This window comes from Triturus cristatus, chromosome 6, assembly GCF_964204655.1.
Source record: "Triturus cristatus chromosome 6, aTriCri1.1, whole genome shotgun sequence".
Lineage (NCBI taxonomy): Eukaryota > Metazoa > Chordata > Amphibia > Caudata > Salamandridae > Triturus > Triturus cristatus.
Window position 1 is genome coordinate 330483874 of NC_140589.1, and position 72089 is coordinate 330555962.

Here is a 72089-nt window from a genome sequence, read left to right on the forward strand (position 1 = left end):
TTGGTGATGCCCTTTGGTCTGAAGAATGCACCTGCCACCTTCCAAAGGTTGGTGAATCAAGTCCTTACTGGGTTGGACGGCTTTTGTGCAGCATATCTTGATGACATTGCTGTCTTTAGCTCCACCTGGGAGGATCACCTGATCCACCTGAAGAAGGTACTTGAGGCTCTGCAAAAGGCAGGCCTTACTATCAAGGCTACTAAGTGCCAGATAGGGCAGAGTAAGGTTGTGTACTTGGGCCACCTTGTAGGTGGAGGCCAAGTTCAACTACTGGAGAGTAAGATACAATCCATCAAGGACTAGTCTCCTCCAACCACCCAGACTCAAGTTCGAGCTTTCTTGGGCGTGACTCCTCTTAATGATCTGACATCCAAGAAGATGCCCAAAAAGGTTCAGTGGACAGTAAGCTGTCAAAAGGCATTTGATGACCTGAAGAAGGCCATGTGCTCTGCACCTATCCTGAAAAGTCCTAACTACTCCAAAGAGTTTATTGTCCAAACAGATGCTTCTGAGTTGGGTGTGGGAGCTGTGCTGTCACAACTTAATGTAGATGGTCAAGACCAACCCATTGCTTTTATTAGCAGAAGGTTGACCCCCAGAGAGAAGAATTGGTCGGCTATTGAGAGGGAGGCCTTTGCTGTGGTGTGGGCCCTGAAGAAGCTGAGGCCATACTTGTTTGGCACTCACTTCAAGATTCAGACCGACCATAAGCCCCTCTTGTGGCTAAATCAGATGAAGGGTGAAAACCCCAAACTGCTTAGGTGGTCCATTTCCCTACAGGGGATGGACTTTACAGTGGAGCACCGGCCAGGTACAGACCTTGGGAATGCAGATGGTCTCTCCAGGTACTTCCACTTAGGACATGAAGACGAGACTGGTCAAGGCTAGTTTAATGTCCCTGCGTTTGGGGGGGGGGGTTGTGTAGGAGAGTAGGGTCTGCTATCCTATGGTCACCCCAAATTTTGCTTTTTGCTTCACTGGTTTTTGACATACTGAGGCTGTGGGCCTGCTAATCAGACCCCCAGCCTGCTGTTCTCTCTACTAAATTGACACTCTGCACTATAGGTGCATAACCAATTGGAATTGGATCACCCTGTGAGCCCCTGTACCAGTGTACACTAGGTACCCAGGGCATTGGTGTATCTAAGGCCTACCAGGGGCTGAAGCATGTATTATGCCACCCCTGGCCTGGCCTGGCCTAGCAATTTGACACAACTGGCTGATCACTCAGCTGGAGTAAGTTGGTGTAACCACCTCTTACTTAGGTGTACTATACCTATACCTAACCTTAAATGGGACACATGGTAACCTATAAGTCACTCCTATGGCAGGCCTTGACAATCCTGAAGGCAGAGTGCTTGGTTCCATGTGAGATGGTGCTCTGGCATGAGCTGAGCCTGTCTGCAGTGGTCGGAACAACTTCCTTCTACCGTTTCCAGATATCGTCATACCATATACTCTTAAGTGCATTATGAGCCTCGCGGTTAAATGCTATCTTTGGTTTGGCTTTATCAAAACATGTCGAGTAAGGTGTCATACGAATTGGAATACTAACGAAACCCGACGCACTTCGAGACCTATGCACCCGCTTCCTGTGGGTGAGGTAAAGCTGGCACTCCGGTGCCCAAGTGTAGAGAAACATCTCTAGTGTCTGTGTTTTAAGTCTTAAGTTCGTAGTCCATTCAGAAGACCCTTCTAGCAGTAACTTTTGAACTTTTACGCACCCATTGAAAACCTATGGGAGCCCGCGTGTAACTTTCCTCACTGCACACGCGACCCGTGGACCTCCTGGTCACTAACTGAAGTTAGCTCCTTGTAGGCCCAGCGATTCTAGAGGCCCTAGGCCTTTTCCCTTTCCTGTTCGTGGTACTTGTACCACTATTTTAGTATATGGTTTGATCGGCCACCAGGCCCTATCCATATAAAGTGCAACTTCTGTATATTGTAATACTTTCTTGTTTAACGATTTGTGCTCCTGTGCTCATAAAGAGTCTAGGGGATACTTTGAGTAATACATACATATATATTTTGAATATATATCTGTGTGGTGTCCTTTCATTGGTATAAAGGGGGTTTACATATGGTAAAACAGCTTGCTTAACACGCTTTAATGAGTTTAGCCTCAAAGACTGCTTAGCCTACGCTACCACTAGGGCAGCTAGTCCGAAAAGGTTGACTTACAACCACACCATAAGGGTTGCTTGGCATGGTACAAGGTGGTCACTTTAACTCGTGAACAGCATATACCAGGCCAACTTCTCACACTGCCCCTTTGTTTGGGACACAAATGTGACCATAAAAGTATACATGGTGAACAACACAATCCAACAATTTTAGAGGAAATAAAGATATAAAAAGAAGTTAAAAAAAACATATAAATACCAGGAGCAAGTAAAATTCCACAGGTACAATAATCAATCTCAAAATAGGCAGTAAATCACACACAGGCAATAATCTTGCAAAGCAGAAGGATTCAAATAAAGTGCAGTGCATAGTGCCAGGATAACAAATTGTGGGCGATAACTATCGCCCATGCCAGTTATTGTCAGTTTTGTTATCGCTGCCTAATCCTGAAAACTATCACCATGTTAGCTGCATATTAACAAGCAGTCGCTACATGGCGATAGTAACAGGGACGACGGTGAAAACTCACGATAACATCTGCGCGATGGCGATAGTGAAACCAGCGTTAGCCGGCGGTTTGTGGTGATCGGTCCATTAGCGGCAGGAAAGTGCAGTCCGTCCACCTCGAGGATGCAGAGCGACATTTTAAGTAGATGCGGAGGGCAGGAGCTGGCCTCGAGGACAGGCAGCCACGTGCCGCTGAGGCACTCTGCAAACACGGCACCCAGTCAGCATAGCACCCTGACTGCCTCACATCCACTCGCCCACAGCACGGTGTCAGCGTAGCACCCTGGATGCCCCGTACCTGGCACCCACAGTACTTAGCATAGCACAATAACTTCGCCATACCTGCGACTACAGCACTCCGTCAGTCACAGTAGCCTGCAAGCATAGCACCGTCAGCTTAGCACCATGACTTCCCAGCACCTGCATCCACAACACTCCGTCAGCCACACCACCTGGAAAGTAGAGCACCCAGTCAGCATAGCGCACAGGATTCCCCGCGCTTGCAGCCACAACACCCCGCTGGCCACAGCGCCATGTCAGCATAGCAACATGGCTGCCTCACATCCAGTCACCCACAGCGCCCTGTCAGCTTCCAATCATTTTGTCAGCCTGATAGCTTCCAAACATATTGTCAGGCCTGCACCTTTCACTCCCACACCCTGGCAGCCTCCAAGCACCCTTTCAGCCACAGCACCACGTCAGTCTCCAATCACGTCAACCTCCAAGTATAGGGGTACATTAACAACAAATCGCGTTACACATCGCAATTCCCGCTTAGCACGATTTGGAATATCGCCGCCTATCGCTGGTTTACAACGCCGTGTTAGCGGTATAGTTACAATGCCTTGCTCACAGGCGATGTACAAACCTGCGATAGACGGCGATATTCATCATTAGCGTGTGAAATCAAGTGATGATTTCACACGCTAATGAAAGGCTTGATAATAGGGGAGTGTGAACGTAACCAAAGAATCCACCTCCCATTCAAAACATGCCTAAGTCAAGTTTTGACCAGGCGTGAGGATCCGGCGTAAACCGCGGTTAGCGCGGCTTCCATCATCGCTTCGTGGTTCCGGGGCCACGTTGTAAATAACGTGCTGTCCTGTTCGGGACCTTTTTTCATGGTGTTACGGTAAGGTACGCCCACTGTGCATCTCATTAGCGATGTATATCGCTAAGATGCGTGGCGTTACAAAAACGGCAGCTAACATGCGCTAATGCATGTTAGCGCCGCCTTGTTAATAGGGCGATGAAATTATCGCCGCTTTAGTGGCAAAAAGTGCCGCTAAAGCGGCGATAATGCCCCATAGTTTGGCCACAGCACCATTGTCAATCTCTAAGCACCCTAGCAGCTACCCATGGCGCCTCAGTTCCCCCTTCCTATCTCTCTCATCACCAAGCGATCATCAGCACTCACTGAGCCCCGGGAACCCTGTCAGCTCAGAAAGCCTGCCATGCCCAGGCGACCCTGCCAGCCACAGCACCCTGTGATCCCCGGCCCTGCCAGTTCTCACACCCTGTCACCCTATTATTATGTGAACATCAATTCCTGTCAACCCTTCAAACCTGGGGCACCACTCCAGCTTCAGTGCGCCCTGCCAGCTAAAGCACCTTGCAGTTTCCGCTCTCAATGAACCTCCTTATCGCGTGAGCACCTTCACCCATGAACCCTGTTAGCCACAGCACCCTTTCATCCTCCAAGCACACTGTCAGCCACAGTGCACCCTGGGCCCCCACTACACTGCAAGGAACACCACACGTTCAGGGAGCCATAGAGGCACTGCAGTGAAGGGTTATGTGGCCTTAGATAGAGGGGCAAGGTCGTGTGTAAGCACCCTAAAACCACAGCTACACTGAGCGAGGTTGTTTGAGTTGCCCTATAATAGATGCAGCAGTCAGTTAAGTCATCCATTCATAAATCTGTGTTCAACTTGCAAGTCGAGGATTCAAAATTGATTGTGTTGGACCTGTCAGCCCTAGGGTGGTCTCCCCTTCTATTTTTGTATCGTGCCTCATTTTTTCCACCCTCATTTTTATGTTGGACTAGGTCTCCGGGCGCCTTTTCATTGCCAATCAGTGTAAAGGTGCAGGTGCTCCCTTCTCCCAAGATGGCTGCCACAGGCCCCTGCTACTGCAGAGTGGTCTTTCATAGTAGCACCCTAGCTGCCAGGAGCTGGCTGGAACCCCACAACAATGTTGCGACTCCAGCCCGCCTTTTCGTCCCATAGGTAGAGTGGGGAAGCTCCTGGAATGTGCTGGAACCTTCTAGAAGGGAGGTCTGGTTTTTCTTTTGCCGCCTTGGCCAGAGGTCACCTGACCTAGGGCTACTGAAGTGAGGGAGGGAACTTTTTGAGTTGAGTTGGCCAGTGGGGTGAAGCAGAGCTGGAAGAATCCACCAGGAGTGTAGGCGGTAGGGCCTAGCCAGGGACTTATGCCTCTGAGAGTGACAGGATTTAGGTGCTGCCTCTTAAGTGAGTGAGGGACCCTGTGAAACCCACTGATCTTGCCCAGCAGTAGGAGGACCCAGAGAACCTCTGCCCAGCCTGACTAGGAAGGACCTAGTCGCCTTCTCCATCCCTACCCCCCTGTAACAGAACCCCTTTAAGGGCGCCAGATACATCTGCGCCAACAAGACTTCATCTAACATCTGAGAACAGAGACTTATATGCCAAGCACTGAGACTGCGTGTCCAGATTGAACTCTCAAACTTATACGCCAAGCACTGAGACTGCGTGTCCAGATTGAACTCTAAAACTTATATGCCAAGCACTGAGACTGCGTGTCCAGACTGACCCCTGAAGCCGTATGCAAAGCAGATTAAAGAGCCACCGGGGATCGACCAGGTATTAGCGCTGTGACCCCTGCGCCCCCTGACCTGGCCTGGGACCCCCGGCAGCGTGCTCCGCTGAGCGCGGAACCCCCATCCTTAACTTGAGCCCCCCCCCTGTGACGTGGAAGCCAGCGCGCTCACCGCCGCGTCCCGGAGGCCGGAAGAAGTGCCCTGCAGAGTCGCGAGGCCGGTGAGAAGCCCGGGGCCCCGCCGCTGCCGTCGCAGCTGTGTGAGAAGGTGCGCGAGGCCTGGGGCCGAGTTTCCCCATCGTCGCTGGAGCGGACGCCGTCTGACGCCGAGAACGAGGTAAGCTCGTTTTGGCTGGGATTGCCCCTGGTGCGCCCCCTACTGGTTGGGAACCGCACCGCACCCTCAGCCCGGGTCCCCGCTCCGTGGGAGTTCCCCCCTGCCATCGCGACGGAGAGACCCCGCCGAGGGATCCTCTCCTTGTGCCCCCGTGACTGCTCTGAAGCGCGGTGCCCTACGAACTGCACCGGAGCCGAGAGACTTGCTCCTCCCGTCCCGGGCGCTCCCCGCTAAAAGTTCCGTGAGGCGCATTGACTGTCCTACCCCGTATTGAAGTACTCAGTGTCAATAATTACGAGTAGCGCTCTGTTATTCCTGTGCCATATTGAAGTGCTACATGCTAGTGATTACGAGTAGCGCTCTGTTATTCCTGTGCCATATTGAAGTGCTACATGCTAGTGATTACGAGTAGCGCTCTGTTATTCATGTGCCATATTGAAGTGCTACGTGTTAGTGATTACGAGTAGCGCTCTGTTATTCATGTTCCATATTGAAGTACTACGTGCTATTGATTACGAGTAGCGCGCTGTTATTCACGCCCATGTTGAAGTGCTACGTGCTATTGATTACGAGTAGCGCACTGTTATTCATGTTCCATAATGAAATGCTAAATGACATCTATTACGAGTAGCTCTCTGTGCTAGATGCCCCGTTTTGAGGTCGTCACCAGTTAGCGCGCATAGTGCCATAATCACCCCCCTAAGGCGCTACAGGAAAGTGAAGCGCGCGTGTACCTCTAGGTGAAGGGTAGTTGTACCTCAGGCAGTACTGATATGTTATGAATGTCATTTGTGGTATTACCAGCTTATGAAATGTACTGCTACCTCATGAACTGCATCTAACGTGATCTGCTTGGATAAACTTGAGTATTTACTTAACTCCTACCGTGTGGCGTCACTTATTGTGTGTGTTCCTTGTCCCATGTGAGGTGCGTGTTGTATGGTTGCTTTACACACAGACCTTTGGTGGCCCGACCGCTCGTGTCACGTTTCCGCCCCATAGGGCCTGGAGACCCCAGGTCCCACATTGTTGGCGAGCGGTGGGATCCTTAGGACCTGTGACCATACAGCACCCGTCCGTGAGGCGAAGGGCGCCACAATTAAACGCCTATTTGTTCCAGAGCTTGAAAACCATTGATTGCTGCATTGTTATTTCCACTGTCCAGGTTGAGAGTGCAAGGAGCCTGGTTAGCTGAGAACTGTTGCCTATCCCATAGGAATTTTTCTCCTTAGTGTCTAGGTCCCCACCTGCCAGAATGGAATTCCGGTTAGCTGACCTCGAGGGGTACTCGAGGTCAGCTAACCGGAGTTCGGGCAGGGGATGGGGGTGCCTGGGGTACGGAGGGCCAAAGGACCGGAACTCCGCACCGCCATTAGGGCATGGGTAGAGGCCCACCCAGAAGGGAACGAAGATGAGGGACAGGAGGCGCCAGATGCACCTCAGGAGGAGAGCGCCCAGGAAGTGCTAGACATCTTGAATGTAGATATGTCGGAAAATGTGCCCCCAGGGAGACGTTCTGGGGCCAGTAGTAGGACAGGGTCTAGTAGGAGCGCGTCTCCAAAGGAGTATGAGGACAGAAGGGAAGAGAGACAGTTAAAATGGGAGCTAGCGAAATTGGAACAGGAAAGGGAAAACAAGAGATGGGCAATGGAGGAGAAGAAGCTTGCGCACGAGCTTCAGCTAAAAGAGCTGGAGTTACGCGCCCTCCAATTGAACGCGTCCAATAAGGACAATGGTGGCAGCATACCTAAGGAACCTCAAGAATCAAAGTTCTACCTACCTAAAGAGGTAATTGCCAATTACACAGTGGGGGACGACATCATGAAATGGTTGGAGGCATACGAGGTAGCCTTGACGGCCCATGGGGTACCCGAGAGTAATTGGGGAAGTGGTTTATACCGGTATATACCTCCCAATGTTAGGGACACCCTGCTATATTTGCCAAGGCGGATCAGGTAAGGTATGCCCCCATGAAGGAGGCCTTGTTAAAAAAGTTTGGTCTCAACCCCGAGAGGTACAGGCAAAAGTTTCGTGGCAGCCATAAGCTGTCCACCCAGACATGGGTAGATTTTTTTGATTATGCGAGGAAGGCACTAGATGGTTGGGTGCGTGGCAGCGAGGTGCAGGACTACCAAGGGTTGTACGATCTTTTTTTAAGGGAGCACCTCTTGGATAAGAGCTTTCCGGAGCTGCGCCAACATCTGGTGGACCGCAAGTTGATGGATCCCGGTGAGCTTGCGGAGGAGGCAGATATTTGGGTGAGCACCCGGGTGTCTCACAAGGGCCCCGGGGGAGATGGCTCGAAAGGCGGATAGGGTTTCCCCCAGAAGAAAGAGGGGAGAGATAAAAAGGTGGAGTTCTCGAAAGGTCCCCAAAATAAGTTTGGGAAGGGAGTAGGAACCCCACCCCCGTCCAATTCCACAAGACCCACTTACCCTGACAGGAGTCAGCAGCCTAGGATTGTGCGGTGCTACGAGTGTGGGGAGATTGGACACTACAGGGGAGATCCCAAGTGTCGCAAGCGACCACCAGCCCCAACGGGCGGGAAAAGTCCTGGGGTGAGTAGTATAGCGCTTGGGGTGGAGCTGCCCTTAGATAGGGAAGGGGAGTGGACAGGCCTGACACTGGTTTCACTCGGGGATAGAGAGGTGGTCCCCGTAGTGTCCCTGCCCCCGAACACTGCTAAATATCAGCAGAGGGTGAGAATTAATGGGGAGGAGGTGGAAGCTCTGAGGGACGCAGGTGCCAGCATGACCACTGTCGTGCGGCGGCTGGTGTCCCCAGACCAAGTAGTCCCCGAGGAGTTCCATCCGGCCGTATTGGCTGACGGCAGTATGAGTCACTATCCAGTGGCTCGTGTTCCATTTGAGTGGGGAAGAGTCAGAGGCCTGCTGAGAGTTGCTGTGAGCCCTGCCTTGCCTGTGGGGTGTTTGCTAGGGAACGACTTGGAGCACACCAAGTGGAAAGACGTCGAATTTCACGCTCACACCGAGATGCTGTGATTACCAGGGTGGACTTGCGTCAGCACGCGGTCCATGGCTGCCTGGTATGGAACTCACCCTGGGTTGGAGCCTGGAATCATTGCCCAACCCAAAGCCAAACATGGAAAGAAGAAGGTGGTAGAGGACATGCCCCGTGAGATGGATGGGGAGGCCGCAGAGGTGCCCCCGGAGTCCGTGGAGGTAGATGTCGTTCCTGTGGAGGACTTGCCGAACCTTGCTGACTAGCATGTGGAAGGAGGGCCTACCCGGGAAGAATTTTGTCAGGCACAAAGGGCGTGCCCCACGCTTGAAGGCATGCGGCGGCAGGCCAAAGCCCAAGTGGCCAGTCAGGAACTGGGAGGTTATCACGTGTATTGGGAGGATGGTCTCCTATACAGTGAGCCCAGGGTACATGGATCTTCGAGGGCCGTAGTGGTCCCCCAATGTTACCGGGCCTTTCTGCTGGAGTTAGCGCACGAGATACCCTTAGCCGGACACCTGGGTCAGGACAAAACCTTTGCACGGTTGGTCCCCCATTTTTATTGGCCCAGGATGAGGATTGCATCAGACACCTTTTGCAAGACCTGCAAGTCTTGTCAGGCTAGTGGCAAGACTGGGACGAAATTGAAGGTCCCGTTGGAACCGCTCCCCGTGGTCGGGACCCCTTTTGAGAGGGTCGGTATTGATATTGTTGGGCCATTGGACCCTCCGACCGCAGCGGGACACCGGTTCATCTTGGTTTTGGTGGACCACACCACAAGGTACCCAGAGGCTATTCCTCTGAGGACCATCACTGCACCAGTGGTGGCGCGGGCACTGTTGGGGATTTTTACCCGAGTGGGATTCCCCAAGGTCGTGGTGCCGGACAGGGGCACCAATTTTATGTCGGCCTACATGCAGGCCATGTGGAAGGAGTGTGGGGTGACCTACCGGTTCTCCACTCCTTACCATCCCCAGACTAACGGACTTGTAGAGCGCTTCAATAAGACATTGAAGGGGATGATCCGAAGCCTTCCAGAGGGCTTGAGGCGTAAATGGGACGTCCTCCTCCCCTGCTTGTTATTCTCCTATCGGGATGTACCGCAGAAGGGAGTCGGGTTCAGCCCGTTTGAATTGCTCTATGGCCATCCCGTTAGGGGTCCCCTCAGTTTAGTGAAAGAGGGGTGGGAGAAGACTTCACAGAAGCTTCCCCGTGACATTGTCAGCTACATGCTGGCGTTCCGCAGCCAGATGGCCAAGCTGTGGAAGGCAGCCACCGAGAACCTGGAGGCTAGCCAGACCGTGATGAAGGAGTGGTATGACCGCAACGCTCGAACGGTCGAGTTAGACATTGGACAGAAGGTGTGGGTTATGGAACCTGGGGAGCTTTGTGCCCTCCAGGACCGGTGGACTGGCCGTTCGACATTGTGGAGCGGCGAGGCCAGACCACGTACGTTGTAGATGTGAAAACCCCCCGTCAGCCCCTCAGGGTGCTCCACGTCAACCGCCTGAAGCCGCACCATGAGCGATCAGAGCTTGCTCTCCTTATGGTGACAGATGGGAGCGAAGAGGAAGAGAGTGAGGCTCTTCCTGACCTTCTAGTGGTACAAGAGAAGGATGGTTCGGTGTAAGGTGTAGTCCTCTCCCCATCCTTGACCCCAGAGCAACAGAGGGACTGTCGCCATGTCCTGGGACAGTTCGCCTCGTTGTTCTCCCTCACGCCTGGAATCACTCATTTGTGTACCCATGATGTGGACACAGGGGACAGCCCCCCGGTGAAGAACAAGTCTTACCGGCTCTCTGACCGAGTGAAGGATAGCATCCAGCGTGAGGTGGCAAAGATGCTGGAGCTGGGGGTGATAGAACCTTCCAGCAGCCCGTGGGCTAGACCAGTGGTGTTGGTGCCGAAAGCGGCCCCACCGGGTACGACACCGGAGCTTCGGTTCTGTGTGGACTACCGGGGGTTGAACTCTGTCACAAAGACAGATGCTCACCCCATCCCACGTGCAGACGAGCTGGTGGACCGGCTGGGAGCAGCCCGGTACCTCAGCACCATTGATCTGATATCCGGATATTGGCAGATTGCCATGGCCGATGGAGCACGGGAGAAGACAGCGTTCTCCACCCCCGAGGGCCACTACCAGTTTCGAGTGATGCCCTTTGGGCTTAAAAATGCTCCGGCCGCATTCCAGCGGTTAGTGAATCAGGTACTATCTGGCCTGGAGTCCTTCTCAGCGGCCTACCTGGATGACATAGCTGTCTTCAGTGGCACCTGGGAGGACCATCTGCAACACCTCCAGGAGGTATTGCAGGCGCTGCAACGCGCTGGCTTAACAATTAAAGACAGCAAGTGCCAGATTGGACAGGGATCTGTTGTGTACCTGGGACACCTGGTGGGCGGAGGTAAGGTGCAAACCCTCCAGGCCAAAATAGAGACCATCTTGGCTTGGGAGCCCCCCAAGACCCAAACAGAGGTCCGAGCTTTCCTCGGCCTCACTGGGTATTACCGCCGGTTCGTCAAGGGATATGGTACCATCGTAGCCCCCTTGACGGAATTGACCTCAAAGAAGCAACCTCGCAAGGTCATATGGACAGCTGCATGCCAAGAGGCCTTTGACACGCTGAAACATGCGATGTGTACCGCTCCAGTACTAGCAACACCAGATTTCAGCAAGGAATTTATTGTACAGACAGATGCCTCAGAGCACAGCATAGGTGCGGTGCTCTCACAACTCAATGCCGAGGGCCAAGATCAACCTGTGGCCTTCATATCCAGAAGACTCCTCCCTCGGGAACGGCGATGGAGCACCATTGAGAGAGAAGGCTTCGCGGTGGTCTGGGCCCTGAAGAAGTTGAGGCCATACCTCTTTGGAACTCACTTCCTTATTCAGACCGACCACCGGCCCCTTCGCTGGCTCATGCAGATGAGAGGCGAAAACCCCAAGTTGTTGAGGTGGTCCATTTCCCTACAGGGGATGGACTTTCGGGTGGAACATCGGCCCGGAGTTGACCACGCCAATGCTGACGGTCTCTCCAGGTTTTTCCGCCTTAGTGATGAGAGCTCCCTAGAGGTTGGGTAGCTCTCCCCTCTTTCGGCTGGGGGGGACGCATGTTGGACCTGTCAGCCCTAGGGTGGTCTCCCCTTCTATTTTTGTATCGTGCCTCATTTTTTCCACCCTCATTTTTATGTTGGACTAGGTCTCCGGGCGCCTTTTCATTGCCAATCAGTGTAAAGGTGCAGGTGCTCCCTTCTCCCAAGATGGCTGCCACAGGCCCCTGCTACTGCAGAGTGGTCTTTCATAGTAGCACCCTAGCTGCCAGGAGCTGGCTGGAACCCCACAACAATGTTGCGACTCCAGCCCGCCTTTTTGTCCCATAGGTAGAGTAGGGAAGCTCCTGGAATGTGCTGGAACCTTCTAGAAGGGAGGTGTGGTTTTTCTTTTGCCGCCTTGGCCAGAGGTCACCTGACCTAGGGCTACTTAAGTGATGGAGGGAACTTTTTGAGTTGAGTTGGCCAGTGGAGTGAAGCAGAGCTGGAAGAATCCACCAGGAGTGTAGGCGGTAGGGCCTAGCCAGGGACTTATGCCTCTGAGAGTGACAGGATTTAGGTGCTGCCTCTTAAGTGAGTGAGGGACCCTGTGAAACCCACTGATCTTGCCCAGCAGTAGGAGGACCCAGAGAACCTCTGCCCAGCCTGACTAGGAAGGACCTAGTCGCCTTCTCCATCCCTACCCCCCTGTAACAGAACCCCTTTAAGGGCGCCAGATACATCTGCGCCAACAAGACTTCATCTAACATCTGAGAACAGAGACTTATATGCCAAGCACTGAGACTGCGTGTCCAGATTGAACTCTCAAACTTATACGCCAAGCACTGAGACTGCGTGTCCAGATTGAACTCTAAAACTTATATGCCGAGCACTGAGACTGCGTGTCCAGACTGACCCCTGAAGCCGTATGCAAAGCAGATTGAAGAGCCACCGGGGATCGACCAGGTATTAGCGCTGTGACCCCTGCGCCCCCTGACCTGGCCTGGGACCCCCGGCAGCGTGCTCTGCTGAGCGCGGAACCCCCATCCTTAACTTGAGCCCCCCCCCTGTGACGTGGAAGCCAGCGCGCTCACCGCCGCGGCCCGGAGGCCGGAAGAAGTGCCCTGCAGAGTCGCGAGGCCCGTGAGAAGCCCGGGGCCCCGCCGCTGCCGTCGCAGCTGTGTGAGAAGGTGCGTGAGGCCTGGGGCCGAGTTTCCCCATTGTCGCTGGAGCGGACGCCGTCTGACGCCGAGAACGAGGTAAGCCCGGAGGCTGGAATTGCCCCTAGTGCGCCCCCCTACTGGTTGGGAACCGCACCGCACCCTCAGCCCGGGTCCCCGCTCCGTGGGAGTTCCCCCCTGCCATCGCGACGGAGAGACCCCGCCGAGGGATCCTCTCCTTGTGCCCCCGTGACTGCTCTGAAGCGCGGTGCCCTACGAACTGCACCGGAGCCGAGAGACTTGCTCCTCCCGTCCCGGGCGCTCCCCGCTAAAAGCTTCGTGAGGCGCATTGACTGTCCTACCCCGTATTGAAGTACTCAGTGTCAATAATTACGAGTAGCGCTCTGTTATTCCTGTGCCATATTGAAGTGCTACATGCTAGTGATTACGAGTAGCGCTCTGTTATTCCTGTGCCATATTGAAGTGCTACATGCTAGTGATTACGAGTAGCGCTCTGTTATTCATGTGCTATATTGAAGTGCTACGTGTTAGTGATTACGAGTAGCGCTCTGTTATTCATGTTCCATATTGAAGTACTACGTGCTATTGATTACGAGTAGCGCGCTGTTATTCACGCCCATGTTGAAGTGCTACGTGCTATTGTTGGACTTGGCCCTTCTGGCAGGTTCACCCCTGAAACTTTTTGCTTTTACTGGTGACTTGTGTTAGTGATTTTTGGTTTCTGCGCACTTCACCACTGTGTCCCAGGGTAAAGTGCGTGCGTGTAGTGAGGTTGGCCTGCCCTCCCATAGGAATGCATGGGGAATGTATGTGTCCCTGGTAGTTCCTGATGCGTGGGGTGTGCAGGCTCGAGTTTGGTATGTGCGGACTCGTGTGATTAAATGCTGCGCGATGATGTGTGCGGCGTGCATGTACCTAGTGTGGAAGTGCCACTTCTAGAAGTGGGCACTTCTGTGTGCAGTATGAAATGTGTACCTTGTCTGGCGATTGGCTGGTTGAGGTCATGTGACGGGTTAGGGAATCCCCAGAGTCAGGAGGAGTCACCCAGTGGTGAATAGGGAGATCAGCACCTAGATGGGTGGGAGGAGTCCACCTGGGTCCTGAATAGGGCTGGGTTTTCCCTACACAATGCTGGCTCCGCCCCCTGTGGTTCGACTGATGACCCTGGCCTGCACTCTGAATAGGGAGAGGGGCTGAGCAAAACAAAGTGCTCAGGAACCAGTTGTAACTGGTTCGCCCCTTCCCTGCACCCTGAGACAAAGGGTTTTACTGTATAAAAATGGGGCTGTGTCCCCACAGAAGGTGTTCACTTCCAGGATCCTGAGGGGGGCTGCTGCTGCTGGAGGCCAGGAGGAACCGCCACTAGGGACTGCCTTCCTGCCCTGGAGGGCCCAGTGAGCTGGCCCCTGGCCCAGCCTTGTCCCCCTGCCCACCTTCCTAAGAACTTGGCTGGACTTGGTGGTTGTTCTCCCCTAAAGCGCTGGGAGCGCTTCATATGTGACACTAAGCGCCTGGAAGCGCTTTAATTTGCCTGTAGCGCTCAGGAGCGCTTTATTGCTGAAAGCCTGTGCCCACCCGGCGTTGGCCCCGTCTTTGCCGATCGAGCGGGAGCCACCCCGCTTATTTAATTATTTAATTGGCGGGTGCCCACCCCGCATTGTGGTGTGCTTGCGGGTGCCCACCCCGCTTATTTGATTATTCTTACGGCGGGTGCCCACCCCGCCGTATATCGCATCTAACGAGGGAGCCTACCCCTCTGGTTGCCGAGTTTGGAGATCACCGCCGCGGCCGGGCTTGCAGGAAGTCAGGCAGGCCGAGGGCGGGACTCCGGGACAACCAGAATCGGAACTAGGAGGGCGGGAGCCTACCCCGCCTCCTTCCAAAGCATCGCGGCTGCTCTGAGCCCCGGAGCAGGCAGGAGCCTACCCTGCGCCCCGGGGCACTCTGCCTGGAAGAGGAGCAGCGCTGCGAGAGAAGGGCCGACGAGTGCTGCCGGCCCCGGAAGCAGAGAGAACAGAGGCGACGCGGGAGTCCCCCTAGCAACAGCCCGGTGAGTGCGGAAGGGATGGGGGGGACTCCGTGTGCGTGCTGGTCGAGCGCTAGTGCGCTCCAAAGACGAGGCCCGCATCCCTCATTTCAAAGAGTCCCCTGTGTGGGACTCCGGCGGTGGGGGCATTCCTGACGTACCGGCAGGCACCGGGGCAGTGCGAGTGTCGGGCGGCCCCGGAAGGCAGCGGGCCGCCCCAACGTGTTCACGAGCCCCGTGAGGCTCCAACGAAGGAGCACACATCTGTTTAGAGCGCAGTGCACGCTCCAACGCATACGGGGGCATTTCTTTTGCGATTGAGTGGCCCCAGATGGCAGCGGGCCACTCCCACCTTGCCCCACAGAGTTGTGCAGAGCCACGAAGGCTCAGGGGGCATTTCTTGTCTTGAGGCTCCAAGGCTCAGGGGGCATTTCTTGTTTAGAGCCTGCGAGGCTCAGGGGGCCACAAGTGTCGCAGATTTAGAGTCCAGGAGAGGCTCCAACCCCTGCCATATTTGTTTAAGAAGGCACAGTGGTGCCCCAGCCTCTCTCCAGTTGCCCAGCACTTAGTGGGCAACTGCTACGTGTAGGTTGTGCTTTGTGCGCCCTGGTTTGCGCAGCCTGCGCAGGCGCGCCCTGACTTTGCTGGACACAGGGCGTCCTAGCCCCGACAAGGCCAGTTGGTCTAGGGACTGCCACAGGTGGTGGCTTATGTGAGTTCTTGCGCAATTGTGTTTCCCTGCACCTCTGAATGTGTTTTTATGCGTCATGTGCCTTGTTTTACACCGCTGAATGTATTTTATGCATCATGTGTTTTCCTTCCCTACACCTCTGAATGTGATGCATCATGTGTTTATGTGCTTAGACCCCTACAGGTATTGTGATACTTAGGTGGTTGCTTTTCTCCTAGTACAGGTGGTGCTAGTGAGGTCCTAGTTCCCTGCGTGATATTTTCCTATGGTGGTTAGGGTTGCGTAGGTGGTACTTACCTGATACCAGTAGTTACTGGTTGTGTGCTACATTTGCTATTTTGTACTACAGTATTTTTTATCCTATGTGCTAATTTCTACAAAGTGCTAATTCCTGACAGTGGCCCATGTGGCCCTGTCCCCTGTACATATAATCCCTTGTAAATTCTGCCCGTGCCTGTTGGCACATTGTAGAGTGTGTGTTCTTATCTAATGTGTTTTGGTATAATACGAAGGCTATTTTTATATAATACCTTGTGTGGAGTTTCCTTTGTGGTGGGCCTTGGGTGTTGTTGCTGGGTGCGCGCGCAAACGCTTTACACATCGCCTCCGGGATAAGCCTGACTGCTCGTGCCAAGCTACCAAGGGGGTGAGCAGGGGTTATCTTTGGCGTGTAACTTCCTTGCCCTGACTAGAGTGGTGGGTTCTGCCTGGCTTTGGCGCAAGCCCTAGCCAACCAGAAATCGCCATTTCTAACATTGGTGATCAGCGGTGGGATTTGGACTTGCGTTTGCGCTGTACCGCAGCAGCAACTGGCTGCACCACAAAACTCTGCATTTAGATAGTCACATGGTATAGGGATTATTGTCTAAGTTTGCTTTTAAATGTCATTTCGTTGGAAATGTGTTTCTTGTGCACTGTGAGTTAGGTGTCCCTAGCTCGGGAGGGTAGATCATCCCCCTTAGTGCATTGTGTTTTCTGGATTCACCAGAGGGTGGGATCCAGTGGTGGCAGCATAATAGTGTCCAGTACATTTGTTTCCCGCCCTGCGCCCAGAGTTGGTACCTGTGTCACTTGTGGTCAGGTTGAGGAATCAGGGGTGGTAGAGACTGCCTTACCAGTCCGAGGGGAGGGTTGTGTGTGGATGAATGGTGTGTGGCACTAGGCAAGTGAGTGTGAGTTCTCTGGGATAGAGAGCTTGCTGAACCCTTTTTGTGAATTGTGTGCTCCTGTTAAGCTCAGACCCCTAGGTTCCCTGTGTAATCTTTTCTCAAGAACGTCCGCCAAAATGGAGCCAGCTTTTGATTTCTGTGATCTGTTTGGGTACAGTATGTTGGAGTTGGTAAGGTTCTGTGAAGAGAGAGACATAGGGGTGGATGAGTCAGACACTCAGTCCGAACTTAGAAGCAGCCTGATCCTATGGCAAAAGGGTCAATGGGGTCTTGAGTGCAGTAGGAGAAGGGCCCGGGCCTCACACCAGGAGGGTGGTGGGTCTGTGGGGAGCCCTGAAGATTCAGAAGAGGAGGAAGAAAGTCACCTGACGGGGACGCCAGTAGATAGTGGAGACCCCATAGATAGGGAGTCCCTTGCTGGGTCCAGTGTCAGCAGCAGCACCCCATCCCTTTCCCTGTCCCCAGAGGAGTGGATGGATAGGAGGGAAGAAAGGGAGCATCAGCTGGCCATGGAGAAGCTCAGGTTAGAGCATGCCAAGGAGATGGCGCAGCTGAATGTGGAGGAGAAAAAGTTTGAGACCGAGAGGGTCTTAACGGAGGAGAGGATAGCGGAGGCTGAGAGGGCCTTCGCCAGGGAGAAATTAGCTCTGGAGGGTAAGTTGTCCCCTGAGCGCAGTTCTGGTTTGCTGGATTCCCCAGGGAGGGTAGAGTCCAGTGGTGGCAGCGAAATAGAGTCCAGTGCAGGGCGTCCCATTCCCAGTTCACCCAGTCTGGTACCTGTTTCCCAAGAAGAGGAGAATAGGTTGAAATTCAGGGGCAGTAGGAAGCTGTCTCACCAGTCTTGGGACACGTTTGTGGGTGAATGTGAGGATGCACTGGATGATTGGTTAAGGGTAAACACAAAACGGGATTTTGACGGACTTTATGCTCTGGTTATCAAAGAGCAGCTATGCAGTAGTTTTTATCCCGGATTGCGCCAACACCTGTTGGGATGTGACGCCTTGGATGCTTGGGACCTTGCAGAGGAAGCAGACCGCTGGGAAAGTGCCCAAGGTTTTGATGCGGCATGGGAGAGTACTTCCAGCAGTAGTGGCTCAGGTATCTTCCCGTCCTGGATGGGGGTGGAGGTTCAGAGCAGCCCGGCTAGGTCCCAGAGTAGTGAGAGGGGTGTAGGGGCTCACGGCCTATCTGAGTGGAGTAGGCGTGAGTGTGTGACTTCGAGTCCCCAGAGGCCCGAAACCCAGTCTCAGAACCTGGATGGTTTCTTCAGGGAACACCAGGTTGTGGGCCTTGGCTGTCCTGTGAGTCCATTTGAGGAGGATCACCTAGTGTATGGAGGACCTGGAGCGTCTGTAAATAGAGCTCCAGTGGTTCTGATGTCTGGCAGTACCGCTCCAGTAGGGAGGGTACAGAAGTCCAGCGAGAGGAGTGGCATGGGGCTGTGTTCCGCGGTGGAGGAGCCAGTGGGTCAGGGACCAGCCGGGAGGGCTGAGTCTCCTAGAGGTGACCATGGTGACCACACGTCTGTCCTGGGGGATCTTCGCGCACTGTCAGGTGGACAGGGGACGGGAGATCTGCGCCAGGCAGACTGTCACGTAACATATGAGGAATATGTTACTCTCGGGGGGATGGTGTGTAAGTCCCCAGAAGTCCTGGAGTGCCAGGCAATTATTCCACCAAAGGCTCTAGACCCGAGGTTGGGAGGCCAGGTTCAGGATCAGCCTGACCTGAAGGGTAGGACTACTGTAACCAGTGTCCTGACCGGTTCTTCTTCCAGAGGTACCGCCCCAGTTTGTAGGGAGCAGGACTCTGGAAGGGGGTGCAGAGGGTGGGAGAGCCCACCTCTGACCCCGGTGCAACCTGAGGGGTTAAACCCTAGGTTGGGAGACCAGTTCTCAGGGAGGGGTCCTGAGCTGGTAGGTGAGTTGCGTTACGGGGTCGCCTCTGAGAGGAAGAGAGGGCGGAACCCTAGAAGAAGAGGTAGGGGGAGGAGAGCCTCTCCCGTGACTTTTGGTCAGCTTGAGGGTACAGACCCTAGGCTGGAGGATCAGTGGCAGTTTAGAACTGCCCTGATGAGGGGTAGAGTGGAGAATGGCTGCTATGTGCCAGGGGTTACTACCCCCCACTCTGTGATTAGGCAAGGACCGGTGGCACCTGGGTGGCCTAGGGCCTGGTCTTGGCCGCGGACAGCTTGGGAGTACCAGTGGGGTAGCCCAGTTGGTCCGGACAGTGGTTTAAGAAGAAATCCCATGGGTTCACCGTGGCGTAGAACCGGAGGGTGTCCCTGCAGTTGCGGGCCCGCGTCCGTGTTCTATCGCCCCAAGCAGGGAAGTGCATCACGGTGGTGATTGGTTTGCCCTGCGTTTTGGCTGGAAGGGGGTTGTGTTGGACTTGGCCCTTCTGGCAGGTTCACCCCTGAAACTTTTTGCTTTTACTGGTGACTTGTGTTAGTGATTTTTGGTTTCTGGGCACTTCACCACTGTGTCCCAGGGTAAAGTGCGTGCGTGTAGTGAGGTTGGCCTGCCCTCCCATAGGAATGCATGGGGAATGTATGTGTCCCTGGTATCTAATGTGTTTTGGTATAATACAAAGGCTATTTTTATATAATACCTTGTGTGGAGTTTCCTTTGTGGTGGGCCTTGGGTGTTGTTGCTGGGTGCGCGCGCAAACGCTTTACACATCGCCTCCGGGATAAGCCTGACTGCTCGTGCCAAGCTACCAAGGGGGTGAGCAGGGGTTATCTTTGGCGTGTAACTTCCTTGCCCTGACTAGAGTGGTGGGTTCTGCCTGGCTTTGGCGCAAGCCCTAGCCAACCAGAAATCGCCATTTCTAACAGCTATTGATTACGAGTAGCGCGCTGGTATTCATGCTCCATAATGAAATGCTAAATGACATCTATTACGAGTAGCTCTCTGTGCTAGATGCCCCGTTCTGAGGTCGTCGCAGTTAGCGCACATAGCGCCATAATCACCCCCCTTAGGCGCTACAGGAAAGTGAAGCGTGCGTGTACCTCTAGGTGAAGGGTAGTTGTACCTCAGGCAGTACTGATATGTTATGAATGTCATTTGTGGTATTACCAGCTTATGAAATGTACTGCTACCTCATGAACTGCATCTAACGTGATCTGCTTGGATAAACTTGAGTATTTACTTAACTCCTACCGTGTGGCGTCACTTATTGTGTGTGTTCCTTGTCCCATGTGAGGTGCGTGTTGTATGGTTGCTTTACACACAGACCTTTGGTGGCCCGACCGCTCGTGTCAAGTTACCGCCCTATAGAGCCTGGAGACCCCAGGTCCCACAGATTGTAACTGCAATTGTATTTCTATAGCACATACTACCCCTGACGAGGCGTCGAAGCGCATTTCTGCAAGTGGCATGCATGTCCAGAACCCAAAAAGGACAAGTGGTATATTAGAAAATGTTGTACTATTCCTAATAACACCGTAGGCCAAACATAAGGAGCACATGACACCTAGATTGCCTCTCATGGGTTGCTCCTTTCATCTCATCAGGGGAGAAGTCCCTAAGTACATTTTTAGGAACCCACTTCAAACAATTGCCTCTCAATGCACTGATAAAATCTATTCTACTAAAGTGACACACTCCCACAATCCATATCCTATGGTTACATAATGTTTGTTGCATGATGTACATGTGAGATATTTTCTTGGCTCGGCTCGTGCACAAGCTCTTACAGCTAAGCCAGACCTTTGGGTCGTCTGCGGCTAATCTCTATTAATGTGCTCGCTTGCCCACCCCTAATGGCACAAACTCCATGCCCCGCCTCAGGACCACAGCTGACAGCTCACAGCGTGACGGGAGTAGCAAGCATCGTCGCTCCCATGAAAAGGAGGCTAGATACACATGTCAGCGTTGTGATTGACTCAGGGGAGGGTGCCTGGCTGCCGAATTCCTGTTCCTGGAAGCAGAGGCAGATGAGCAGGACCTACGAAGATACAGGGCCTGGATTCGAGGTAAGACTTTCCTCATTACAATATTTGCGACACCCGCTCACACACACATCCCCGCGTCCACGCACCATCCAGTAATCTTTGCGGCGTTTACCACCTCACAGCTGTCCAGCACACCCCGCACTTCTCAATGGTGGCCGCGGTGTGCCTATGCACAGCGGGCGTACCACTCGTGTGCCAAAGGCACATACGTAGTTGGGACGCATGCCATCACCTCGCATTCCATTCCAATGCATACTGATACTAGGCACATTGCAACAGTAGAGTGGGTGTTGCATAGTGGAGACATAAAGATCACTGTTCCCACTTCAGTGAGTGCAACCCAAAACTAACCTTTGCACCACAAACCCAACCATGAACCCTGGAATTCCTTTTTTGAGCCCCCAGTACACACACAAAAATCAAATTTGAGACAAATGAACACCCCATTTTTCATATTTTACCCCAACAAACACCCCATTTTCCATATTTCACCCCAACGAACAACCAATTTTTTATATTTTACCCCAACAAACACCCCATTTTTCATAATTTACCCCAAGAAAAACGTACATTTTCAAATTTTACCCCAAAACCCTTACACACCTGAGAAACTTTAAATTGCCCCATTACTGACCTCACAATGCGTTGTGATCAAATGCGATGTTAAGGCACCCGCGTTGTCGGAGTTGCGTTGTTAACGATGTACTGCCTGCATTGTAATGGTCGTCTCCCGTGCCAAAGGCAACCCATACGCTATGCCGTTTACGTCCCTCTGCCCCTGGACCTCGCTCAGCACCAAGGAGCATTTCTCTTGGACACTTCACCGCTACGACGCCAGTGCCCTCCTCGCCATCAACCCTGGACGCCACCTCGCCTGCCAAGACCAACCTCTGTTCCATGCCGGACATCGCCTTCGCCATCACTGATGGCTGCAGTATCACCCGCAAGGAGCACCCTGACCGTCAAGGAGGAGGCATTGCCGCCACCTACAGAGGCACACTCCGACTGACAACGCACTTGAATGTGCCATGGGTGACCAAGGACCACGTCAACTCCCAGAACTGGACCAAGCCCAAGAAGATCCTCTGCGGCACCCTGATGAGGAGGCCCCCCGGGCCATGGCCCCCATTCTCCAATACCATTGTAGACCTCTTTGCATGCCAGGGTCTCCCATTCACCAACGAGATCCAATTCGGTGAACTCAAGTTCCACCTGGACAACCCCAGTGATCAGAGTACCACCCCCTCCTGGGAAGGGTCACCTACATCAGACGCAAGCAGCAAGTCACCTCAACAGGCCACATAGCAGGACACACGGTCGAGCACTTCACCTCCGCCAGCGGGTACTTCAACTACAGCCACAACACCGGACTCTCCTGGACCGACCATCATTGGTAACATCACGTCTTCACCTTGCCCACCGGACGCCACTGCCATCATCGCACCCCCTCACAGATGGATCAAGGGCAGCGAAGAACATCTCGTCAGCTCCCACCGCACCAACACTCCACCAATGCTGCCAAACGATGACACCACAGTGTGCAACCACCACCGATGGATCTCCAACATCACAGACATTCGGGCACCCCTCATGAACAGCACTGCGTCAGTACCTTTTGCCTGCCTGATGGCAGGCATGAGGGTGAGGCAGTGCCACAGGGATAGGCTGGCCCCATGCATTGCTGGAGTTGCGTCATGGTTGTGACACGACTGCAGCAATGCGTGACTTTAGCGCAGGCAGATACGTCAGGATTCCTGACGTATCTTTCATTACTTGCGTCATGGAGCGCTGCCCAGTGATTTACAGAGCATCCATGCTGTCGCAAGAAGGGCGTAGTGAGAAGTGTTGCAACGCTGTCTTGTCGCAGCGCAGCAACACTTTTCATGACTGTGGCACAGGAATGTGCAGTATCTTATTGATTGTGTGCATTCCTACACTGTTGTTTTGTCGCAGGGCAGCGCTGCAACATTGCTTGGAGCGCTGGCCAGCGCCAAAACCTGCAGAGATATGGGCCCAAGTTTTATCACCACTTTTAAGACCAGCTGGAGTATATTATCAAGGGCAATATCACCACTTTTGCAGCACTTTTTGCCAAAAAAGCGGCGATATTTTAATCGCCCTATTAACAAGCCTGCGCTAACAGACGTTAGCCAGGATTACAGGCGTTAGCTGTCACTTCTTTTCCACTTTGCATGTCAGCAATTTATATCGCTAATGACATGCAAAGTAGGCGTTCCTGACTAACACGTCATGGAAACACTCGCAGACACAACTTTGCTCCATTATCAACGCGGCCCCAGAATCGTGAAGCGATTAAAAAAGCCACGGCTATCGCCGGTACTTAACGTCTGCAAAAATCCTGACTTGCCTATCTGTATCATGGGAGGTGGATTGCACGGCTAAGTCCACATCTCCCTATCAATAAGGATTCCCCTACCGCTTCAGGTTTCTAGCTACATTCCCAGCGATAATCACCTTGGAGATATGCGTTGATGATAACGTGATATCTCGGCGAATAAATCCAGCGATAGCCGTCGTTGGCCAAAATCGCGCAAAGCGGGAAATGCGGGGGCATATTATCAAGACAATTATTGCTGCTTTAGCGGCCGGTTTCGGTCGAAAAACGGTGATAATTCTAACGCAGTATTAACAAGGACATTCTAACAGGCTTTAGCGTGTGTTTCCTTGTGTCATCAACCATTTCACTAACGCCTTGCATCTCATCGCTAATGTGATGCAAAGTAGGCGTTCCTCACATTCACTACATGGCAAAACATCGATAACACATCTTCGCGCTATTAACAGGCATGCCCCATACCCGCTTTGCGACTATGACAGTTGCAAAAAGTCCCAATTAACGCTGGTTTCTAACGTCAGGTACATTTCTGACTTAGCCACATTGCCCTATGGGAGGTGGATTGCCAGGCTAAATCCACCATAGCTTATTAGCAAGGAATTCCCTATCGCTGACATTTTATCGCTGGATTAACAGCGATATCCCAGCATTTCGCCGCTATCGCTGTAATTTTTATTGCTTTGGAGATAGCCGTTGATAATAACGCGCTATCTCAGCGATAAAATCCAGCGATAGCCGGCGATAACTTTAATCGCGCTAAGTGCACTTAGCGATATTTATCGCTCTCAGTTGCTAATATATCCCGCGATATTTATCGCGTTTCTTTGATAATATGCCCCCAGCTATTTTCTGGTCTTACGTATCTGGCTCTAACTGCTGTTTTGGCCAGTTTTCTGGCTCTTCAGAATTTCAAGGAGCCCCTTGATAATATGGAGTAGTGGTGTTTGCATGCCTTTTTGCATGGGAACGCCTACTTTGCATGTCATTAGCGATAAATATCGCTAACATGCTTTGAGATAAAAAAACGTCCCGCTATCTCCCAAAAACTCACGCTAAGGCCCGTTAGCTGCAGCTTTCTTATAGGGCGATAAAATTATCGCCGCTTTAGCGGAAAAAAAGTGCCGCTAAAGCGGAGATAGGCTCTTGATAATATGCTCCTTGGGGGTATATCAACAACAAATAGCGATAATTATCACTAAGCGCTGTTAGCGCTAAAAATGTTATCGCCGGCGAAGTCCTACTTTTATCGCCGCAGTAGCGACGTATTAACAAGGCACCGCTAGCCAGCGATAACAATCAGTTCCGGTGCCTATGGATGGCGATAAAATCCTATCGCCTGCAATAAAAATACACGCGCTAATCCGCGAAAAGTCACGCTAAGCAAATTATCGCCAAAATCAGCCCGATAATTGACAACAGGCCTGCATTTTGCACCCAGCAAGCGGGAACATGCACTTTAAAAGGCCCCCAAGCAAGCCAAAAAAAAAATATGGATTCCAGAGACCAGACTAGAGATATGGAGGAAGCAGGGCCAAGCACAGAGACCACAGCGAACCCCACAGCCAGCCAGGAGGAGCAGGGAGAGAGCCAGGGGAAGGAAAAAAGGAGGAGGAACCCCAGGTTCAGCCACCAGGTGAATCAGGTCCTGTATAGCCTGGTGGCTGAACACCAGCAGGAGCTCTTTATCCGGAGGACAGTGCCATTGTCCCGGAAGAAACAGATCTGGGAGGAGATCACAGCTAAGGTCAGTGCTGTGGGAGAGAGGAAGAGGAGTACCGTGGAGGAGGTTAAAAAGCGCTGGAACGACAGCAAGAAGAACACCAAGGAGAAGAGGGCCGCCAACCGGAGGGCAGCCATGGCCACTGGAGGTGGTAGCCCTGTGCCGCAGCTGGAGCTGGATGAGCAGGAGGAAATGGTGCCGCAAGTCATCACCGAGGTGACAGTGGTTGGAGTTCCGGGTCGGGACACCGCTGCAGGTGAACAGACACAACCACAGGGTGAGTACAAACTATGGAGTGGGTGGACGGGGGTGGATGGCCACAATGGCACACATGTACAATAAATAGCATTGCATACCCACAATTACTGTGGTTCAGGTCCCAGATAGCCCTGTGCATGGTGGCATGGACACACATCAACTGATCCAACATAAACATTGCTAGACACAATTTGACGGACACACTGACATTGAAATGTGCACTGAAACGTCAGAAAAACACAGTCCAGCTACATCATCAGACCACAAAATAAGTGCCACATCACATACCAAAATGCCACATCGCATAGAGACGCAGCATGCTGCCAAAATGCACCCCTTGCACCATCACAACCCATATCCAAATCATCTCCACAAGGTCGCAACTCACATGTGCCAAAATGAGTATGCAGTGTGAATGTGACTGATCACGTGCACGTGTAAGCATGCCAACAGCAAGACTAGCACACCTGCAAAATAGCACATGTGGCTGACATGTGTGCAAGGATGTGCGTGGCCAACAAGGGTGACTTGGAGGGCCACACACAACCTTGCACACGAGCCAGACACATGTGCAATGTTGCAGGTGTGCTGAGCCTGTTGCTGGCATGCTTACTCGTGCACGTGACCAGTCACATTCACACTGCATACTCATTTTGGCACATGGGAGTTGCGGACTTCTGAAGAAGATTTGGATAAGTGTGGTGATGAGGCAAGGGGGACATTGTGACAACCTCATGCCTGTACTACAAAAATGCCCCCTTGCCTGTAAATGCTATGCAGCACTGTGTACAGCAAGATGAGAAAGTAATGAGTGAATCTGCATACCGACAACACATGCAATGTCACACCAAAAATACAGATTATGGGGCATATTACCAAGGACAGCGTTAAAATAATAGCCGCTTGAGCGGCAGAAAACTGCCACTAAAGCGGCGATAATGGGCCTGAAAATATGCCCTGGAGAATTCCAATAGAAGCCCATGTTCACACCAGAACATGGACTTCTATTGGAATTCCCCAGGGCATATTATCAAGCCCATTATCGCCGCTTAAGCAGCAGTTCTCTGCCGCTCAAGTGCCGATAATTTGTAATGCCGTCCCTGAGAATATGCCCCTTAGTCGTGTGCCCTCCATTGCAAAATGCGATGCAGGGCGCACCATGAAATCCATTCAGTCATCCAAAGGCAACTTGCCTGCATTCACACATATCCCTGTCCATAATACCCACCACCCTCTCTCGCCCCACGTCAACGCATGGCATGTACTATTTTCTCTAGCAAATTAAAAAACTCTTCATGTCTGCGAAAGCTACATCTTCAAATCTAATAATTGCACCAACCTAGGGACATATTACCAAGATCAGCGTTAAAATTATCGCTGCCTTAGCGGCAGGAAACTGCCACTAAAGTGGCGGCAATGGGCTTGAAAATATGCCCCTGTGAATTCCCATAGAAGCCCATGTTCACACCAGAACATGGACTTCCATTGGAATTCCCCAGGGCATATCATCAAGCCCATTATCGCCGCTTTAGTGGCAGTCACCTGCCGCTAAAGCTGCGATAATTTTAACGCTGATCTTGGTTATATGGCCCCTAGTTCCTCTCCCCTCACTATGATGTTCAAATTTCTGAGCATAGGATCCATGGCTTGTTACTATGATATGTCTCCTCCACTACCTTTAATATTAAGAAGCATGTAAAAAGGGGATTAACAACCAATTCACAACACAGGCCATATAAACAAACATCATCATCAGAAATCCATCTGAAAGTCTATTTCCGACTTCCTCAAGGCATGTCACTACCCATGTTGCTCTGTACTCCTTGATAGCCTTAGCAGTGCGTAATATGTGGTATCCAGAAGGTAAACACTAACAACACAATATACAGGCTTCCGCTTTAGATTCACCCATCATGCATGTCTACAATGGTGTCAAATGGTCACATCTACGGGCTATAAATGCCCTACCCTGGTACCAGCTCACCTGGCTCAGTGTTGACATCGCTGTCTCCGTCCACCAATGTTCCAAAGAAATGGTCCCATGCCCTAGCTGCCTCAAGTGATCCCTTGCTCACCGGACCCTTGACCAGTAGTAGCCTAACTATCCCATCACACTCTGCCCATTAGGTGAACTCAAACTCCCATTGATCTAAACTCCAGTCCCCACTTGCCTTCCAGTACATCGTAATATCCCCTCATGGCCACTAATAATCCCCTATCCATAAACTTGCGGCAAGCCCACTTTGAGCCGTGTGTGGGAAGCAATGTAGGATACAAGCCCCCTACGACAGATCCACCTCCCTGTCCGTCAACACCTTCATTAGAGTCATCACTACGGTCCAATAAGTAGCCCAAAGTGGTCACCCACAAATCAGGTGAGGGAAGTTTGCCCCCTCCCCCTGAACCCTTGTGCATTCCTTTGAGTCAGTGAAGAAACATGCATTGTCTTATTGCCGGTGTGAGGTAAGGCGATGTAAAACATTAAAAAGAAGCCTTTGGAAGCGGGTGTGCCTGGTGCACCTCCATGCTTACTCTACAATCTCAGCACAAGCCCTTTCCGGTATCTCTCTCCCTACAACTACCTCCCATTTCAATTAAGTATGTCCAAAGGGGGCAGCTCCACGAGACCCATGCGCATGTACAGGCATGTGACTGCCTTAAACTTTGCAGCTGCTGTCAATATGTATTGGCACCCTAAAGAAAGGTCAGGTCCTGCTTGGTCCCCTTTACAATGCGCACAAATCGCCGCTGTTATTGTTGCATGGAGTATGTAGTCATCATCATCAAAAAACTTTCTTTCGGTTATTTGCTAACCATAAAAGACACATAAAATATACAATACATTATCACAGAAGCACCAACCATTTCATCAGATGCAAGTGCAAAAAGAGAGAACTTTGAAAATATAGGCACAGAAGTGGGACATAGTTTCACTGGTCCAGGCAGTTTCTCAGTCTAATACATAATTTAAAAAACTCCTTGATTTGGAGGATACTGTCGCTGTGCAAAAGCTGCAAGTACAAAAGTGCCGGCCTGATTTGTTTAAAACCAAGTTTTTTTAAAAGAATCACTAAAAATTGTTTGCGTGGAAATTCATAAAATTTACGTAAAAAGATAAAATGCAGCACATCCTGCGGAGACTTTCCGTCGCAGCCGCAAGGCGCTGCCAGTTTGTTAAAAATGTCACACTTAGGTCGAATAAGCAGGTGATGGAACTGGTTAAACCTAAATCTGGTCAGTAAAAATTTCTCATGTGAGGACAAAGACCCTTCCAGATATGGCTCGATGGCCGCAGTAGTCTTTAGCATAACATACTTTCTCACACTTGATTTCTGAAGCTCCACTTCTTCTCTCACAATCCTCCTGTCCAGCAAAAATGCTTGTTTAATGGGCTCCAGATCTCCCCTTGTGATTAGTTGTGGGTTGGCAAAAAGTTCAGGACGACCGAGTTTGTTGAAATTAGATTTTAGATAGCTTAACCAAGGAGAGCTCAATGCTTTGTCCAGCGACAAGAAATCCTTAATAATTAAATGTGTTAGGGGTATGTTCTCATTTAGCCAAATTTTAAGCCAAAACATCACAGGGCGTAAGGAAAGCAAATCACATAGATATTGAGACCCCAGCTCCTCGTGTACAACGAGGTTAGCCGTACCAGTGGGGACACACCAAAGACGCTTCATAAATCGATTTTCAGCAATCTGTAATTGCTCACCATTGGCATACCCCCAAATTTCGCTACCATAGGATACAGTTGCCACAGACTTAGCATTGTACAATTTCAACATAGCACAAATAGGCTTTTTCCCCAGTTTAGTCGCAAAATTAAAAATAGATGCGTTAACCCTCACCATTTCTCCTTTTTTCCTTACAAGATGAGGTTCCCAGTTTAATTTTGTATCAAAGAGAACTCCTAAGTAAGAAAATGTTTTAGTTAGGGGGATTATTTCTTCACCAATCCTAAAAAGGAAGGGTTTTTTTGGTTGCTGACCAATTTGTAATACAAAAGATTTAGTATTATTTACCAAGAGGTCTCTATCTCTCATAAATGAATTAAATGCTGTTAACAGTGATTGAAGTCCCCTCTCTGTTCTAGATATAAGTACTGCATCATCTGCATAAAGAAGTATTGGAATTCCACGCCTGCCAACTCTTGGGCAGTCAGCACAAACATCTTGTAACACACCATCTAGGTCGTTAATGTCCGCTGGTTTTATGGTGATCAGAGTGTCTGCGGACAAGTCTCGAAGGGCCCTTTGTTCACCCAAGGGTAAGTTAGTGTATGAGGATTTATGACTCGTAGAGAGTAAGGTGACGTCTCTTTTAACTGCTTCTTCAAAGGTTAGAACAGCCGGCGGAACCGTATGACTGGGGGGATTAAACACTGAGCGTTTCTTGAGGCCAGTGTTCATATCAGTTTCTTCATCTTCGGTCAGTTCCTTATCTTTGAAAAAGTAATGTAGTCTCAATTTCCGAAAGAATCGTGCCAATTCGCACTGTGTCTGAAAAGGATCCCCATCAAAGGTGGTGACAAACCCGAGACCTCTATTCAGAACTGATTCTTCATCCCTGGTGAGTGTCTTGGAGCTAAGATTAACAATCAGGTCTGATGGGGGCTGTCTGTCGGAGGAATGTTCCTCTGTGTCTGACTGCGGGTCCCCATATGTGGGCCTGTTTGAGGGTCCCAGTGAACCTGGGATCGTTGGTTTCTTCTTCTGCCTCTCGACCTGGGGGGGCCTAATCCTAAAAAAGGATGCGAGTTTGGGTCAGATGGAAAACCTTGACAACCTACGAGTGTAATCTTTTTATTCAGATGCTCTCTATGATCAAGAGAAGCATCTCATTTTGGATTGGACAACCTGATGATAAGACTGATCACATTGATAATTGATGGGTATCCAATTATTCCGCTCCAAGGTTCACTCCCGATTGCATCTGGTTGTCTCGTCTTTCTGCCTCTCTTACTCTTTTCACTTCTTTTTGTTCTTTGGGACTTTTTTAGCCCGTTTCTCTCTATTTTTCCGCTTAGTAAGCAGGATTTGACTAGACCCCCACTACTTCGAAGGGTGGCAGGATCTAAGATCTCTAACCACGCCTCTTCCCTGAGAGATTCCTTATGTCTTGTGATAATATTTTTGTAAGTCTTTCTACACTGCTGAACATCAGCTTTTATCCTAGGTTTAGACGCCAATGCTACTCTTAAATTTCTGGCGGCTTTTGAACAATCCTGATTAAACCACCTAGGACCTTTTTTGGAATCCGATTTTTTGATAGGTACTGATAGTAGCTGAGATACCTTCACCGCTAGACAGTTGAAAGCATTTAGGACAATGTTTGGGAGTGCACCCTCTTGTGTGCATAACGTAATTTTGTCAGCACAAGTGGTTTTAATTTCGTTGTACAGCCGATCAGGGGTTACCATGGACCATCTGAGTCGACGTCTGCCATCTGTGGTATTCACCCTACCAATAAGGGATTCCACTCTTTCTTTAACTATCAGTGGACCCCTCATAAGAGCAGTGAGTGGATTATGGTCACTAAATTCACTGACTTCAATAGAGAAGAATCCCACAAAAGACTGCATTACAGGTGTTAACAGAATAAAATCTATAAAAGTTGCCCTACCATTCCCCTTAAATGTTGGGGTATCAAAGCACTTATTCGGGGCCATCAACGCCATCATAGGAGTTAATTCTAACTCATTAAGCATATCATTGAGGTGTTCCCCCTCAGTTGAGTGCTCAAAATGGAAATTCTCACAGTACGGGCAATTAAGTTCCGAATTCATTTTAAAAAGAGGGTCTCCACAGGGATGGACATTAAAATCCCCGACCACCATAAGGTTATGAATACAGTCCTTCATGGAGTTACTAATAAAAGTATTCAGTGTTACTATCTGACCAGAGTTAGTGCTACAGTTAGTGGCAGTTAGTGGCATTATAACAATTGACCAGGCCGGCCATACAGTTATCTCCAATTAAAACTAACCCAATAATGCCAGTGTGGTTTGCTATGATTCTCCGTACCTTACAACATAGTACTATAGAGATAAACACAACCATGCCCCCTTTAGGTCTGCCCCTAGTAGTTGCTACTGCCGGGACATAATAGGCCTTATACCCTTCCAGGAAGTAATTACAATCGATTGACCAAGTTTCCTGTAAACAGATAACTTGGTACTTCTTAATGTACTCAATCCAGTTGCAATCCCCCATTTTGGTACCTAGACCCGCAATATTCCAAGAAATTATATTATTAGAGTTTCTGACAGCCGAGATACTTTCCATACGTTCCTGATCCTCTAAGCCCCGAATTGCCTGCCCAACGGATACCTCATGTCAGTCACACAACTCTAATCCCGAAAGGGCATCAAATCTGTTGTGAGTTACAATATTAAAGCCATTACCTCTCTGTAATCCCACATTGTGTACATATGTATGTAGTCCCCCCTTCGAAAATCAAAGCGCTCATGCAGAGTCTAGAAGGTCAGCGCCTGGTATGATTCACAAAACGGCCCACCACTGCCACACACACTCCATATGTGGGACCAAATCTGTGGGTAATGGGTGTGGACACAGTCTGCTCAGACAGCAACAACAATTGCTATACATGCTGCACCATACTCTGAAAGGGTAATCCAAAAGAAGTGCAGGAAGCAAACCATGCAAGATTAAACATGACAGACGCAATGCACACAACACAAATCGCAAGGAGCCAAAGCGACTTAGAGGCACATGTGTCCTACACACTGCAGCTTTGTAGAAAAAACACGGTGTATATAATCAAGGACGTTCTTAAAATTATCACCACTTCAGCGGCATGCAACTGCCACCAAAGCGGCTATAATGTGCCTGATAACATGCTGCAGAGAATTCCAATCAAAGCCCATGTTCACACCAGAACATGTGCTTCTCCTGGAATTCTATGCTGCATATTTCCAATGACATCTTTGCCGCTTGTAGCGGAAGTTTCCTGCCGCTAAAGCGCTGACAACACCATGGCCGACCATGATAACATGCCCCCAAGTAGGTTCCCATTGCCAATGTGCCAAAAGTGGGCACTCATCACACATTACTAATAGCACACTAAACACATGCACATGTGCAAAACCCTGCAAAGGTGCAACTCCTTGAGCCACACTGATAATGCATGTGATAGGGCATGATGGATAGCATGCCTGCAGGACAAAGAGATTCACATGGTGGAGGACACCTCACTGATGTTGCGGAGTGTGGAACTCATCCTCAAGTGAGCATGTCACACCCTGTCACAAACTCATGTACACACAACCCCTGATGTGAACAAGACACTTGATGACCAACTAGGCACAAGTGTCACAACTCTGACAAGGACACACAATCCATTTCCACATGTCTGCATTGTCCATACATGGAAGTCAAATGCCCATTTCATGAAAGGGACAAGGGGGAGCTAAACAAAGGCAGTAGGTGCCACCATCACACAATGCAGTGTACACACATACTAATCTGATACATCAACATTGCCTAATAGGTGTTGCGAACTGCATAAGTCACACAACACAAACCAGGACATAACAGGTAGCATTTGTGTGTAGACACTATCAATACACATTTCTCACCTAGGCAACTTGTGATATTACAGCGTACAAGTACCCCCTCACATCTGTGATGTCTCAGAAATAATCACCATCCAGAAACTCGCATGCATATTGTACTAAATATCTATAATGTACAGTCTCCCTCAGTCTGATTGTTAAGTCAAATAATGCATGCCCATACATGGATACCACTGTTAAACTGTATCTCCCATGAACATTTCAGAGGGAGCGACAACACCTCCTGGACAGCCGGACGACCCACTCCGCCACGATGACTCGTCACATACACCCACCATCAATGTGGACGAGTTTCAGCGTCTCCTCGATTCCCTCAACATACCAACTCCAGTAGCAGGGCTACCCATCAGCATTGCGCCCAGCCCACCCCCTGCACAAACCACCCAGCAGCAAGCCCCTCCCACCACAGCTGCCTCCCAATATGCGGCCTTTCACAACATGGCGCTTGATGTCCAACGGGAGACACAGGACTTTGTGCGGGTGGGCTTGGAGAGCCTGGCAGCCAAATTGGAGGAGCTCAGTGGGTGTCTGAATCACCTCGAAAACAACTTTGCGAGGATGTCAGACATCCACACAACCCTCAATAACATCCAACACACCCTGGATGACAATGCTGGGGTCCTGATCCAGAGAGCGGGCACACTGTCCCGGCAGGATAGCTCCAGCAGTGTCTATACTGCATTATCCCGACTGGCAGGGATAATGGAGTCCAGGGAGCGGAGGGAGCTCCAACAGATGGCTGCCACGGCTCAACACCAGCGTAATCTGGAACAGACATGGCAGGCCATGCTTCTCCATATGACATCTTTACCTCCCCACGGTCTTGCAACAACATCTGCTGCTTGCGCATCCACATCCTCAGCTCCGCACCCTGATGTGTCTGTTCCTCACAGTGCTGCTCCCCCCATACCACCACCCACATGTGAGACACATGACACATCATCGGACGAATCTGAGGATGAAACTGCCACCATGGTAATGCGCAAGTCCAGCTAGCAGTGATGTACAAAGGCATGTCGGTTTGTACATACCATCATTTCACTGCCCTTCCTCTCCCACTGTCTGCCGACGTCCACCAACACCCAGCTTGGACCCACACATTGACCTACAGCAAATCTCCTCTTGTTCATTGACAATGGCACAGCAAAATCTGCCTCTTCCCCTGGCTCTGTCCCTCACAATGGACTGCTACTCCAACAGGCATCCTGCCAATCCCATGTCCTATGGGCCACCTCTGATACCTGCAAAACCTTGTCTTGTAAATAAATTCCCTTAAATCACACAGGTGCATGTTTCCATGAACAATCAAGTATTTAACTAAGTCAATAAGTAAGGGGGGTTTGAATTCACAAGAAGGTCCAGCAAGGCTAATTCAATCAATGTACATGTGTTACCTGACACGGATAGGCAGTGAGATGGCCGTGTATTCGCTAAAGCAATCTAGATAATTTTCCTATGACAACATGTTTAAAGTGCACCACTAACTCGTGAGTGTCTCAAGGAGCGGGGGGGGGGTGGATTAAGTCTGCCACTGTTTGGAAATCCCGTTCTTGAGGAGTCACATTAATGTTAGCATGTGCTGTGCCGGCCACAGGAGGGTGGGGAGAGTGTTCCAGTTCTTTGCGTTGAGGTGGCATAATGATCTTCTGCAGGAGTTAGCTGTCCAGATGCGGGGGACTGTGGCGATTGCAATGTCAGCGTAGCGGACCTGCTGGATTGGGGTGCAGAAGCGGAGTCGTCTGTTGAGGTATGCATGTCTGGTGTTGTGGAGTGGCTTGTGTGCGTGGTTCTTGTACGTGGAGGTAATACACTTGTAGGCGGTGAGCCAGTGCAGGTCTCCCAGGTGAGGTGTGATGTGCTGTCGGTGAGGGATGTTGAGGAGCAGGCGTGCAGAGGCGTTTTGAATGCGTTTAAGTCGTTTTTAGAGTATGGTCGAGGCTCCTGCATAGTTGGTGTAACCGTATTCCTACTTGCTGCTGCTGAGTGCCCGTGTGACTGTTCTCCATGTTTCGGTGGTAATCCACCTGTCGAACTTGACAAGCATCTGGAGGGTGATGAAGCAGGAGGACGAGACGGCGTTTACCTGCTTTGGCATGGAGAGAGTAGAGTTGATGTTGAACCCCATGTTGCGTGTCTGGTTGGTTGGTGTGGGATCTGTTCCCAGGGCGGCCGCACACCAGGAGGTATCTCATGCGGAGGGGGTGGATTCGAGGATGAGCATTTCTGTCCTGTCTGATGTTTATCTCCTGTTGGCAGTTCTTCCTCCACTCAGCAACATCTTACAGTCCTACATGGTGTATGGTTGTGTAAGTGAGGGTGGCCATGGTGAGGGAGAAGATCAGCTGGCTGTCTTTCTCGTAGGAGATGATGTTGAGGTTGTGCAGTCGGGTAACGAGTGCGAGTGGTGACATGTACATGTAGAACAATGTTGTGTGAGGGATGAGCCCTAGGGTAAACCGCTGAAGATTACTGTGGACTCTGAGCAGGAAGGGTGGAGGTGGGCGGACTGCGTTTTGCCGTAGAGGAAGGAGTTTGTTCAGTCACGAGCCTTGTCTCGGATCTCGGTGTCGTGTATGCGTGTGCATAGTGTGCTGTGCAAGACAGTGTTGAAGGCAAATCACAGGTCCTGGACAATGAGTGCTGCTGTTTCACTGTTGTTCATCCGTGGCATTATGTCATTGGTGGCGGAGATGTGTCCAGTTTGCTGCAGGAGTTGCTGCTGAAGCGTGAATGGGACGGATGCAGGATGCTGTTCCCATAGAGTTAGTGTGTCAGTTGTCTGTTGATGGTCTTCGCAATGACACCTCACAGGAATGGTAGCAAGGAGATGGGACGTAAGTTCAGGCGGTCCTTGGGGTCAGTCTTTTGTTTGTGGAGCAAGGGGTTGATATCGGCGTGCTTCCAGCTCTACGTGAATGTTGAATTTACGAGGGAGATGTTGATGTTCATCTGGAAATGGGGTGCAATGGTGGGGCTGGCTTTGGAGCAGATGTGGTGTGGGCATGTGTCTGACGTTGATCCGGAGTGGATGTTGTACCAGATGTGCATTGTGTTTGTGTTGTTTACGTTGGTCCAGGAGAGCAGGGGGTTGGTGCGTATGGGATCCGTGGGGATGGAGGTCTCAGTGCTATTCGAGGCAGTCATGGCGTTGTAGCTGTCGTCAATGTCTGCACCCTTGCGATGGACGAAAGTATCAGCGGAGTTGCACAGGTCTTGCAAAGGTGGGATGGTGTTGGTGTTGGAGCTGGTGTTGGAGAGTCCTTTCACTAGGTTGAAGAGCACTTAGCTGGTGTGTACGTTGTTGGCAATGCGGTCTTTGAAGGAGGCCCGATTGCGTATCTGATGAGGTGATGGTGTCTGCGTGTGTCGTCTTTGTGGGTTGCGTAGCTGTCCAGTGTCTGTGCACGGTGCAATTTCTTCACTGCATCATGGCAGGTCGGCATTGAGGCCTGGTGTTCTGCATTGAACCAGCTGGCTTACTAGCTGGTGTGTCTGTTGGAGTGTGTCTTAATCTGTGCGAGTGTGTTGGCGCAGTTGCCGATCCCTAGTCTGAGGTCCTGGGCGGTGGAGTCAGTGTCGGTGGTTGTGCTCCAGGCAAGGCTGCTGGTTAGCTGTGCTTCTGTGACTTTGCTCCAGCAGTGCCAGTGGATCTGTTGGGTGTGGTGGAGCGTGGTGTCTTCATGGAATGCGAAGTTGATGCATCGATGATTGTTCCAGTGGAGGATGGTTGTGTGGTTGGAGTAGACGTGGGAGCTTGTGGATAATATGTGGTCAAGCGTGTGGCTGTTGTGGAGGGTGGGTATTGTGACAAGTTGTATGAGGCCGAGGTTGGCCAGGATGTCGATCAGGGTGGTGTATACGGTGCCGTTAATGTACACGAGGTGGAAGTTCAGCTCAACGTGAAGGATGTAGTCTGTGGATGTGAGGGCGTGTGTACTGACAAAGTTGGTGATGGAGTTGCAGAACTGTGTTAGGGGTCTGGAGGCTATGTCGACGTGGGTTACTCTGAGGGTGGTGTTGGGATTGGTGTGGACCTGGAAGTGCAGGTGTTCGGCGTTGATGAGGATGTTGTCGTTGTTGGTTGAGACTCTGAGAGTGTTCCTGTTGACGATGGCAATTCCTAGTCCTACTCCGTTGGTGCGGTCCCTGTGGTTGATCTTGTAGCTGCACAGGATGGCTATGGCGAGGTGGTGTTCCGAGGAGGGGTACAATTAGATCACTGTCATGGAGACCATGTCTGGGGAGGTTGAGTTGAGTAGGTCCCCGAGTTCACTTGTGTGTTGGCGTCTGTGGCGGGTGTTGGGGACAATGCATCTGAGGTAGTTGGCTTCCAATACCGTGGGTGGATTTGCAAATTAGATGCTGGTGACAATGCCGTTCCGGCTGGAGAGGTGTCCTTGTGTGGGTTCGTTTCCGGGCAGGAAGCAGGGGTGTGAACGTCCAATGTTGAGGGCGTTGAGTGTGCTAGCATCGTAGTGGCAACGTGTGTAGTTGCGTTTGCGGACCCAGGATGTTCCTGCACTTTACGCGGACCTGGCGTGGATGTACACCAGTGAAAGGGGAGGTGGGAGGATCAGCCTGGCATGTGGGTGGTACGAATGTGCTTGTTGCTGTGCGGCTCAGCAGGGGATACTGTGGCGGGAAGGGAGAGCGGCGGTGGTTAGAAAAACACGTGTCCGAAAACAGGGTAAGAAATGTAAATGAGCAATACAACTAAACCCGGCAGAAGGGGGCAAAGTGTGGCAAACTAAATAGCACTTGCAATGACGGCACAGATGAGACAACCGGAGTCAGACAGAGAAGAAGGGGCACAGGGGGTCCCACGAGAGTACACGGGCCAAATTGCACTGACAACATTGATCAGATAGCACAATCTAGCAATTTCCCAAATCTGAGCCCCCGACATGTATGACATATGTGTGAGGAAGTACCATATTTCCTGCATGGTATTCCCCCACTTTTTGAGGAACTGCTGAATGGACTTTGACTGAGTGTGCCCTGGACTCCTGCCAATCAGGTGCCCTGGGCCTATGTTCCTTCCCTAAACACTAACATTCAAAATTGCCAAACCCTGGCCACATGCCAGCCCCTGGTAAATGGTACCCTAGGTACCCAGGGCCTTGTGACAAGGGAAGGCTTCTAAGGGCTGCAGCACTTATTGTGACAGCCTTAGAGGCCCTGTCCCCTAACACAAACACACTACCCTAGCAGGCAGAGTGTCTGGGTACAAGGCAAAACAAAGAGTCGACATGGCACACATCCCTGTGTTGCATGCACACAACCTACACTGCCCTGGCATACATCATCCACCCCTATAGCTGGGTGCCCTATGCCAGTGGTGAGGGCACAGCAGCATTATCCCTCTGCACCTACAGTACTCACGTCCATTCCTGGGCACTGTAAGTGCAGTGCTGCCATTTAAGAGTATATGGTGCAGAGAGCTCCTCAAACACAAACTCCACAGCAACATAATGGGAACACTGAAGAATGCGAAGTTTGGTATCAAACTTCTCAGCACATGAAACCCGCACTGATGCCAGTGTGTGATTCAATGTACAAAGCACTACTGAGGGCATCTTGGAGATTCCCCCTGACAACTAACCTTGACCCTGTTCCAGGCATGTCGCTCCCCACGCTGCACAGCTCCACCTGACTGCGCCCATGCTCCTTGCCCAGCTGCAGCCTCTGCTCTGAGGGTGTTCGAGGCCCGCTTCCACCCGCAGGCTACCACCTGCGCCTCATCCCTGGTGGCCAGTGGTAGGCCTTAGGTTTGTTTGTTCGCCGCTTGCATTTCTCCTTGTAACTGTGATTTTTGTATTACTTGTGACTGTTTTTCTGTTTCAGTGCTTGTTTTGGGCTGCCTTTTGCCTTTGCCTGTGCTTGTTCCTTCCTTTGTGCCCGTTCCCTCGCCGATCCCTCTTCCCGCCGCTGTGTTCCCTGCGTCCCCGCCCCTCCACCCCCATTGGACCGTCCCCCCCACCCAGCTGCTCCTCCCTCCCACCTCCCCTTCTTATGGCGGCTGCTGCTCGGCAGACGCGTGCAGTGGTAGCGCCTAAGGCAAGCCCGTCTGCGCCCGTCCGTGCCTGGACCACGCCCAGCGCCAGAACCCTTGGACCCCAGAGACGCCACGACACCCGACTGCACTACAATGCCAGCACCCTCCACGCACTCAACCCAGGACGAGAACACACCTGCTACCGGGCCACCCCGAAGCGCACCCAAGAGCCCTTCACCTGCTGGAACTGCAGCTTCACCAGCATCCAGCCCGCCAAACCGTCGACCAAAGAACCCAACCACCTCTGATGCATCCTCCTTAACACCCGCTCCGCTCGCAAACACACCATCGAACTCTGAACCTCCTCGACTCAACCGCCCACCACGTTGCCTTCCTGACGGAGACCAAGCTGAACACCACCTCAGCACCAGACATTGCCATAGCCATCCCAGAAGGCTACAAGATCTCCTGCAGAGACCGCACCAACGGAGTGGGAGGTGGAATCGCCATCGTCCACAAGAACACCATCAGAGTCTCGACCAACACCGACGACACCCTCAACACCGCCGAGCACCTGCACTTTCAGATCCACACCGACCCCAACACCACCCTCAGAGGAACCCTCATCTACAAACCACCCGGACCCCGACCACAGTTCAGCGACTCCATCGCCGACTTCATCAGCACCCACGCCCTTGCCTCCACGGACTACATCCTCCTCGGGGACCTGAACATCCACCTCGAGAACAACAACGATGCCAACTCCACCGCCCTGATCGACAACCTTGCCAACCTCGGACTCAGACAGCTCGTGACAACACCCACCCACGCCGCTGGACACACGCTTGACCCCATCTCCTCTGCAAGCCCCCACGTCTCCTTCAACCACACCACCGAACCCCACTGGACCGACCACAGATGCGTCCACTTCACCTTCAGGAAACCTACCACGCATCACCGCACCCAACAGATGGCACTCCGCTGCTGGGGCAAGGTCACCGAAGACCAGCTGACCACCACCCTCGCCCTGAGACCACCCACCGAACCCACCGACCCCGACACCGCTGCCCTCAACCTCAAATAGTGGATCAACGACTGCACCGACACCCTCGCTCCACTCAGGACCCCCGCCACCAACCACTCCAGCAAGAAAGCCACATGGTTCACCGAATACCTGCAGGCCTCCAAGTGCACCTGTCGGAAACTGGAGAAGAACTGGCTCCGCAAACTATCACTAGACAGCTACACAGCCCACAAGAATGCCACCCGCAGACACCACCAACTCATCAGGACCGCCAAGAGGACCACATTCAAGGACCGCCTGGATAACAACGCTCACAACAGCAAAGAGCTCTTCAGCATCGTGAAAGAACTCTCCAACCCCAGCTCCAACACCAACGACATTCCCCCATCTCAAGACCTGTGCGACTCGCTGGCCACCTTCTTCCACCGCAAGATCACCGACATCCACGACGGCTTCAACACCACGACCCCTACGTCCACCGCCGAGGCGACCACCATCCGCACCAGCCACTTGATCTCCTGGTCCAACGTCAGCGACGAAGACACCATCAAGACCTTGAACTCCATCCACTCCGGATCCCCGTCTGACCCATGCCCACACCACATCTTCAACAAAGCCAGCACAGTCATCGCCCCCCATCTCCGAAAAGCGATCAACATCTCCTTCGAGACAGCAACCTTCCCGGAGAGCTGGAAGTACACCGAGATCAACGCCCTACTCAAGAAACCCAAGGCGGACCCCAAGGACCTCAAGAACTTCCGTCCTTTCTCCCTGCTCCCGTTCCCGGCGATAGCCACAGAGAAAATCGTCAACAGACAACTGACGCGATACCTCGAAGACAACAACATCCTGGACCCAGCCCAGTCCGGCTTCCGCAGCAACCACAGCACCGAAACCACCCTCATCGCCGCCACCGACGACGTCAGGACCCTGATGAACAAAGAAGAAACAGCTGCCCTCATCCTTCAGGACCGATCAGCCGCCTTCGATACTGTCTGCCACCACACCCTAAGAGCACGCCTCCACGACGCCGGAATCCAAGAGAAGGCTCTGGCCTGGACCACATCCTTCCTCTCCGGCAGAACCCAGAGCATCCACCTCCTACCCTTCCGCTCCAAGACCACGAGATCAACTGCGGCGTACCACAAGGATGTTGTTCAATATCTACATGGCAGCACTCGCCCACGTCGCCCGACAGCACAGCCTCAACATCATCTCCTACGCCGAAGACACCCAGCTGATCATCTTCCTCACCAAAGACCCTCTCACTGCCAAAGCCAACCTCCACAGGGGAATGAAGGCCGTTGCCGAATGGATGAAGGATAGCAGGCTGAAGCTAAACTCTGACAAGACCGAGGTCCTCATCCTCGGCTCCACCCCCTCAGCCTGACACAACTCCTGGTGGCCTACCTCCCTGGGAACAGCTCCAGTTCTCACCGACCACACACACAACCTGGGAGTCATCCTCGACTCCACCTTCTCCATGACCAAGCAGGTCAACGCCGTCTCCGCATCCTGCATAAACACCCTCCAAATGCTCCGCAGGATCTTCAAGTGGATCCCCTCCGAAACGAGAAAAAGCATCACCCAGGTCCTCGTCACCAGCAGGCTGGACTACGGAAATGCCCTCTACGCAGGAACAACAACCAAGCTCCTGAGACGGCTGCAACGCATCCAGAACGCCTCGGCACGACTGATCCTCGACATCCCCCGATGCAGCCACATCACCCCCCACCTGAGAGACCTACAGTCGCTCCCCGTCAACAGGAGGATAACCTTCAAACTCCTCACCCATGCACACAAAGCCCTAAACAACGCCGGACCAGCATACCTCAACAGATGACTCAGCTGCTACACCCCCCACCCGCAGCCTCCGCTCAGCCAGCCTTGCCCTCGCCACAGTCCCCAGCATCCGTAAAACGACCACCGGCGGCAGATCCTTCTCCCACCTTGCCGCCAAGACCTAGAATACCCTCCCCACCAACCTACGACAGACCCAAGACCTACTGGCCTTCAGAAGACTTCCCAAGACCTGGCTCTTCGATCAGTAGCAGCTCCCCCCCCCCCCCCCCCCCCCAGCGCCTTGAGACCCTCACGGGTATGTAGTGCACTTTACAAATTCCTTGACTGATTGATTGATTAACCTACAATCCATGTCTGGTTTGGAGGCTGCCACACATCAGACATGTTGCTGGACCCCAGGGTGGAGAGACCCCGCTCTCCTGGGCCTGCAACAATGCTCATGCTGGGCGAGGTGCTAGGTCTCCTCCCCCAGGATGGCCAGGGGGAAGCTTCTATGGCATGCAGACTCTGTGAGCTTCTCCAGGCCACTTGCTGTACCCAGAAAACTGCCCCCAACCGCCCGGTTCTGACACCCACTCTGGCGGGAAGACTGGCCGTAAACACAAAATAAGGACAGGGTATGTGCCAGCCTGCCCACCCCAACCCTCAGGTGGGGGAGGCGAGGTGAAGCCCATCTCCGGGCGCTCTTCATCTTGAAGATGTGAAGCCCTGCACAATCAGGACTAGGCTACTGACCCACTCCCACAGGTGATTGGCAAGATAGTGGGCCCGATTCACAGAACTAACTTAAGACAAATCCTAAACTTACTACTATTTTGGTATTCACAGAAGGCACTTACTCATTTTGGTATTCACAGAAGGCACTTACTCATTTCGGTATTCACAGAAGTTAGGACTCCTAACTTTAGGACTCCTAAATGCCTTCTGTGAATACCGAAAGTCTTAAAATTAGGATTTTTCTCAATTTAGTAGTCCTAAATCTAAATTTAGGAGTACTAAATTGAGAAAAATCCTAATTTTAAGACTTTCGGTATTCATAGAAGGCATTTAGGAGTCCTAAAGTTAGGAGTCCTAACTATACTACTACTAAACTGAGAAAAATCCTAATTTTAAGGCTTTCGGTATTCATAGAAGGCATTTAGGAGTCCTAAAGTTAGGAGTCCTAACTATACTACTACTAAACTGAGAAAAATCCTAATTTTAAGACTTTCGGTATTCACAGAAGGCATTTAGGAGTCCTAAAGTTAGGACTCCTAACTTCTGTGAATACCGAAATGAGTAAGTGCCTTCTGTGAATACCAAAATGAGTAAGTGCCTTCTGTGAATACCAAAATGGTAGTAAGTTTAGGATTTTGTCTTAAGTTAGTTCTGTGAATCGGGCCCAATATCTGTGTGTACACATTAGCCATAACAATGACACAACCCTCATGACCCCAGGGTGCCATTACAATGTGTAATCCATTGTAACAGTTTGCATAGTTGATGCATGCGTGTTCATCTCTACTATGGATTGAGATTGGGGGTTACAACAAATGCATGACTGGCAGTTGTGGGTCAATGATGTATCCCCCTCGCAGTGGATGACTATCACCAATTGCATAGTAATGGTGGAGTGAGTAAGTGCCTAAGTCAGCATTCATACCCCAAACATGCTTCCATGTGTGCGGCATGATGCAGCATGATTACAAGTGTGAGTAGAGCAGTCCCAGGCCTGTTATTGTGCATGTAGTGTGAGACTACAATAGGTAGTTATTCACACCTGCACACATACACCCTTGCACGCTTGTGAAAGAGTGCCTGTCTTGGCACTGACTTGATGTACTGCACACAGTTCCCGGGGGACACACATGGCTGCACATGTGCATTGTAATTCTGATGCAGCTGTCTGTCACAGGATGGGAGAGGGTTGTGCTGTGCACGTAGGGGTTATGCCTCCCGAATGAAGTCAATTGTACAGGTCACCCACAGCCCGGTTGTCCAATGGTGCCATGTTTGTAGCGTATCCTTAGCTCTCAGTTGTGTCAGTGCATGTACCATGCCATGCACTGTCATATCAGTCTCAACAGCATGTAGTTGTTTAATCATGCATAGACATTGTGTTTAACAGGTCAGTCCTTGACTTAACATGTTGTTTTTAACTTGTGATACAGATCTCATGTTGTATGATTACATAGTGTAAGGGACAGAAAACTGACATGGATATTTTTTTCTCTCAGACAACATGACACCTGAGGAACAGCACCGGTTCCAGGTCGCCAAGGACCGGTACCTCCATGTGCGTAAGGTACATAAGGGTTTCAGATTGATGGCACGGAGGTACCGGGCCGAGAAGAAGGCAGGGACCTGGCCGTCGCTGCCAGAATGCATCCTGACTGGCAGCGGCTCAAGACCATCCACCTCAGGTGTCGTTGTGGGATTCCAAAATGTCAATCCCCCTGCTGCCACACCCGCACCGGTGCCAGGCCAACATGCGCTGCCACCTGCACCAGCCCCAGCACCGGCCCCAGCACCAGCACCGGCACCAGCACCGGCACCAGCACCGGCACCAGCACCAGCACCGGCCCCCATGGATCCTGGACTGGCACAAATTATGCGGATTGTCCAGGGCCACAACAACCTCCTCCAGGACATCCGCTGTGAGTTCCTATATCTCAACCGGCAGATCCACGAGATCCGGGCCCACCTCGGACTACCATGAACACTGCCCCTGTTCTCACCCCCCCACCTCTACTCCCTTCCCACACTGTCCCCCTTTTATTATTATGTTGTGTAATGTCCTAGTTGTGTGTGTTATTTAGCATATTTTTAGTGTAGGCTTAGTTAGGGTTAGTTTTAGACTGTTTTTACTTATTGAATGTTTTAGGATTTGGGGATAGGTTTCATTTATCTTTGGGTGGGGGGTTGATGTATTTATTCATTTTCTGTGTTTGTAAATAGTTAGTTAAGATAGTTTTAGTTAGTATAAATAATTGTAGTTAGTTTAGGGCTAGAGTTAGGGACATAGATTAGTGTAGGGTTTCTTTACATATATATATTATTCTATAATAAATCTTGTTAATTATAGATTTCTGCTTGCACTTATATCATGGCTGATGCAGGGGAGTGGGGCTTGCCCCATCGTGTGCAACTCATACCATCACTGGAGTAATCATTGTATGTGTAACTATGGTCGTGACCTGTCACTCTGCAGGATGGATTGAGGCCAGATACCTTAGATGTGAGCACAATGACCTTGCATGTCTGATAGATTAGCAATTATGGTTTACGGCCTACTCTGGTGACAGTTCATTGTGACCTCCAACAACTCACATGTTCCTGGGCATGACCAATCGATCTCCATTCCATGCATGCTGTTGGTCATTTGTGGGTCCATTGTTAACGTCACATGGCACAACAGTGTTAGTGAGTCACATGAGTTATATGAGACTGAGTAATGAGTTTGGAATAGAGGTCACTCACAGGTGTCTTGGAGTATCAGCACTGTCCGGAATACAGACTTAACTTTGAGTTTCTTGCTTTTGTGAGACACTTAATCATTACAGTTATGCCTTGGGACCTGATGATGTTGGTTTGCAGATACACAGTTCTGCTGCACACAAGTGGTGACATGCTGCATTGCTCCCTGTACCAACAGTGCCATAGCCACTCATCCTAGCTGTAACGTTCGCATTGTCTCATAGTGATGACACCCTTGTAATCTTGCCACTGATTCAGACTATATGCTAAGTGCAGTTCAACTGACATCCGTGGGCACATTGGCCAATATGTGTGCACTTCATGGCAGTGCTCAGAAGTTGCTTTGGCATTGTTTGTGCACAGGTAGGGGCTTTCTGACGCTATGCACTTTGGCTTCAGTAAGTATTGTGGACTCAACTTCAGTGTGGCTTACTTTGTAGTTCCATGTATGTATGTTAGACCTGTGACCTTGGGTCTCCTCAGCAATATGAATCTGTTGTGAACACCTAGAGATGTGACATGCAATGTGCTACATCACAACAATCTTTGACCAACACATCCTGTGTTTGGCGATATGCCAGGAGATTATGCTTTGCTATCATTCTTGGCAAAACTACTTGTGTCCTGCAACAGACTTGTACATGTTGTCACACATGCATATTGTGAGAAAGTGGCTAGGTATATACTGTTCCCAAATAGGTACGGTGTGCACAGAGTCCACAGTCACCAGAGTTAAAGTTAGATATAACCTTACTCTATGAAGTGTTAGTTTGGTCAAGCAGTAAGGCAGTATCAGAGGACAGTGTAAAGCATTTGTTGTACACACTCAATCAGCAGATGGTCTCACACACTCAATAACTGAACTCTAGGCCAATGGTTTTGATATAAAAATATATGTTTGTTTTATTTTATAACCAACAATAGGTATCAAAATATACTTCCTCAGATTGCGAGGCTTTAGTTACATACTTTGGCAATATGCAATTGACTTTGGTAGGTAATAGTTACAAGTTGTTGCAATAGGCAACACCATTTCAAAGACAATAATACATTGAGCTTGTTAGAAATGGGGGTCTCTAGTTGGCAATGGCTGGCCACTGTCCAAGTAGGGACCCTTCTTCCTAAGTCAGAGTAAGCAGCCTACACCCTTTGACAACCCCTGCTCAACCCTGTGGTAACGTAGCACGAGCAGCTAGGCTTATCTCAGAGGGCAGTGTGTGAAGCATTTATGACCATACACAGTAATATAATGAGGAACACTACAAATGGACACCACTCAAGTAGTTATGAAAAATAGGTATTTTTATATAGGCTTAATCACAAGACCAATAACAGTAAAAATCCACAATACTATAAAAATATAATTACTTTAGAAATGCTGCAAGGAAAAATAGTTCAGGATGCACTAAATGATGTTTAGTTCAAGGCAGGGGTCTCTGCGACCCTTTTACTCACAAAGTATCTGGTTACTGGAGCAAAGCAACAAAAACGTCGCTAAGGCGTTGTAGCAATAAATTTCCTCACGCTAACCAGCGATGCGTTGAATCCTTACCGCAAGGGAGGATGATGCGCTGGGTTGCGGGCAGGACAAAGCGACAAACTTCCTCACGCTAAGCCGGTGATGCGATGAAATCCTTGCCGCGAAGGAAGGATGATGCACCGAGCCTGTTGCGTGTGCGATCTTGCTGCGTTGACAAAGATGGCGCTCCGCTAGGAAGCGACGATCCGGATTCGATGCGGGTAAAATGGCGAACGCTCGGCGTCCGCGCTGCGATGATCCTGTTGCAATGATTTCCAGATAGCGGGCGTTTTCAGGCCCGCAGACAGGTGCTGCGACGATCTTCGGATAGCGGGCGTTTTCAGGCCCGCAGACAGGTGCTGCGACGATCTTCGGGGTTAGCGAGCACTTGGCGACAGCTGAGCGGCGATTTTTCTCACGCTCACCAGCTGCAGCGGCTCGCTAACGGAGGTTAGCGACGATTTTCAGCGCTCTCTTCTCAGCAGTAGAACTAGAGGCCCTGGAACACACAGGAGCCTCACCTGCAGATAGTAATCCTCGCTGGGAGGAAACAGGAGGCTGATGGTGGAGTCTGTTGTGCCTGAGACTCCAGCAGGAGGCTAGCTCTCTCCTAGCCTTTGGGTGATTGCTGTAGCACAAAAATAAAAGTCCAATCAAAGTTCTTTTCCTCTTCTTGAAGTCCAGTAGTAACAGCTGCAGGCCAGTCCCAGAAACAGCACACAAGCACAAGGACAGTCCTTCTCCTGCAGATTCTTGTAGTCCCACGGACAGAGGTTCTTCTTGTTATCCAGGAGCAATACAAACTGTAGGGGTTTGTGCACAAATATTTATACCCCCAAAGTCTTTGTTCTTAGGGGTCCCAAGTCTCTGAACCCAGCCAGAACCAGTTCTGCCCAGCCCTGGAGCACTTTGTTGATCAGGCTGCATCCTTCCTTTCAGAAAGAGGGGGTCTGCCTCAGACGCACAGTGGGAGGTGGAGCCAGCATTCACCTTACCAGGCACAGTCCTATTCAAGTGCAGGAGCTACCCCTCTCCTCACACCAAGGCAGGTCGCTCTATTCAACCCAGGTCTGAATCAGCCTGCCCTGTCCCTCCAGAACCAGACAGCCAATACACATCATAGCAGAGCAAACTGGAAGGCTTAGGCAAGAAAGTACCTATACTCTAAAAGTGGTAGTTTCAAACACAGAATATAAAAATAACCTTCACTAAAAGATGTATCTTAATATTCTGAGCTCAGGCATACTAGATTCGTTTTTCTACCATGTTCTGTGGGTCAGTTAGGACTATAGAATGTAATAGCCCAGACCTCCCATTCTGACCTATGGAGAACAGGTAGCCTTACAGTAGTGAAAAACGAAATGGGGTGTAATTCACTACTAGGACATGCTGCATACATCAGGGCATGTCCTACCTTACACATACAATGCGCCCTATCATAAGGGGGGCTTACAGGATGCCAAGGGAAGGTTTAGGGGCTGGGAAGTGGGTGCACTTCACAGCCAAGATGGCAGTTCTGGACTGCACGCAGACACTGCAGTAGCAGGTCTGAGACACACTTTACAAGCTGCTTCTGTGGGTGGCACAAACCAGTGCTGCAGGCCCACCAGCAGCATTCGGTTTACCAGCCCTGGGCACACACAGGCCACGTTACTAGGGACTAACAGGTAAACCAAATAAGCCAATCATGGATGTACCAATTCATATGTCATCTTTACAAAGGGAGCATTCGCGCTGTGGCACTGAATGGCAGTGGCACAGCGCCCAGAGCATCTATAACCAGCAAAAACAGAGGAGACACAGCGAAAAAATGGAAGGGAGACTCACGCCAATGGTGCCAGGTCTAACAGAGCTCAATGTGAGTTTGAAGTGATTTGCAATAGATTACTTCCAGGATTACTTTTCTAAGTCATGGACTGGATCCTATATTCAGTCCTGTGCAAGGTCTTGGAAACATGTGAGTATATCCGTTGTAGTTGCTGTTGTGATTTTCAGGCAATATATAGCTATTTCTAAACTTGACACTAAGAAGAAATTTTACAGAGAAACTGGCAATGATTTCCGATGGAAGAAAAATGTGTTATTGGTAAGTACGGTTGTGAGTGCTTTTCAGGGTCAGTGCTGTGCACCAAGATCCAGCATTGGGATCTTTCCTAATAGCAGTTGAGTTTTTCCGTTTTTGTAACTTGGTTGATTTTAGGCAAATATTTTAACGTTTAGAATCTCCACACTTAGAAGAAATTTCTGATGAAACCAATCAATGTTACCCTATGGAATACAATTGGGTTATCGGCTTTTGGGTAAGTACTCAAATGGCAGAGTTAAGGTTCTGGCCACCGACTCAGGGTTCCCCCAGGGTCAGGTTTGTACAGTTGTTACACCCTCTGCGGGACTGCGGCGGACGGGGGCAGAGTAAGTTTGGCACAATGTTATCCTATGGGAGGCAGGGGGGCCTTGGTTGGTGGCTGCTGACTAGCAGGCCACACGGCTGTGGGAGCTGGGCTCCTGGTCACTTGCTCAGGGCAAATGGGGAAGTAGGTAGGAGCAGAAGTTACACTGCCAGGGCCACTCGGACGGGTGGGTGCAGGGTGCCTTTGACCCTTCGTGCGCTCAATGGATTGCAATGGGAAAGCTTCTGGATAAAAAAAGGCTGCAAGCTCGGGGTCGCAGATTCTTCAAGTGCCCCCACCACTTTGGGAGGTAAATTGGGTAGTTGGAGGGTGGGTATGTACCCAGGAGTCGAGCACAGGGGGCCGCAGTGCGGCGGGTGCTGGGGTGACTTTTGGTCTTGGGAAATCTTACCCTATGTTGATTGTGGCCGGGGGGGTCCCTGGTTCTGAGGCTGCAGGCGTCGTCATGAGCATTGAGGTGAGACCTTGGTGGCCAGATTCGGGATCACAGTTGCCGGGGGGTCGTCATCGGGGTCTTTGTCCACTCCGACACAGGCCAGGCCACTCCAGTGCAGAGTGTGCAGGGTTTGCGGTTCCGGGATGATGCCAGGAGTTAGAAACTTGCTTTGAGCAGAACTACTGCTCATGGGACTCCCAGATGATCAGAGTCACAAGGTAGCCAGGTCTGCCGGGGTTTGTGAGGTTGCTGGCAACAAGTGGGTCTGGGCTGTGGCAGGAACAGGTTCAACGGTCGACAGGCCGGTAGGTCTGGGGCCAAAGCAGTTGGTGTCTTCCTCTTCTGAGCAGCTGCACGGCAGTTTCTTTCTTCTTGCTCTTCCTTGCTTTTTTGGAATCTGGAGAAGGAAGGTTCAGGGTGTTTCTAAATACTAGGGGCCCGATTCACAGAACTAACTTAAGACAAAATCCTAAACTTACTACCATTTTGGTATTCACAGAAGGCACTTACTCATTTTGGTATTCACAGAAGGCACTTACTCATTTCGGTATTCACAGAAGTTAGGAGTCCTAACTTTAGGACTCCTAAATGCCTTCTGTGAATACCGAAAGTCTTAAAATTAGGATTTTTCTCAGTTTAGTAGTAGTATAGTTAGGACTCCTAACTTTAGGACTCCTAAATGCCTTCTGTGAATACCGAAAGTCTTAAAATTAGGATTTTTCTCAATTTAGTAGTCCTAAGTCTAAACTTAGGACTACTAAATTGAGAAAAATCCTAATTTTAAGACTTTCGGTATTCACAGAAGGCATTTAGGAGTCCTAAAGTTAGGAGTCCTAACTATACTACTACTAAACTGAGAAAAATCCTAATTTTAAGGCTTTCGGTATTCACAGAAGGCATTTAGGAGTCCTAAAGTTAGGAGTCCTAAACTTAGGACTACTAAATTGAGAAAAATCCTAATTTTAAGACTTTCAGTATGCACAGAAGGCATTTAGGAGTCCTAAAGTTAGGAGTCCTAACTATACTACTACGAAACTGAGAAAAATCCTAATTTTAAGACTTTCGGTATTCACAGAAGGCATTTAGGAGTCCTAAAGTTAGGACTCCTAACTTCTGTGAATACCGAAATGAGTAAGTGCCTTCTGTGAATACCAAAATGAGTAAGTGCCTTCTGTGAATACCAAAATGGTAGTAAGTTTAGGATTTTGTCTTAAGTTAGTTCTGTGAATCGGGCTCATTGTGTCCGCAGTCCTTATTTGCAAATCTATGTGACATCAAATGATGCATAGCTAATGCATGGCCATGAAATGTGTGTTAAGTGATGTCACCAATTGTGTCAGATGAGTTGGTACACATTATCCTGATTCCAGCCTGGAATGTCCACACGGACATAGCCTGTCAACACCATTGCAGTGCACAAATATCAATTCTCAATTGACGTACACATGTAAGGAATGTGTTTGTGTAACACGCCATTGACAATATTGGATCTGAGCTACACCCTGCTACTTTTGCATCTGTGCTATGCAGCATACCTTAGGTATCACTGTGCCAAGATGTCTGACCTTGTACGGACATAATAGCACTGCCTCATTGTGCACAATGCTACACCCACTGCACGCCCCTTGGACGAAGTCTACCGCATGTAAGTGTGCCATCTTGACTAGGCTGCGCAAATGAACATGGGAGTAAATGCTAGTGGCCTATTGCCATCACTTCTGCAGTGTAAATGCCTAGTTGGCAGCATTATTTGCTCGGAAATAGGCACATACATTGACACGTGTATCAATGACTGTTGATGGACAAACTCACAACTCTGAATGAGATGCATTGTACCCCTTTACACTACCATATTAGACACAGTTCGGAAGGGCTGAATACCTCTGCACATCATAGGCAATTGACATGTGATACACACCCATACTGCTAATCAACAACGTGCTGCATTTGGCACAGACACTCATGACCACGCAACATGCCAATATTTCTTAACACTACTCACCAGTGGTGTGTGGGTCCCGGAAATGGTCAATGTCCCCCTGGGTGATCGGTTGGCGTCCATCTGTGAGAGGACAAACGCAAATAGGTGTTGTTAGGAAACCCCAGCAAACGTGGCATATTCACAATGTGAATTGTTACAGTGACAGACAATGCTGCATCCCTGTGGTGTTGACTTCATGTTGGCCACATGACTGGGCCTACTTTGAATGGCATCCACACATGAACATGTGGAAACAGATGCTGCTCAGCCAAAACATCACTGCTGGACGAGCTGCACATCTGAGTTGTTTCACGCAATATCAAGGCACCTCATCTACACGGGGCACAAAAAAAACCTTTTAACTCATCATCCTTGACCAATCGCTGTGGGATTCAGCACTGTCTCACAAAGCCCACCAATATGCAGACTCCACAACAAAGGGATCCAAGACAAGGCCCTCAACTGGATCTGCTCCTTCCTCAACGTACATACGTGTGGGTCAGACACCCCTCTGTTGTCTTGGAGCCTACAACAACCAGCTGTGGAGTCCCCCAGAGATCCTCATTCAACCCTACAATCTTTCACATCTACATGTGTCCGCACGTGACAATCGTGATTAGCTATGGAGTCAACATTGTATCATAGGTAGGCTTTCCTGTTTTCAGTTTCTATTTTTGGTGAATTCTGGTGGTGTTTTTTCAGTGTTTTCCAGTGATTTCAAAACCTCAAAAAAACAGTGCTTTTTAGTGGTTACTCATTTTCGCCCCAAAAAAACAACTGAAACGGTGTTTTACCGGTGTTTATGGGACGCTTTGCTTTTATTATTGTTTGCTTTCTTAATTGGTGCATGGAATATAGACAGTCTATGTACAGTGTATATGAGGTTAAAATACATTTTTACAAGTCGAATTTATTGTAGTACACCATACAATATTTTTTCAGTGAATCTTTGGTCATTCGCGCTCTCTCTTTCCTACCCATGTACACTTTTATTTGGGAAAAGGCCCTCTCGACATTGGCACTTGAGACTGGCAACGCCAAAACAGACAGTACACAATTTGCCAACTCTGGCCACTGACGTATCTTTCCATGCCAGTACTGGTGCACCTCAAGGTTGACATTCTCTGGGCCAGGTTCTGCGACATATGCGTTGAACTGGGTGCATATGCCCTCCGAGGTGTTAAAGCGGTCAAAAATGAAGCTGTACTTCGCAAAATCTGGAGAAAATTCCCCTTTACGGAAGGGATCTAACACTTGCGCAGAGTACCAAAGTGAGGCTTCATTGGCTTCAAATGCCATGGTTGGTGAAGGGATATTTCTATGCATCGTAGCTAGCCATTTCTCATGCATTGTGAAATAAAATTTCCTGAATTGGTCCTCAACACTTCTCTGCTTACCAAGTGGCAAGCATTCTAACAGGGAACATGTTGCAGTGCCAAAGTCACTAAAAGTGTCGCCTAGCCTGCTCTCGAGGAGATGTTTGACATCTACACCAATTATGCTGAACACTTGGTAGACCAGGGTGTTTTCTGACTCTAGTTTTTTGATTATGTCCACTACAGCAGTCATGTTTTCCTGTAGGAATCTAAGAATGCAGTACAATGTACTTTTTTTTACATCGCTATCAATATGCACCCGAAGATCCTCACATTTCTTGCCTTTTGCATCATCACTAAGCAAAAAATCAGTAAACGGTCGCCACATAGATAAAATTGCATTCACGGCCTCTAGGACTGAGAACCACCGACTAAATGACACAGTTGGGATTACTTTTTCTTTGCTGCCACACAAAATACAAAATGAGAAATATTTGCGTTTTAGTTCCCGCGCATACCGAAACAGTGCACCTGAATGGACTACAAAATCAATAGCATTCTTCATTAGCTCAGAAGATTGTAGAGCTGCTTTCAGCATACCATCTAGCAAGTGGCATGGATCTCTTACAGGGAAACACTTCAGCTCAGGTATTGCTTTTGACAGGTCATCACATAACTTTTTCATATACGTAGCGGAATCGCTGCAAATACAAACAATATCACTCCAATCTTTGTTAAACTTGGTAAGAACTCTCTGCAGCAGCATTCCAAGTGACACTGCGTTGCATGTTTCCAGTACATCTAGATCTGCCATGATGGTACGTCTGTACCATCCATTTTTTGCATCACAAAATGTGATTAGCACTGCCACTGCTGGGTCGCCACGGATCTCTGGGGTTTCATCAAGGGTAACAGAGATCTTTACATCACCCTGGAGTAACTCTGAAATATGTTCGATATCTGCAAGGAACACCTCTGGTAGGTATTTGTCATACATTTGTGTTGCTCTTGGTAATGTTTTGCATGCTGGTGCACGCTTGCGGAACAGATTCCCAATGGGTCCATCGGCTTGGTGTAAGCTGGTTCCAGATTGCACTAGGGCACGTACAAATTCATGTGCCACATCCATTTCTTCCTCATGTTTTCTTTTGAAGCGTGTCATTGTCTCAGCAAGAGACATCTGGCATAGGCTGTCGCTATTAGGTGGCTCTTTCAATTTCAAGTGGGTCTTGGTGACAAGATGCTCAGCAATTCGGCTTGCAGTCAGGAGAATGTTCAGCTTAATGAAAGGGGAATGTTGAATCCATGTGTACAGTATGAAACATTCATATACAGTTCAACAGTAATAAGGACCAGCGGCGTAAATATACTTACATAGCTCCCAGATGCGCAACTACAGTCAAATTTCGGGGGGGGGGGGAATCTTCCAGCAATCGGCAGAATGGAGATGCAGGGGCTCTAAGAAGGGGGAAAAAATAAAAAGTTTTTTTTGCAAAACCCAAAATACTTTTCCTACGGATTACATGTTCTAACCTTTACTACAGAAAAGCTGCAACCACTATGTAATGAATTTACATGGAGATGTTATTGATAAACACGCACACACACAAAAAACATACTATTTAGAGGCTTTACTGGCGCCTCTGTAGTTATGGTTAAATCTAACTTTGCACAGCAGAGGCGCAACTAGAGCCAAATTTCAGGGGGGGGGGGGTGGGTAAAAAACATTTCGGGGGGGGGGGGCAGAATCTTTTAAGCCATAGTTGTAAATACCATTCTGGCGGCCTGGGGAGCAGGGTGCCGCTCCACCCACCCACACACACACTTGTCAGTGCTGCTAGTAACCTGGGGTCCCTTTTTGTTGCGCAAACTACTGAAGCATCACCTGGGGCCTTCCATGGGTTATGCAGGCTTCATCCAGAGCCCAGCCTTGGCAGCCTCACTTGGAGCTCTGATGACCACACCAGAGGCCCGCACTGATGCTACGTCATAGGTTTCCCATCTGCAGGGTACAATAACATACATGCCAGCATTTCAGAAAAGCAAAGTGGGAGATTTTTTTTAAAAAAAAATACTCGGGAGAATGGGGCCTTCAATCGGGTTTCTGTCATGTATGGACTTTGGAAGTGTGCTGCTGCAGGATCGGACATTTGAAAGCAACTTCACGTATTTTTTTATCGCCTTTCAGAAGCATGGAGCGCAATGGCAGGCAGAGAAAGAGAGGGATGCAAGAGACGAGTTTGAACTGGCCTGGCAGGTTGCGGTCAGTGCATACACCCCCCCCTCTCCCCCGTCATCCCGGGCTGAATTAGCTTCGGGCACACACACAGCCGCCGCCCCCCCGCCCCCGCTCCCAGTACTTCACAGACCATTCGCTTGTTAATGAGGCTTAGTTGTTTTTTCACCTCTTCTAGACCTCCTGCATCGCCATTCTGACTATTGCTGGAAGAATTAGCACGTTACACTGCAGGTAGTTCCAAGCACTTCTCACTGGCACACCACGACGTCGCCATTGGTAACCTGCGGGCTGGCCAGATGGTGGGGGGAGGGGGGGGCAGGAGGTCATTGGTCCCCAGGCCCCACGCTTTCTCAAGGCCTTGAACGTGGGCAACATTATTATAGATTTTAAAGCACGTCTGCCCTATTTATTAATGACGAGCCACCTGACCATGCCGGGGCCTTAAATGGAGCCAGAGGCAGGACCTCAGGGCCGGCTTTAGGGCGGTGCGACCGGTGCCACCGCACCGGGTGCTAGCTCCCTGGGGGCACCGCGTTTGAAAGTTTATTAAGCTTTTGAACCTGCTGCAGCGTTTCTTTCCGCCGGCAATTACCAGACTTCACATAAATGTCAAGAAAACTCGTGTGATTAATTATCTTCCTGGAGAGAGGTCAGTGTTTTGTAAAGTTGAGGTTTTGACTTAGGTGAAATTAGTGCAGAGGATTAATATGCCTGCTGCAAACAACGTGTACCAAGTAGATTACAGAGTGCATATGATGTAACCAGATCAGCAGATTATTGCTTTCAAAAGAGACTTGCAACACATATTTTATCCACGCAGAGTGTCAGTGTTGTATGCTGTGTTGCAGGCATGGCTTTGTTATTATACTTATTCAAGGGTCCTCACATCCGCCAAGGGCTAGGGGTAGCAATGCTAAGATGAGAGTGAGTGGACCAGAGCAGCTGAAGCGAGGGGAGAGGATGTGGCCTAAGGGCTAGAGTGGCCGATCTCGAAGCTGGGGAACCGGTTCGAGTCTCGGCAGGGACACTCACCATCCTGTGATTTTGGGCAAATAACTTAATCTCCCTGTGCCTAACAAAATTAATGTGTCTGTCTGCAACGGCAGGCAGCTGCTGCAGGGAGGGCAGCTGCAGTAGGCAAGGAGGGCAGCAGGCAGGAGCAGAAGACCGGGCAAGGCAGGCAGCACCCAGCGAGGGCACCGGCGAGGCTTTACTCTCTTCCCTGCTGCTCCGGTCAGGATGCGCCTGCTCTCCACCGCCTGCCCCCGAAGTGACCCAGGAGCGCCCACCCCACGGATCTGGACTGCTGGAGCCCGGGATGCGTCGCCTGTCCATTGGAGGATGGCTGCTCGCCTCTAGGCGCCTTCCATCTATGCGCACTGCCCGCCTCTAGGCGCCTGCCTTCCATCTATACGCATTGTTCGCCTCTAGGCGCCTTCCATCTATGGGCAAGGCTTGCCTCTAGGCGCCTTCCATCTACACACACATAAAAGAAACGGGGGAGATCCGTCTGTTTCTTCGCAGTGCAGAGCGTGTTTGGGGGAGGCTGGTGCCCAACGCGCCCCCTCTCTCTGCCCGTGCCCCTCCTCCCACGCTCCAGGCGCTTCTGCTCCGCTGCACGGAGGGACCCCTGCCCCGGAGGCAGGCACCGTCGGTGGGAGTGACCGCCGCACCTCATGCATTCCTCCGGACCCTGAGGGCAGCAGGGACCTCTGCAGGTAGGCGCTCCGCGCATGAACCTCTATCGGATCTGTCCCCGTCCGTCCTTCCATCCTCACACCCTTCATCCACAGTCTGTCAGTCCGTCCACACATTCGGTGGGGGGGGGGCCTTAAGAGCTGCAGGGGCTCTTAAGGGGTGAAATAACAGCGAGGCCTCATTAACTTGCAAATGGTCTTTTAAAGACCTGTGGAGTGCCCGGGTGCGGCTGTATGTGCGACGGGGGGGCCTTTGAGTCCAATGGGTGGTGCGCGCCTGGCACAAGCCCACCTTCCGGTAGTGTTTAACAAGGGCTCATTTTAATCTAAATTAACAGAAAGCGTTTTTTTCCTCATTTATATACGTGGTTAAAATTGGGGATATTCGAAATTGTAATAGAATGGCAACATTTGCTCCCTAGCTACCAAAATCTAGCCACCCTGCCAGGTTCCGCCTGTGCAACGATCCGCTACACCACGCTGGCTAGTTTTACGAAACAACATGCGGGCACTTTCCACTTACCTGCTGGGCCTTGGAGCACTTGGAGCACTGGCGGTCGTCGTCTCGTCGTCGTTTTGTCGTCGGGGGGTCTGAAGTGCGCTGCGGTGTGGTGTGTGGGGCCAGACAAAGTCCGGACAGCATTTTCAATTGGACCTGGCCCCACCCACCAACCTTGCCAACCAATGTGTGTCCCCGAATTTAATGGGGGTGACACACGTTCCAAACTGCTCTGTTCTGGGGCTTTGCATCTAACGCTTTGGCTCCATCAAGTGGCCAAGTGGTGCAACAGCAATGAAAATCAGTGACACTCGGTTTAAACCGAGTGCGCTGATTTTCATCCGGTAGGGTAGTGTCGGTTAGATTCGGTTTAAACCGAATTCCGGACAGCCTAATCATAGGCATACGACTGGCAACTCCTCCTCGACACATCCAGCCAACACAACTCCAGCAAACACAAGTATTGCGAATCCATGGCAGAGCTTGCTAGATGAATGTCAAAGAGCTGAGCAACAACAAACGATAAGTACCCATCATGCGCCAAAACATCCACGCATGTAATTACAGAGGCTCCTCACACGGCATGGGGAACCCACACCCCAACACAGCCAAAGCACACAACATGTAATCCATCATGGACTCCGATGTCCAAGATAATTGCAAGATCTATCCGGTCTCATCATCGTGCTTCCACGCACTCTGCCTCCTATGTCAGACAGTCAAATGACTCCTACTCAAACACACATAGACACTCACTCATACCCTGTACAATAGCTCACCCTACTACGGCACCACAGTCCAGGACAGATTTTACATGAACCACATCCGCAAGCTGCAGGACATCTCAAATGCAACCACAGGACTGATCCTCACACTGCCAGGACCCTGTCACACCTCCCACCACCTGCGCACACTTCACTGTCTCCACATCAAAGCTAGAGTCACATTCAAGATATGCACCCAGGCTCACACAGCCATCCACAACACTGGGCAAACATACCTTAACGTACAACTCTCTTTCCATGGCACATCAAAGGAGCCGACGATCCGACCAGCTGGCCTATGCCGTGTTCACCCGCCCCAGAGAGACCAGATTGTGAGTCTGCTCCTTTTCCTACCTTGCAGATATGGCCTGTGGCAAACTTCCGCTACACCTCTGACAGGCAACGTTGCTCCCCATCTCCAAGCACTAACTCTGAACATTGCTCTTCGACAACCACACCCCTTGCTATACTTCAACATGCAAACACCGCCACGCCCCTGCAACCCTTCCTGCTGAGTATTCGCTCACATTAAGCATGTGTATTTTGGGATGTTTAACACCGGGGATCTCCATTCCTATGTGGTATTTCCAGTGGCAAACTTAATATACGCGGTCATTGTAACGCCAATTGTCACTCCACCTTGCACTGCATGGCGCTCATAAATAATGTGTATTTTGATTGACTATCCCAAAACCTTCCGTACTGTTGCACACACTGTAGTGGGAAGAGTGAGTCATGCAAATCCAAGATCAAGGCCATCATACGCAAGTATTTTTCGCAAGTCGCATTGCATTAACCACGTTTTTACAGTGTCACGGTCTTGGGACAGCATTAAGACATCTTATCTTCTTCTCATACACGTCACTCATATCTGTACGTAACATTAGTTGTGGACAACAAGGGAATTGGTACTTACCACCCTGGATGCCAGGCATGACTCCGGTGTACTCGAGCAGGTCCGCCTCCCGCACCAGCATGTCCTGCCAGCGGTGCTTCCACTGCCGCACGGTCCTGTCCACCTTAATGCAGCGGAGCATCTGCGCCCGCACATGCTCCCACCGCAACTTGCGCACTGCCACACCATAGCCCTGGAGGATACGTCCTCCCCTCTCCAACATCAGAGGCAGGTAGCACCGCACCAGCCACAGGATGCCCCCCAATGCCCCCTCTGACATCCGCCCTGACCTTTCCACCGCCGGCATCTCCACACACCCCAGTTCTCACCCCAGACTACAAAAAGAAAACCCAATATGACAATAAAGGAAAATAACCCACAACAAACACAACAAGACTGAGGACAGTAAACAATCGAAAGTAATTAAAATGTGAAATAATCCAAAAATAGACGTTAGACAGGACACAGCAACACAGCAACTCTCCAAACTACGCTCTCCACCAGCACAATCCCAAAAACACTCAGCCAAATCCAACACAATGTGCTCAAAAGAGAAAGTTAAATTAAATCGCACCCACATTGAGACAGGAAGCAGGCATACATCACTTCCTGTGCGTTAGAGGCATTTTTTGTACAAAGCGACAAGAAACTGCATGCTAAGGGGCCGCTAATGTGCTCTGGCTAATACTGTAATGTGTATGCGGCCCGTTTTCATGAAATGCGATCAGAATCTGAACGCTAAGGGGACGCTAATATCATCAGGCTGAATACATGCCATCAGAATCTGCGCGCTAAGGGCCCACTAATGTCCATAGGCCTACTGTAATGTGTATGCGTCCAGTTTAATGAAATGCGATCAGAATCTGCACGCTAAGGGGCAGCTAATGTCATCCAGCTGCATACATGCAACCAGAATCTGCACGCTAAGGGCACGCTAATGTCCATAGGCCTACCGTAATGTATATGCGTCCAGTTTAATGAAATGCGATCAGAATCTGCACGCTAAGGCGCAGCTAATGTCATCCAGGTGCATACATGCGACCAGAATCTGCACGCTAAGGGCACGCTAATGTCCATAGGCCTACTGTAATGTGTATGCGTCCAGTTTAATGAAATGCGATCAGAATCTGCACGCTAAAGGGCAGCTAATATCATCCAGCTGCATACATGCGACCAGAATCTGCACGCTAAGGGCACGCTAATGTCCATAGGCCTACTGTAATGTGTATGCGTCCAGTTTAATGAAATGCGATCAGAATCTGCACGCTAAGGGGCAGCTAATGTCATTAGGCTGAATACATGCGAACAGAATCTGCACGCTAAGGGCTCGCTACTGTCCATATGCTCACTGTCATGTGTATGTGGCATGTTTCATAGTTTGCAATGGGTTTCTTCACGCTAAGAGGCTGCTACTGGTCTGATGCTGATACAGTATTGGGGAGTGTGTCCAGCCATGTCCTTTTAAATGCGCGGGGGACATATCATCGTGTTTGCGATGAGAATCTCACGGCCTGGAATTTATATAGCAATGATGGACATTGAGGCAAAAACTCTGGTCACAGCACAATAATACAATGTAAAGATAGGTTTGCACAATGCTGGCCGACTCCATTTTAGGGTTACATATTTTTATATGAAGGCATGCTAATGTGGCAAAGCCAGCTTGCTGGCTACATCCGGATGCCGGCCGTACAAGCATTGTGAGCGTTTACACAGCGTTTAAGCCGCAACCCGGAGGCCGGCCGCATACCGGAAGAGCGAACAAGCCACTAAGAGCGTCTTCCATTTTCCAAAGATTAAGCATGTAAAACAGAGAAGTGAAACAATCAAGAACAAGGGAGAAAAGACACCCCTCCCCCAATCACCCTCCCACAACCCCGCCTTCCGCACTGGTTTCAGCCTACCTAGCTGATAGTAAGCATACACAATATGTGTGGAAGGGAGCCCCCTCGTCACTCCACTGGGTGAGCGGCGGAGGATGATTGCCCCATCGGTGGGATGCGTCAGACCTGCAAGTACTTTGGGCGTGTGACTTCCCTCATATCTCTGGACAATGAAATCACAAAGGGGCAACACGGAGTTGCAAAATCTTTCACCCTTCCCTCTGCAACCAGAGACAGACGCTCCAGAGCTAATAGGTTCCTTAGATGTTGTAACCAGGACAGGAGCCCTGGAACTGCCACTGTACCCCACTGTGCTAGGATAACCGGCTTGTCCGCCAGCAACGCTGGGACTATTTGCCTACCCCTGAGGGATGTTAGTGGGCAGACCTTTGGATGTGAGAGGCCAAGGAGAGTGTACCAGCTACATTTCCCACATTACCTGGACTTTTGTGCACTGACCACTCAGACTGCTTAAAAAACATTTTGTACAGCTCAGATATGAGGGAATGTTTGTCCTCCTTACGCGCTAACCACTTCGCATTGGACGTAACCGACGTCGACTCCCGTGACCCAGTGTGTTATTTGGCATTATGAATACACATCAGCAGTGGGAAAATCATAATCCTGTAGGGGCCGCAGATATGGCACAAGCCCTTCTAGATGAAAGATAGACCCTATGCTCTTGCAGCCCTATTTTTGCCAGCGATGGAATATCGCTGATTCCTGATCCGGGGGCAAGTCCGGGATATCCACGCTGTAGTTCCATACTGCCACCCTGTCCAAGACCTTGTGGGTGGGCACCCTAACCGGCAAAGAGTACAAGCCCCAGGGCCAGTGCTTATGGGCTAGCCACAGTTAGATCCAGATGTCTTTGCCCGCCACAGACTGGTCCATGAAGTTCCATTGCTTCTCCGATGGCAGCCTATTCCATTCAACTATATATCAAAGGCATGTGGCTTGTTAGTAGCCACCAGTGAGGGGCAATCCCAGGCCACCTTGCATTTTCGGCTGTGTAAGCTGCACAAGTGAGAGGCAAGTCCGCTTGCCCTTCCTGACAGACTTATTAATGAGGGCTTGCAATTGTGTTAGTGCACGGGGGGTGTGACCCCATGTGTCCAAATTGACATACGTGGAAGAATCTACATTTTCACTCCCGCTATGCATCCAAACCATGTGAGACTCAGTTTTGAGCAGGCGTCCAGCGCCTTAGCCGTCTCATCCAACAGTGTTGAATATTTTCGCTTCGCTGTACAGGCAAGAGTTGGAGCAAGTTGTAGGCCCAGGTAATGTGTATCCCCCTGCAACCAACAGAATGGGAATTGTTGGTCCACAGACAACACTTCCTCAGGGGTATACACAGACTACCTTTTATGTTCCAAGACAGTTGACACCCAAAATGGCATGTGACATAACTCATCCCCACATCCTTTGGTAATTTCACCAACATTCATTCAAAAAAGAAATGTGAATTGTAAGGGCACTACTCACCTGGGGTGGTCTGTAGGTGATGAGTATGTGCGCAGATCAATCCAACAATAAGGGTGGGCATGATGTGCCGTAATCACATGTGGGGCTCCCAAGTCGCTGTGGGGGAGTGGGTGTGCAGCTCCGCCTCAGCCAAATAGCCATGTCTTGTGGTTCCGCATGTAAGCATGCTGGGTGTGAGCTTGTTTGAAGTTGACTTTCATCTCGTCCATGGCTTTGCAGGCGACGTTGCTAGCAGTTCTTCCTCTGCCTTGTGATTTTCCGATCCCAGTTGAGTCTGCAAGAGCAAGGTTGTCAGAGCAGCAGTTCCTCTTGGGGATGCTGAGTTTGACTCTCTCCTGGATGTCTTTGTGCCTGATGATGTGTAGTGATTTGGAGGTGTGTGTGAGTAGTTTTAGGCTTACTTCTTCTACATTGGATGTTCTGTATGTGTTGCCTCTTGTGTTTGGGATGTGGGTTTCTGAAGACAGGTGTGTCTGTTATGTTACGTTATGTTATGTTATGTTATTTCCACTTGTAACGTGCTCGGCTACTCGAGAGTGTCCCGGCGCGAACCAAAGGGGAAGTGAGGAGACAATCAACCAAAGAGATGTGTTTTTAGCTTTCTTTTAAAGACTGCGAACTCCTGTGTGAGACGAAGATCGAGGGGGAGAGCATTCCAGGCCCGACTGGCTTTGACCACCAGAGAACAGCCCCCCGCCCTCTGGAGTTTATAGCGTGGGACCGAGGCCAGACGTAAAGATGACGAGCGCAGGGCCCGCGTGGGGACATAGAAAGAGAAGCGCCTCTGAAGATAGAGGGGGCCCAGACCGTGAAGAGCATGATGGGCCATGACCAAGGATTTAAACTTGATCCTGGCCACCACAGGTAGCCAATGAAGAGAGTGCAGATGAGAAGTAACACTCTTCCTGGATGAAATACCCAGAAGCAGTCTGGCCGCCGTATTCTGGACCACCTGCAATTTCTTAATCAAATACCCAGGAGACCCCACCAAGAGAGAGTTGGCATAGTCTAGCCGAGAGAGAATCAACGCACAGGTGACTGTAACTCTGGCTGCCTACGGAAGTAAAGGAAAAAAATTCCTAAGAGTTTTGATAAGACCAAAGCAGCTGCCAGCAGTCTTCCTGATATGAGTAGAAAAAGAGAGATTCTCCTCGAACCAGACACCCAAGCTGACCCTCAGAGATGGGAAGAGGAAGCTCCTGTGGCCACAACTGTTCGCAGAAATCGGTAGGGAAGGTGCCAAACCGCAAGATCTCTGATTTCTGCTCATTACATTTGAGCTGGGCATCCGCCAGCCAAGTGAAGATGGAGCGAAGGCACTGTAGGGCCGCCAGGACCGAACTGGACGCCTTATCCCAAGTGAAGAGCAACTGGGTGTCGTCAGCATAGGCCAAAACCTTAGTCCCAAGCGCTTCAGCCAGATGGATCAGAGGCGTAACATAAATGTTAAAAAGCAGAGGGCTAAGGGAAGAGCCCTGCGGGACACCCGTGGTGACCGGGTGGAAAGAGGAATAGAAGGGAGGAAGCCAGATCTGCTCGACTCTTTCCTCAAGAAAGGATCTAAGCCAGCCCCAAACGGCCCCTGACACACCAATCTCCGCAAGGCGGAATAACAGAAGGACGTGCGGGACCGTATCGAAGGCTGCAGAGAGGTCGAGCAAAATCAGGGCAGCCCTACCCCCGGCATCCAGGCACGGCCTCCACAACCTCAACCAAGACCGTCTCGGTGCAGTTACCTGCCCGAAACCCTGATTGAGCTGGGTGTAAGAGAGCCTCAGTCTCCACAAAATCTGACAATTGCTTGTGCACCACCTTCTCACAAACCTTGGCGATAGCTGGCAGGAGAGAGATGGGGCGATAATTGCCAGGATTGAGGTGGTCCAAGGATGGCTTTTTCAGCAGAGGGAGAATCTTAGCCTGCTTCCAGTCCTGGGGAACCACCATTGACTGTAAGGAGAGATTAATAATCAAGTTAACTTCAAGATGGATGCTCTCCGCTACATCGGCCAGGAGCCTGGCTGGGCAAGCATCTGCCGGAGACCCCGATTTAAGCCCTCTAAGAATTTTAAGAGTTTCCATCGGGTGAACTCGGCTGAAAGTAGACAACAAAGCAAGGGGGGTCACTGCGAGACAAGTCCGCCTCCCTACCAGGGCACCCTTGTCTGAGGAGAAAGAGGCCTGAATGGCCGTGATTTTATCTCTGAAAAACCCAGACAAGGTAATGCACCAGTCAAACGAAGAAGGAGTCACACTCGCTTGGGCCAGCGGAGAAGTAAAGCTCTGGACAATAGAAAAAATTTCTTTAGAATTATTCCTTTGCCGCGTCAATACGGGCCGCGTAGAAATGACTCTTAGCTGAGGCAATGGTTCTCTGCCTAGCTCTAAGTCTGGATTTAGCCACGAGACAGTAGTCGCTCCTACGCCATGCCCGCTCCAAAATTTTACAATCGTGCTTGATTACTTTGAGAGCGGGTGTAAACTAGGGTTTGGAGGGAGTAGCTCTGGCCGGTCTGATGGGGTGACAGGAGGTGATCGAGCTCACTGCTCTAGACACCCACCCCGTGAACCCCAGCAAACACTCCTCCAAACCCCCAGACAAGACAGGTCTGGCTAAGTCCAGAGCATGCGCAAGTTCCAGGGGATCCACTTTCCCCAGAACAGGCTTCCGGGGGCTAATCGCCCGAGTCATCGCCCTAGAGACGGACCAAGAGAAGTAGGATATGTAGTGATCTGACCATGTCACTGGGAGAGGATCCTTAACAAAAATAGGAAAATTGGAACAAATCGGGTCCAATATATGTCTGGCCTGATGAGTGGGAAGGCCAACGTGCTGGGTAAGTTGAACCATATGAAGAGTATCCAGCAAGTCAGTCACCTCCCTGTCCTCAGGAACATCCATATGAAGGTTCAGATCGCCCAACACCAAATAGTGGGAGAACCTGACAGCCCTAGATGTGATGGCATCAACCCAAGCCTGAAGAAAAGAACCAGCCGGTCCAGGTGGCCGATAAATCAGGGAGACCCCCAGAGTAAAATGGGCTGAAAATCTGGTGCTAAAATCGAGCACCTCACAGCCTGCCCAAATCTCGGAGTCACCCAAACGAAGATCCCAAAGATCTTTATAAATAACCGCAATACCACCACCCCTTGACCCCTGGCGATCAACTCTCATGATCCTGTAGCCTACCGGGATAGTCAAAGCCACTATAGGGGCAGAGGAGGAGTCAAGCCAGGTCTCTGTAAGAAACAGCATATCTAATGAACCGTCCTCCAACAGCCCATGGACGTCCACATGATGTTTTTTTAGAGATCGTACATTAATTAACGCTGCTACGAGCTGCACGGGTGTAGACTGCTCATTAGAACTAGGGGTCATGATAAGAGGAGCAACACTACCTTCCCCTAGCTGAAAATCGAAAAAACTGCAGGTCGCTAAGGGCCGCACTGCCACATCCAAAGAGTGCGGATACCGGCAGACTGTCACATGCAGGCCCCTAAAGATAGCACTGGAATAGCTGACAAATACAGTGGGATATTGGGATTCTTGAGGCGGCAGACAAGCTTCTCTGGCGCTGGACGCTTTCGGGACGCGGACGGGCGCAGACGGGCTTGCCTTAGGCGCGCCTTCGGCTTTCAGGCAGTGTTAGAACTTGTGTAGTGATGTTTTGTATCTCCCTGCGTAGAGTTTCTTGCAGTAGTCCAGTCTGCTGGGGATGAGTGCGTTAGTGACAATTTTAATGCATCCTGGGGTTATCCATTGGGATGGATTTGGTTAGATCTGTAGACAGCTGTAGCACTCAATGGAGTAGATCTGGCTGTGCAGGATGATGGTGGTTTTGGGATGATGCCAAACTTGTGTGCATGGTCTGTCAGTGAGGGTGGGCTCACGAGGACAGACAACCAGCAGAGGTTGTCCCATGCAGATGTGGATGGAGCGGAGATGAGGAGGTCAGTCTTCTCACAGTTGATCTTTAAGCAGAGGTGTGTCATCCGATCTGATAGTTCCGACATTCATTCCAGGGAGCTCGCTTTTGTGTCTTCTGCGTTCTTTGTAAGGGGGAGGATGAGCTGTGTGTTGTCTGTGTGGGATGATATGCTTACCCCGTGCTGTCTAGCAATGGCAGTGAGTGGAGACATGTGCATATAGCAAGACGTGTGTCTTAGTGACGCTCCATGTGGTACTCAAGCAATGAATCTATCAATCATATAATTTTTCCAGCGCACTACACATCCGCAAGGCTTTCAAGGTGGTGAGGGTGGGTAGAGGTGGGGGTGCTGTTGCTACTGGTCGAACTGCCAGGTCTTGAGTCATCAACGGAAGGTTAGAAGGTCTTCGGTTTGTCGCAGGTTGAGGGGGAGTGTCTTTCAGGACTTTGCGTCGCGGTGGGAGAAGGATCTGCCTCCGGCTGTGGTTCTATGGATGTGTGGGACAGTAGCCAGGGAGAGGTCTGCAGAGCAGAGTTTCATGTTGGGTACGTAGAAGGAGAGTTCACTGTTGAGATAGTCCGGTCCGGTCTTGTGGAGTGCCTTGTGTGCGTGGATCCTGAGTTTGAAGGAGATTCTTTTATCGACGGGGAGCCAGTACAGGTTCCTCAGGTGTGGGGTGATGTGTTTGCGGCGCGGGACATCGAGGATCAGGCGTGCAGAGGCTTTCTGGATTCTTTGCAGTCTGTTCATAAGCTTGGTGGTGGCTCTGGCGTGGAGTGCGTTTCCGTAGTCGAGTCTGCTGCTGACGAGGGCCTGGGTGACTGTTTTCCTTCTGTCTGTCGGGATCCATATGTAGATCTTGTTGAGCATACGTAGGGTGTTGAAGCAGGTGGAGGAGACTCTGAAGTTGTTGCCTGTGGTTTAGGAGATAGGGGTGGGTGAGGGTCCTTTGGCTTATTGCGTGGAAGACGGAGTGGATACAGGTGAGGGCTGTTCCTCATATCCCCTTGTGGTGGTGTCTGGCATCTGTGGTGTGGTGTGTGAGAGGGTGTTTGAGGCTGCATAGAGGTGTAGTAGGATGTGTTGTCCGCAATGTGACACAGGTCAAGTGGCATACATATTTAAGCATTGTCAGCATGGTGTACGTTCTTGGTGCTGTGCTTGATACCCAAACAAGACTGGGAGTGGTCCATGATGGAGTTCTCTTCAATGTAGCCAGTCATCTGGGTGTTTCTGGGTCTCTCAGTGACGTTGTCCTCCACGGGTTGCAGGGAGATGGTCAGATAGTTTGTCTTGTCTGTTGGGTCATACTGACAATGAGCCAATTTGTTAAACATCCTGACCGGTCTTGACGGTCTTCATGAAGGTGTCTAGGGAAGGTGTGCATGTGAGCCTTGCTGTTGGCTCATTCAATGTCTTGGATGCATGCAGAGTTTCTTTCCACCATTTGGCACCATTTCACACCCAATTTACAGCTTAGACCCACAGTTCACACCCACGTTTAAGATTTGCACCCAATTTAGGACACAATTTACCAAATTGAGCACCAAATTCACACCCATTTTTCTGCTGGGACACACAGTTCACTCCCACCTCTCATATTTGAGCACCATTCCACACCCACTTCTCAGATTTGAGCCCCATTCCCCACCCACTTCTCCACATTGACCCCTATTCCACACCCACTTCTCAGGGTAGTGCCCCATTCCACACCCACTTCTCAGGTTAGTGCCCCATTCCACACCCAATTTTCTAATTTGGCCCCCTTATCACGGCCTTAACAGTTATATTTAACAACAAATTAACCAATGAAACATTTTTTGTCATTTCATAGACCAAACATTATAAATTATCATGTCAAGTACACCCTGGGAATCGTGTATTACATAGTATTTGACACAACAATTGATGAGTTGTGTGCCAGATTTTACTCATTGTAAAGTTAGCTTGTGCACGCTTAACACACTATTGGAACTCTCTGGGATGGTGAACCATACACAGCATGATTTTACTTTGGTACTCTTACTTGCAATTATTGTACAATGGTAACATTTCATAGTGATATACTGATGCAGGAGAGTAACTTGCAGATAGGGTATGTGTGTTGAGTTTGTTTATTTTCACAAACAGAACTTGAGGTCCTTTTCTAAATACATGTATTTGCTTTTGTAAATGACAATCTGATGTGCTCATGTGAAGAAATTATTTATGATCCGGTCCCTTCGGGCAATTCCAGCCGCAGTGGCTGTGGGGTGTGGGCCACCTTGCTGGTCCTCACCCTCATCCTGTTCATCGCCCGGTGCTACAGGCACTTGTATCCACGGTGCATTTGTGCGCACCCAAATGTTGTGCAGTACACAACATGCCAGGATTATTTTGTTTACCATTGCTGGACTGTAGAGCAGTTTGCCACCTGTAACATCCAGGCAACGAAAACGTGACTTGAGCACGCCGAATGTATGCTCCACAATCCCACGTGTGCGGCGACGTTCAGCATTGTACTGCCTCTGTGCCTGGGTGGTGGGGTTTCGGACGGGTGTCATCATCCACGGGCACAGAGCATATCCTTGATCACCTATGACATGTGAGGGATAGATGGCTACATGATTCATTAGGCATACTATGTTGGCAGTGTTGACAGTTTATTATCTTGTGATTTTAGCAAATCTTAGACTTAGGTTAGACGTGTTGCTTCTAGCTATTTAGCGGCATCAATGATGAGTACATTGCCTCAGTGTTGATCGTCCAACCAGCCATTTAGCTTGTGTTTGCTGCACAGTTGCATACGTGTCACTACAAATGTACACAATGGAACTGAGACCTACCCTAAAACCACAGACACCAACAGGCAGCCTGGCTCTCCAGACATCTAGCCAGGGCACTGATCCACACTCCTTGCAGTCACCGCCATGTGAATGGTAACATGCCATCGGCCACGCATGACACAGCTCACATTCAGACATGTATCTCATGCTGATGGCAGACCTGTGACACCACACAAGCCATGCAATTGTATGTTCCGTGTGATAACGAGGGATAGTTCGCAGCCACCTCACCTGCAGGGCCCACTGGAGACAGTGAAGGTTTGAAAACACCATCAACACTAACTTTTGACACAACGTAAACTTCATGGCCTGGGTCATCTGTCACCAGCAGGGCATGAAACTCACATGACTCCACTTCTCCAAATCATTTACACTATGTGGTTTATTTGACCAGATCTGACTGGCCACACACTTCACCAAGCTGATACACATGGCATGGCTCACCTTTGCACACTTCTTAGCATTTGTAATTGTTTAGCATTTGACCTATCTATTTCAACACACAGGTATTGGCCGAATAGACATCCACTTACTCATCGGCCAACCACATGACACACCATATCACAGGGGTGAGATTGAGAAATATGTGTGGCATAGTGAGAGAGGAGATGCTACTAGTCACCATCAACAGCAGCACCAACAACACTGCAGTCAACACCAATGGCGCTGTATGGTGGTTTCATGCCACATTTTCCAGCCTATGCATGCACATTTGCCACACTCTGCACTTCCTACAATCAAAGTGCATTGTTACAACCTTGGTCACGACAGACCTCTGAATTGACACACTGATTGTACAAGTGTGAGTGTTAGACCTGGCACATTGGCGTGAGTCTCCCTTCCATTTTTCGCTGTGCCTCATATGTTGTTGCTGGTGTTAGTTGCTCAGGGCACTGTGCCACTGCTGTCCAGTGCCACAGTGCAAGTACTCCCTATTGTAAATTGAAGTATGGTTTGTGATTCCATGATTGGTTGGTTTGGTTTGCTTGTCAGACCCTAGTACAGTGCACCAGGAGTGCCCAGGGCTTGTAATCCAAATACTGCTGGTGGGCATGCAGCACTGGTTGTGCCACCCACAGAAGCAGCCTGTAAAAGTGTGTCTAAGGTCTGCCATTGCAGAGCCTGTGTGCAGTCTGGTACTGTCATGCTGACTGGGCAAGTGCACCCACTTGCCAGTCCCTAAACCTTCCCTTTTCTTCATATCAGACACCCCTATGGTAGGCCCAAGGGCAGGGTGCATTGTAAGGATAAGGTAGGACATGCCCTGGTGTGTGTGGCATGTTCTAATAGTGAATTACAGCCATTTTAGTTTTTCACTATTGCAAGGCTACCTGTTCTCCATAGGCCAGAATGGGCAGTTTGGTTATTACATCTTATAATCCTAACTGACTCAGAGAACATGGTAGAAATTCAAATTTAGTATGCCTGAACTCAGGATGATAAAATACATCTTTTAGTGAAGTTGGTTTTAACATTCTGTGTTTGAAAATGCCACTTTTAGAAAGTAGGCATTTTCTTGTCTAACCATTCAAACCTGCCTATGCTAGGCTGTGTGTATTCATTTGTCTGGTGTTTGAGTGACAGGGCTGGGGAATTCCAGGAGACAGGGTGAGGTGCCCCAGTGGTGAATAGAGAGATCTGCATCTAGATGGGTGGGAGGAGTTGCACCTGGGACCTGAATAGGGCTGTGCCTGCCTTCCACAATGCTGGCTCCACCTCCTGGGGAGCGGCTGATGTCTCTGCCCTGCACAGTGAATGAAGAGAAGGAATCCTGTCAACAAAGTGCTCCAGGGTTGTACTTGCCTTCCACAATGCTGGCACCACCTCCTGTGGGGCGTCTAATGTTTCTGCCGTGCACTGTGAAAGGAATGGAGAAGTCTGGTAAACAGAGTGCTCAGGAATTGGTTTGGACTGGGCAAAGGCCCCTCTGCCTTCAGAGGACAAAGGATTTCTGGGTATAAATATTGGGACCCTGATCCCAAGAATTTAGATCACTTTGGGAAAAAAAGAAGAACCTCTGCTGAGGGAGGAACCAGAAGAAGCTGAGGAGGAAACTATCCCTAAACCTGGGGGATTGGCCTGCAGTAGTTGCCTTACTGCCAAAGAGAGTAGAAAGGAACTTTGTGTGTACTTTTGCTTACAACTTGTGAAGGATCTCCAAGAACTTGGAATAGAGCTTGCCTCCTGCTGAAGTCTCAGGAACAACAGAGTTCACCCCCAGCTCCCCGGAGTTCTTTGGAAGTGCCTGCTGCTGTTGTTGGGCCTTCTGAGGGACTGCGTGTCGCAAGGAGCTGGAAGCGCGACTCAAGAAGGAGAAGCGTGCCGCCATCGGAGCTGTTGTCGTCGCATCTCGTCAAGTGTGTCGCCGCTGCAGCCTCGCATCGAGCGGAAGCGTCTCGCATCATCCAGGAAGTGTCTCGCAACGCCAAAGAAGCGTGTCGCCATCGCAGCCATCGTAGCTGACGCATTGCACCGCATCAAGAGAAGAGTCTCGCATCGAGGAAGAAGCGTGTCGCCATCGCTGCCATCGTAGTTGTCGCATTGCACCGCATCAAGAAAAGTGCCTCGCATCCACGGAGAAGCGTGCTGCCGTCGGAGCTGCTGTCGTCGCATCGCGTAAAGGGGTGTCGCTGCTGCAACATCGCATCGAGCGGAAGCGTCTCGCAACGTTGGAGAAGAGTGTCGCTGCCAAGGCCGCTGTCGTCGCATCGCGTAAAGGGTGTCACCGCTGCAGCTGAAGCATCGAGTCGAGTCTTCTCGCAACATCGGAGAAGCGTGCTGCATCTGAAAGATCTTCACTTCTTTATTTCTTTGCACCAAAAACTTCATCGCATCAACATCATTGCAACACTTTCATTGCCCTACGTGTCGCATCTAAAAGGTACATTGACTTAAGTGTCGCATTTAAGAACTTAGAGAACTAAGTAAAATCCTACCATCTAAAGTAACAGTATTGTGTACTTTTGTGGTTTAATGGTCTTGTGGTAAATGAATATAAAGAATACTTATTTTTTATATAAAACCTGTGTGGTGTCCATCTGTAGTGTTGTCACTTGGTTACTGTATGTGTTCACAAATGCTTTACACACTGCCTCTGAGATAACCCTGTCTGCTCTTGCCAAGATACCAAGGAGGTGAGATGGGGTTATTTTAGGAGTGTACCCCCTTACCCTGACTAGAGGAGAGGGTCCCTATGTGTCACAAGTGCATACCTGTGCCAACTAGA